Source organism: Macaca thibetana, chromosome 7, assembly GCF_024542745.1.
Source record: "Macaca thibetana thibetana isolate TM-01 chromosome 7, ASM2454274v1, whole genome shotgun sequence".
Classification (NCBI taxonomy): Eukaryota; Metazoa; Chordata; class Mammalia; order Primates; family Cercopithecidae; genus Macaca; species Macaca thibetana.
In genome coordinates this window covers 127,691,192-127,741,969 of record NC_065584.1, presented here as the reverse complement: position 1 = coordinate 127,741,969, position 50,778 = coordinate 127,691,192, and the positions used below count along the sequence as shown (strand labels likewise).

Here is a 50,778-nt window from a genome sequence, read left to right as displayed (position 1 = left end):
GGTCAGGAAGGGTAGGAGCCTGCACGTCCTCACTCCGCCCCGTGTGTCAGCTGCACCCGTCCCCGTGAGGAGCCGTTGGGCATTTCCGTGGTGCCCTGTCACTGCCCTGTCACTGCCCTGTCACTGCCCTGTCATGCTGTGTTCCAGGTGGCTCCCTGCCATCAGGAGAGGGCCACCTGAGTTGCCCTTGCAGGAATGTGAAACCTCGCTTGTCTGCCAAGCACTGGGTCCTCATGTTTAGTCATGGCCGTCCTTCCCTGTCCCTGGCTGTGTCACTGGAGAAGAACAGCAAGCAGGCTTCCTACTGGCCTGGGAAAGGCCTCCCAGGGGGATGTGGATGTTGGTCATTTCTGTCTTTCCAGCCTACCTTTCAAATTATTTTTCCTGTCCCCAACTAAAAATTGGCTTTAAAAATTATTATACTCTGGGCCAAGCGTGGTGGCTCACGCCTGTTATCCCAGAACATTGGGAGGCTGAGGCAGGCTGATCACCTGAGGTCAGGAGTTTGAGACCAGCCCAGCCAACATGGCGAAGCCCCATCTCTACTAAAAATACAAAAATTAGCTGGGCGTGCTTGTGGCACCTGTAATCCCAGCTACTCGGGAGGCTGAGGCAGGAGAATCACTTGAACCCAGGAGGCAGAGTTTGCAGTGAGCTGAGATCCCACCATTGCACTCCAGCCTGGGGAACAAAAGTGAAACTCCATCTCAAAAAGAAAAAAAAAATTATACTCTGTATCTTCCCCCCACCCCTTCCCCTCCTCCTCCTCCTCCTCCTCCTCCTCCTCCTCCTCCTCCTCCTCCTTCTTCTTCTTTGTTTCACTTATGTAAGCCTGTCTGGCTTTCTTTTTCCACCTCAGTTGAATAAACTAGATCATCTCAAAGCTCCTGTCCAACTGGACATCCCCCAGGCCCTGGGACACTGGAATTCCTTCATGCCTGCTGCTATAGTGCCCCCTGAGACCAGCTTCTAAGCAAGCCTCCCCTGACCTCACAACACAGTGAGGCTGGCCACCCAGGCCAGGCAGTAGCTCCTATAGACAAACTGTGACTAAAGAAATGTTCCACTGTGGAGCAAGGAAGCAGCACCAGCCAGGCAGCACCCTTGGCTCCTGACTCCTGGTCTTCCCGTCCCCTCAAAGTGTGCACAGAATCTGTCATCTTCAGGTCCTTGTGGCTGATGGTTTTGGGGTTCACGCCACCCAGTGTAATTGTGTGATACAAAGCAAAGAGCCGTGGACTCCCTCATGGTGTGACCCTGGTTCCCCCAGGGGTAAAATGATAACATAACAATAAGAGTGTCAGCCCGACCTTCCCTCATAGGGTTGCTGTGAAGATCAAATGAGGAAATGTATTCTAAACTGCTTTGTGACTGGGCATGGTGGCTCACTCCTGTAATCCTAGCACTTTGGGAGGCCAAGGTGGGGGGGATCACCTGAGGTCAGGAGTTAGAGACCAGCCTGGCCAACATGGTGAAACCCCATCTTTGAAATACAAAAACTTAGCCAAAAAATTATACACAAAAAAATTATATACAAAAAATTGTATATAAATTGTATTATATTACAAAATATATAAATTAAATATTTATATATTTATTTATAAATAAATATAAAGTATTTGTATATATAAAGTATACATAAATAAGTATGTATATTTGTTTTACATAAAAATAAATATAAAGTATTTGTAAGCTGGAGTCATCACATTATTTAACTTCAAACTATACTACAGGGCAACAATAACCAAAACAGCATGGTACTGGTACAAAAACAGGCCTATAGACCAATGGAACAGAATAGAGAGCCCAGAAATAAGGCCCCACACCTACAACCATCTGATTTTCAACAACACTGACAAAAACAACCAATGGGGAAAGGACTCCCTATTCAGTATATGGTGCTGGGATAACTGGCTAACCATATCCAGAAGATTGATACTGGACCCCTTCTTTACACTGAATACAGAAATCAACTTGAGATGGATTAAAGACTTAGATGTAAAACGCAAAACTATAAAAACCCTGGAAGACAATCTAGGCAATACCATCCTAGACATAGTATTGGGCAAAGATTTCATGATGAAGATGCTGAAAGCAATCACAACAAAAGCAAAAATTGACAAATGGGATCTAATTAAACTTAAATGCTTCTGTACAGCAAAAGAAACTATCAACAGAGTAATCAGACAACCTACAGAATGGGAGGAAATATTTGCAAACTATGCATCTGACAAAGATCTAATATCCAGTCTCTATAAGGAACTTAAACAAATTTATAAGAGAAAAACAACCTCATTAAAAAGTGGGCAAAAGACATGAACAGACACTTTTCAAAAGAAGACATACATGTGGCCAACAAGCATGTGAATGAAAGTTCAATATCACTGATCATTAGAAAAATGTAAATCAAAACCACAATGAGATACCATCTTATACTAGTTAGAATGGCTATTATTAAAAAGTAAAAAAACAACAGATGCTGGCGAGGCTGTGGAGAAAAGGGAACACATATACACTGTTAGTGGGAGTGTAAATTAGTTCAACCATTGTGGAAAGCAGTATGGTGATTCCTCAAAGAGCTCAAAACAGAACTACCATTTGACCCAGCAATCCTATTACTGGGTATATACCCAGATGAATATAAATCATTCTATCATAAAGACAAATGCATGCAAATATTCATTGCAGCACTATTCACAATAGCGAAGACATGGAATCAACTAAATGCCCATCAATGACACATTGGATAAAGAAAATGTGGTACATATATACCATGGAATACTATGCAGCCATAAAAAAGAATGAGATCGTGTCTTTTGCAGGAATATGGATGGAGCTGGAGCCCATTATCTTTAACAAACTAACACAGGAACAGAAAACCAAATATCTCATGTTCTCACTTAGAAGTTGGAACTAAATGGTGAGAACTTAAGAACACAAAGAAGGAAACAACAGACACTGGGGTCTACTTGAGGGTGGAGAGGGTGGGAGGAGGGAGAGGAGCAGAAAAAAGAACTATTGGGTACTAGGCTTAGTATTCAGTGGTGAAATAATCAATACTACAAATCCCCTTGACACGAGTTTACTTATGTGACAAATCTGCACATGTACCTCCGAACCTGAAATAAAAGTTAAAAAAATTTTTTTTAAAATTGAAGTGCTTTGTAAATTGTGAAGCACACTCACAGAGGCCCTCTACCAGTTTAACCTCTTCTCCAGGGTGACTATCTCTGTTTCTAGGGGTGGAAAAGGAAGGGGAGAGAGGAATCCACTGGCATCTGCCAGCTGCGGCTTCCCTGTGCAGTCATCTGTGGGGCACCTCCTCACCCTCCCTCAGACCCGGGCACCCAGCCCGTCATGGGCTCTGATTCTACAGGCAAAGAAACTGTCACCTGCTCAGGGGCACAATGGAAATTCATGGCAGGGCCAGAATCAGCACCCAAGGCTCTCTGGCTCTTAGAAAGGTCTGACCGCATCTGTAAAATTAGAGAATAAAAGGAGGTTCTGGAGGTTCTCCACCCCCACCCAGTGAGTACTGGCCTGCCCCATGCAGATGGCAGGTGTGTCCTCACTTCTCTGTTCAGGTGTCCCTCCCCTGTGGGCACAGCCCTGCTTCCTTCCAGACAGGAAGGTGCTCATCCACTCTGCTCAGCCTCCCAGTCTCTCCCTGTCCCCTCCCCTGGGCTGAGGAACAAGCTGCCGCATCGGAGCTGCCTCCCTCTCCCCAGCACCCTCGCCCACTTGCCGTCTGACTAATGGATCACAGGAATCGAATGAGGGGCTGAACCTACACATAGCTCCCTAGGCCCAGAGCCCAGGTCGCATTCAGCCCCAGGGTCCAGGCAGAGGAGCTGGCTGGGGTATTCCTGGCCCCGTGCATGGGCTTCGTGCTCCTAGGGTGCCTCTGCCTCCTCTCTCCCGTCCAGTGGCTACCTTAAACAAGCCTGCTCTAAGTGCGCCTGACCATGCGAGGTCCTCTGGGGGAGGCCCAGGCCCTCCAAGATGGGTGTGAGTTCCCTACCCTCTCCTCAAGTTTGGGGCATGGGCAGAGCTGCCAAGAATTCCAGCCACTCAGGCTGGCACAACTCAAGGGACTTTACTCAGAGTAACTGCCTTATTGATCCCAAATTCTCTCAACTGTTCCCAGCTGCTTTGGACTGGCCTCAGGGCACCACAAAACAGGCTGATGTCCAGCTGGTCATTGGGCACTTTCTCCTTTGGCCACCACAGTTGCCCCAGCTGCACTTACCTTCCTGTTCCCCTCACACTTACACTCTCCTGCCTATGCCTCTTCCTCCTTCCCAGCTAACCCATCTCAGCATGTGGGTTCAGGCATTCATCCATTTGTCTATGTAGGGATCATTTTTTAATTCATTCACTCTATCAGGCAATAAATAGGAACTGGAAAACCAACTATGTTCCAGATATTGCAGCAGGCAAGCACTTATGAAGCACCCAGGCTCTGGAGTCTGACAGTTGCATTCAAAATCTGGCTCTACCAGTTCTTTGTGAATGATTTATTTAATGTCTTTAAGCCTCAATTTCCTCATCTGTAATGTAGGAACAATAACAGTAACTAACTATAGGGATGTTGTAAGACCAAGTGGGGTCATGCATATAAATACCTCAAAATAGTATCCGGTATTAAAAGCTACTGCTGGTTGTATTAGTCGTTCTGCTACTATTAGCCACTGTCATTATTAAGCTCTGGGAACGCTGTTTTTTTTTTTTTTTTTTTTTTTTTTGAGATGGAGTCCCACTCTGTTATCGCCCAGGCTGGAGTGCAGTGGCTGGATCTCAGCTCACTGCAAGCTCCGCCTCCAGGGTTCACGCCATTCTCCTGCCTCAGCCTCCCGAGTAGCTGGGACTACAGGTACTCGCCACCTCACCCGGCTAGTTTTTTGTATGTTTTAGTAGAGACGGGGTTTCACCGTGTTAGCCAGGATGGTCTTGATCTCCTGACCTCGTGATCTGTCCGTCTCGGCCTCCCAGAGTGCTGGGATTACAGGCTTGAGCCACCGCGCCCGGCCTGGGAACGCTGTTAATAACACACAGTCCATGCCCTCCAGGATGACTGGGGGAAAGACAGATAAGTATTTATAATGTTGAGGCATGAGTTGGCTAATAGGAAATGCAGGTGCAGCAGAGGAAGGGTGTCAGGAAGACTTCCTGAAGGGGGGATGCTTGAGCCTGGGTACTGGAGAAAATAGACAAGTGAGAGGAGGACATTTGAGAAAGAGAGAAGCTGATACATGCAAGAGAGAGGGAGGTGCAGGAGAGAGGGGGCCAGCCTGCTTGGCCTCCAGGTGGGCAGGAGAAGACCCTCCAGGCCTTGAGGGTGGTGCTGAGAAGTCTGGACTCTACCCACTGTGGGATCTTAAGCAGGGGAGCAACCTGATGGAATTGGCACTTCAGAAAAATCACTGGTGACTCATTTGGAGAAAGGGTGAATGGGAAACTGGTTAGGAGTTGTCCAGGTAAGCAGGGGCTTCCATGAAGGCAGAGCAAGGGGCACAGTTTCAGGACAGCATCAGGAATTGGGCTGGACTGATGGGCTAAAGGGAGGTCAGGAAGCAGGGAAGTAAAAGGTGGCATGCAGGTGTCCCCTGGAGTGATGGATGGACAGTGTCCTCACTCACCAAGACTAGACTTGTAAGAGGAAGGGCAGGTATTTTGAGAGGAAGGAGCAAGAGGAGGAGTTCCATTTGGGCTCCTAGCCTGTGAAGTGTCCAAGGTTCCCCCAGCAGAGCTGTCCAGCAGAAGGTCCTCTGCAGTACACAGTTCTGGGGGTCCCCAGTGTCACGCGGGAGCCAGTAGAGTGAGAAGAGAGGAGATGGGGACAGATCCCTGGGAGGCACCAGTTCGAGGAGGGAAAGCTGTGACGGGGACTGAGAAGAAGAGGACAGTGTGGATGGGGAGACAGGCAGACGACCAAGAGAGAGAAGTCTCCTCAGCCCAGGAGGAGTGGTCAGTACCGGCAGGGCTGCAGGAGGCCTTGCAATGTAAGAGCAGGAAAGGCGCCCAGTGCCCAGCCTTCAGAGCGGGGAGATGAGCGTGGTGTCGAGGCAGCCGTGAGACAGAAGGCAGCCCGCAGCGGGTGAGGGGTGGTGGGAGGCAAAGCAGTGGGCAAGGAGCTTGGCCAAGAAGTGGAGTTGAGAGAAAGGGCAGGGGCTGCCGGGGAACTGGGGATGAGAGTTGAAGGTGGATGTGCTGTGTTAAAATAGTGAACTGCATTTGTGCACATATACCCTATAAGCTGTAAGAGGTGAGTGGAGTGTGGACCATGGGCTGCCAGGGTCGGTGAAGGATACCAGGATGGCTGGGTGAAAACTTGCTCTAAAAACCATTGACTGGGTAGCTTTTGCAGAGACGATAGCCCGAAACCAAAAGGCCACTGCAAATTCCCTGAAATCCTGGAATGAGACCTTTACCTCCAGGCTGGCTACTTTACCTGAGAATCCACCAGCTATTGACTGGGCTTACTATAAGGCCAATGTGGCCAAAGCAGGCTTGGTGGATGACTTTGAGAAGAAGTTTAATGCCCTGAAGTTTCCTGTACCAGAGGATAAATATACTGCCCAGGTGGATGCTGAAGAAAAAGAAGATGGGAAAACTTGTGCTGAGTGGGTGTCTCTCTCAAAGGCAGGGTTGGAGAGTATGAGAAACAGCTGGAGAAGATGAGGAACTTAATTCCATTTGATCAGTCCACTAAGGACTTGAATGAAGCTTTCCCAGACACCAAATTAGACAAGAAAAAGTATCCCTATTGGTCTCACCAACCAATCAAGAATTTATAAAATTAAGTCCAGGAAGAAGCTCTGGCCCTTATATTACACATTCTGGACATTAAAAATAAAAATAATTATATAATTTTTTATAAAAAGCTGAGTGGAGACAGAGAGAATTGAAAATACAGAAGGGAGGACAATGCTGGTGAATGAGGTTCCCAAGAGAGAAGGACCCACAAAGCAGGGGATGTGGGGAGAAGTGCCCAGGGCACAGAAAGACAGGGTGGGCACGGGGGTCCCACCCACTCCACAGGCAGAGCCCTTCCCTCTCCTGTCCTCTCTCTCCTTCCACCTGTGCTTTTCTCCCTACGAAAGGGCTTGTGCCTTTCTTCCTAGGATCAAGGCCCTTGCTCACCTGCATTCCCGCCCTCTCACCTATTTCCAAACCTCCTCCACAAATTTTCCCAATTTTTCTTCCTCTATTTTATTTGTGATTATTTGCTTTTGTTTGTGATTTGTCCTGGACCTGCCAGGTCTCACGCAAGACAATGCCACTGCCGAAGCTAAGTACAGTGAAATCATATTAAAGGAGATCCAGACGGAGTGGTTCTGTTTGCATTTAAAGTTCAGGAAGTGACTTTTCAGGATAAGAGAAAGGCCTTGGTTACCTAGCAGGGTTCTCAGCTCAGTGAGGTGCTTTACGGTGTGAGCAGAGTCTTGGGACCCTGATGCTACTTCCAGCAGCCCCCTGCATCCCTCTGGCAGGCCCATCAGCTCGCTTCTCCCTCCTGACTTCTCCACCACAGCACAGCACCTGCCTGGGAATGCCCTATTGCTCAAGAGCTATCAAAGGCCTACATGGCACAAGGCTGTGACAGTTCACCAGCTTCCACACCTCCTCTCAATCCAGCAACACCGCCAAGAAAAACGCGAGGGCAAGTGAGCAAACCAGTTGTGATCTGCTTGGTAATCAGGTGGCAGTGCAGCAGTCCAGCCCCGCCTTCGGTTCTCCTGGAGTCTTCCAATGGAAGGGGAAGCAGACACTCTGGCACCAGTTTGCTGAAGCTCCAGACCGCCCAGCTGTTCTGTGGGGAGCATCCCAGGAACCGGAGGCAGCCACCATGGCCCAAGGTAGGGAAAGCCCCTGTGGCCACTGGAGTTCAGGGATAAAGAGGACAGAGAGAGACTGTAGGAAGTCAAGGGGTGGAGGGTGTATTCAGAGAAATAAAGAAGTAAATACAGAACTGAGTCAGAAAAAGCAAGAACCCCAGAAACCTCAGTATTCATCGGTGGCTTGAGAACCACCAGCGTAGAGGTTGACAGGTAAACACAGCCACACAGCTGCATGCTAACATGCCTGCCTCCATAGTCAGGTGGGACAGGGCAGGACCAGGGATGAGGGGGTCAGGGTTTCTGTCCTTCTCAGCTACTAGCTGACCCTTTGACATCGGATGGTCACTTTGCCTCTAGTTTCCAACCCCCTTGCCTGAAAAAGGAGAGATTGGATCAGACAATCTTGAAATTGTCTTCCAGCTCTTAAGTTCTCTGAATCTTCATATCTTCTCTTTCTCCTCCATTTCCGAGGGTCTATTTCTTATCTTAGCTAATCTTCCCATCGCCAGCCTTCTCGCTATATCATCCCCTTCTCTCTGGAAAGAGCTGCTATGAAGATTAAATCGTCAGTTGAAATCATTCAGAGGAATAAGCTTTCAACTTCCTCTACAACTGTAACAGCCTTACCTTTATTTATTACTTTTTTTTTTTTTTTTTTTTTTTTTTTGAGACGGAGTCTCACTCTGTCGTCCAGGCTGGAGTGCAGTAGCGTGATCTCAGCTCACTGCAACCTCCGCCTCCCAGGTTCAAGCGATTCTCCTGCCTCAGCCTCCTGAGTAGCTGGGATTACAGGCGCGCGTCACCCCGCCCAGCTAATTTTTGCATTTTTAGTAGAGACGGGGTTTCATCATGTTTGTCAGGCTGGTCTCAAACTCCTGACCTTGTGATCCTCCTGCCTCGGCCTCCCAAAGTGCTGGGATTACAGGCGTGAGCCACTGCACCTGGCCCCATATTTATTACTTCTTGTGTTTAAATTTTTGTTTTAAAATTTTCATAACTTTTAATTGCACAATAAAGATGGGAATACATAGTTGGAGTAAAATAAATCAATAATTATAGATATAGTCTATCTATAGACTATAGACTATAGTCCTCTGCCTGCCATCCCCAATGGCAACCTCATCTCCAGAGTGAACACTGTTACCTGTCTTTTGTCTGCACATTTACATTCAGACATATATTTACTCAATGTAATACATAGGATTAGCATGTGTGGTCTTTTTTGGTATATCCATGGTATCATCATGTTGTATGTATATTTCTGCAACTTGATTTATTTCACTACACAGTATGTCTGGGAGCTCTGTCCATACCAGTCAGTACCTATAGATCTACCTCAACTTTTCCCATAGTATCAGTGCAAGTAATTTCTAATCCAGTCCCCTATTGATGGGCATTTAGGTTGCTTTCAATTTTCCAGTTACACGAGCAATATTGCAAGGAACATCCTTATCCATGCCTCTGTGTGCTCATGTGGGAGTGTCTTTCTAGGATAACTACGAAGATCACTTACTTTAAAAAGTTTTTCTACAATCTCTGTTTATTTCCTGATCATTTCACCCAATTCTCTTCTCACCTCAAGGAAAACAAATATGCCCAGTAGCCAATGAACCTCCTATTTGAATAGAAGGCACCTGGGCTGAAGAGTCATCCCTGTCTTAGGCAGGGATTAACATGGCCCAGGATGTCTCTAGAGGATGGAATTCTGCCCCAGCACTTGCTGCCAGGCAGATGCTGCCATGCCTGCTGAGTAGCCTGAGTCATGTGCCCAACCTGAACTGCAGCCAGTTAGTGCTGTCTAATCAATTGGTCTCCAAAAGGGGTGAGCTTCTTTTTCCACTATTAGGTAAAAGCCAAGTGCTTTCTTAGCTGGCAGTGGGTGTGGACATTTTTTTGATCATGAGTGAAAGTCAACAGTGGGCAACAGCTGTTGGGTGATGGGAAGAGCACTGGACTGGGCTCAGGAATCTGGTTTAACCGTAGGCAAGATATTTAACCCACCTGAACCTTAGTTTTCTCATCTCCAAGTGTGGATGACATGACATTTTGTCCCTCCAAGGATGCGATGAAGATTAAATGAGATAACTGTCCTAGCATACCTGGCACAGTGCCTGGCACATAGTAGATAGGTCCTCAATAAGATGTTGATTAAATCTGAAATCTGAAATAAGTACAGGGTGATTTTGCAAAAGATAGAGAATTCTATTCAACCTAGCAAATCTGAGTACCTACAATATGCTGATCATTATGCTTAATTTCTTTATAATGAAAAACTAGTTTATGAAAAAGATGTGTGTTGAAGTAATCAAAAGCACTCAAAGAGATTTAAGACAAAGTTTAATACTTATTAGGGTATTTTGGTACAATTTGGTTCATATTTGTTTATAACAACTTTATTGAGATATAATTCATATACCATCAAGTTCACCTTTATAAAGTCCACAATTCAGTGGTTTTTCATATACTCACAAAGTTTTGCAAGCATCGCCACTATCTAGTTCCAGAACATTCCGTTACCTCAAAAAGAAATCCCATACACATTGGCAGTCACATCCCATTCCACCTTTCTTTAGCCCCTAGCAAACCCTAATCTACTTTCTGTCCCTATGAATTTGCCTATTCTGGACATTTCATATAAATATAATCATATAATATGTGTCTTTTTATGTCTGACTGACTTCTTTCACTTAGCACAGTATTTTCAAGGTTCATCCATATTTGGTATGTTAAGCATTCTTTTTTTACAGCCAGATGACATTCCTTTGTATGACATATCATTTTGTTTATCTGTTCTTCAGTTGATGGACAATTGAGTTGTTTCTACTTTTTGGCTATTATGAATAATACTGCTATCATTATTCAGATATTATGTGAATGTGTTTTCATTTGTCTTGGGTATATACCTGGGGATGGAATTGTTAGGTCATATGGTAACTCTTTGTTGAATGTCTTGAGGAATTTCCAGACTGTTTTCCAAAGTGCTGCACCATTTTACAACCCCATCAGCAATGTATGAGGATTCCACTTTCTCTGCATCTCCACTAACACTTGTTATTATAGTCATCCTAGTGGAGGCAAGATGGTATCTCATTTGTATTTCCCTAGGTCTAATGATGTTGAGCCTCTTTTCATGTACTTATTAGCCTTTTGCGTATCTCCTTTGGAGAAATGTGTGTTTAGGTCCGTTGCCCATTTTAAATTTGAGTTGTCTTTTTTATTGTAGAGTTATATGAATTTTTTAAAAGTATTCTGGATATAAGTCCCTTACCAGATATATGATTTACAAATATTTCCTAACATTCTGTGGGTGTTCTTTTCACTTTCTTGACAATGTTCTCGAAGACAAACAATTATTATTTTGATGAGGTCCACTTCATTTGGTTTTCCTCTCACTGCTTGTACTTCTGCTGTCATATCTGAGAAACTGTTGCCTAGTCTAAGATCACGAAGACTTACATCTATGTTTTCTTCTAGGAGTTTCATAGCTTTAGCTTTTATGTTTAGGTCTTTGATCCATTGTGAGTTAATTTTTAATAAATGGTGTGAGTTATGCATCCAACTTCATTCTTTTGCATGTGGATATCCACTTGTCCCAGCACCACTTTTTGAAAAGAGCATTCTTTCCCCCATTGAATTGTCTTGGCACCCTTGTCAAAGATCAATTGCCTGTAAATGTGAGTTTCTTGCTAGACTCTCAGTTCTATTCCACTGATCTATATGTCTATCCTTATGCCACTACCACATTGCCTTGATCAAGAAGTGCCACTCCTCTAATTTTGTTTTCACTTTTCAGCATTGTCTGGATAGTATGGATCCCTTGTATTTCCATATGAATTTTAGGATCCACTTGTCAATTTCTACAAAATGGCTGTTGGGATTTTGTTAGGGGTTGTGTTGAATCTGTAGAAAAACTTGTTATTTTAATGATATTGCCTTCCAATCCATGAAGATGGAATGTCTTTTTATTTATTTAGGTCTTCTTTAATTTCTTTCGATGATGTTTTGTGGTATAGGTTTTGCCCTTCTTTTGTTAAATTTACTAAGTCATTCTTTTTGATGCTGTTATAAATGGAATTGTTTTCTTAATTTTACTTTCAGGTTACTCTTTGCAAATGTATAAAAATACAATCGGTTTTTGTATATTGATATTGTGTCCTACAACCTTGCTGAATTCATTTATTAATTCTATTTTTTTGGCGGGTTCCTTAGGATTTTCTATATACAAGATTATGTCACATGTAAATAGAAACAATTTTACTTCTTTCCAATCTGTTTGTCTTTGATTTCTTTTCCTTTTCTTTCTTTCTTTCTTTTTTTTTTTTTCCTTTTTGCCTAATAGCCCTAGCTAGAACCTCTAGTAGAATGTTAAATAGATGTGACAACAGCAGGCATTCTTGTCTTGTTCCTTATCTTAGCAAGGAAGCATCCAGTCTTTTACTATTAAGTATGGTATTGGCTGTGGGCTTTGGAGTGCAGTGGTGCGATCTTGGCTCACTGTAACCTCCACCTCCCGGGTTCAAGCAATTCTCTGCTTCAGCCTCCCGAGTAGCTGGGATTACAGGGACCCACCACCACTCCCAGCTAATTGTTGTATTTTTAGTAGAGATGGGGTTTCACCATCTTAGCCAGGCTGGTCTTGAACTCCTGACTTTGTGATCCACCCGCCTCGGCCTCCCAAAGTGCTGGAATTACAGGCGTGAGCCACCGCGCCTAGCTGGAAGTCTCCTTCTATTCTTAGTTTGTTGAGTATTTTTATCATGAAAGAAGGTTGGATTCCGTTGAATGCATTGGTTCACTTTTAAAAAGTCTAAATACAACCAAGACAAAGCAGCTAAGTCTCTGTACTTATTGGCTTATATCTAGAGGCAAAAGACAGACACATAAAAAAGTAGCTAAGAAAAACATCTGGGGCCAGGTGCGGTGGCTCACGCCTATAATCCCAGCACTTTGGGAGGGCGAGGCAGGCAGATCACAAGGTCAGGGGATCGAGACCATCCTGGCTAACACGGTGAAACCCTGTCTCTACTAAAAAATACAAAAAATTAGCCAGGTGTGGTGGTGGGCGCCTGTAGTCCCAGCTACTCGGGAGGCTGAGGCAGGAGAATGGCGTGAACCTGGGAGGCGGAGCTTGCAGTCAGCCGACATCATGCCACAGCACTCCAGCTTGGGTGGCAGAGCGAGACTCCATCTCAAAAAAAAAAAAAAAAAAGAAAAGAAAAACATCTGAACACCTCATCCTAACCCTTACATGTTTATATAAATGAACACATGAGCCTGGCATGTAAATTAACTTGTCTATTAAGCAAATGAGCGATTCAGTTAAGTGTATAGCTCAGTAGGTGATGGAAAGAAGGGTTGGCCAATTGAGGCAGGCTTCATAGAGCAGGTGGGTATTGGAGGAGAGTTGGAATTTGGTTAGAGTGAGGGGCCATTCTGAGTTGGGGCTATAACAGCAAATACAAAGACAGGGATTTGCTTGGGGATAGATTGGCTAGAGGAGACGGCCAATGCTGGGAATGATGAGAAGTGAGAATGCAAGAATAAGCTAAGGCCAAGTATGAAAAGTCGTGTCAAGTTAAGGAATGAGCCTTTTATATGATAGACTGTAGGAGATCTCAGAACTTGTAAAGCAAAAGAATGGCATGATTAAATTGTCTTGAGGAAAGGTAATCTGATACTGCATTAAGAGATGGGAGATGGGGAGAGAGACAGGAGGCAGGAGACCTCATGGAGGCTATTACGGTCACTAGGTATGAGAAGACATTGGAATTATGTGAATGTGGAAAGGGATGGATAGACACCAGAGATATTTTAATGGCAGGCATGAAGAGAGTTAGTGACATGTGAATGGGCATAGGCTGAGAAGGAGATGGGTGAGCCAATGGTGATTTAAAGGCTGTGAGCCCACCAGGTGACTGGGACCATGGCAGAACCATGGTCAAACATGGAAAAATCAAACACAGACCCTTCTGGCAGAGACTAGTGAGGTCAGTCTGTGTTTTAGCAGAGTCTCCAGAAGGTGGGGAATGGAACTTTCTTTGACTGTCATCAGCATCCAAGCTCCCAGGGCACTGGGCACTGAGCACACGGCCTGTGGTGGTCAGAGAGCCAGCAGATGGCCAGTGGCTCCAGCCTGTAATCCCAGCACTTTGGGAGGCCGAGATGGGCAGATCACGAGGTCAGAAAATCGAGACCATCCTGGCTAACACGGTGAAACCCCGTCTCTACTAAAAAAATACAAAAAAACTAGCCGGGTGAGGTGGCGGGCGCCTGTAGTCCCAGCTACTCGGGAGGCTGAGGCAGGAGAATGGCGTGAACCCGGGAGGCAGAGCTTGCAGTGAGCTGAGATCCGGCCACTGCACTCCAGCCTGGGCAACAGAGTGAGACTCCGTCTCAAAAAAAAAAAAAAGAGAGCCAGCAGATGGCTAAAAGAAGAGCAGCTAGCGGCCAGGCACGGTAGCTCACGCCTGCAATCCCAGCACTTTTGGAGGCCAAGGCAGGCGGATCACGAGGTCAGGAGATCGAGACCATCCTGGCTAACATGGTGAAACCCCGTCTGTACTAAAAATACAAAAATTTTAGCCGGGTGTGGTGGCGGGTGCCTGTAGTCCCAGCTACTCAGGAGGCTAAGGCAGGAGGAGAATGGCGTGAACCCGGGAGGCGGAGCTTGCAGTGAGCTGAGATCACACCACTGCACTCCAGCCTGGGCGACAGTGTGAGACTCCGTCTCAAAAAAGAAAAAAAAAAGAAAAGAAGAGCAGCTAGTCCAAGGAAAGTTAACCCCAGGGCAGCTAAACCAAGGAGTAGCTCCCCAGACCTGGAGGCTAGTACAGGGGCAAGTGAGACTGTTAATTTGAGTCCAAGAAAGTGGATGCTGGGGTGAATCTGAAGCCATGTGAGGCTGAAGGGAGCAATCAGACTTGGCCAGGTCTACAGAAGGACTTGGACAGAGGCAGAAAACCATGCCCCTCCGGAGTGTGTAAGGGAGAAGAAGATAGAGGGTCAGAGAGAGAGGAGAGGAAGGAAGAAAGAAACGTGTGTGCCTGGAACCTCATTAAATCCTCATCCTCACCCTGGCAGGCTGATCTTACGGACTCTATTTTACTGATGTGGAAACTGAGACTCAGGCTAAGTTACTTTCTCAAGTTTGCGGAACTAGTAAGTGGTAGGTAGGATTGGCTCCACAACCCCACTCTTTTGTCTAACCCTGGCTGCCCCATTGCAGGGCTAGAAGTGGCCCTCACAGACCTCCAGAGCTCCAGAAATAATGTGCGGCACCACACGGAAGAGATCACTGTTGACCACCTCCTTGTTCGCCGGGGCCAGGCCTTCAACCTCACCCTGTACTTCAGGAACCGGGGCTTCCAGCCAGGCCTGGACAACATCATCTTCGTGGTTGAGACTGGTAAGAACCCCAGCTGGCTCGCAGGGGCTGTGTGTGTGTGTCTGGGAGGGGATTTTCGGGGGTTTGGAGGTCGCCATAGAAGGCCTCAGCTCTACTTCCCTCCTAGGACCACTGCCAGACCTGGCCTTGGGGACTCGGGCTGTGTTCAGCCTGGCACGCCATCACAGCCCCAGTCCCTGGATCGCCTGGCTGGAGACCAATGGGGCCACCTCCACAGAAGTGAGCTTGTGCGCTCCTCCCACGGCGGCCGTGGGTCGGTACCTCTTGAAAATCCACATCGACTCCTTCCAGGGGTCTGTGACGGCCTACCAGCTCGGGGAGTTCATCCTGCTCTTCAATCCCTGGTGCCCGGGTAAGGCAGGGTGCCCATGCGGGGCCCTCCTTTCTCTTCTGTCAGTGCTGCCAGAGAGACAGGCTCAAGGATTTCTAGACCCGGCTCCCGGGCCACCCAGAGCCTCCCAAATTCCCTGCACTCAGCATCCGTCCCAACCACCACCAATTAGGGCGGAACCTTGCTATTCATTTACTTATTTAGAATTTTCAAGTTATAAACCAAATCATTTTTGCTTAAACAGAAAAACTGTTACAATTAAGTTTGATCATGAATAACATCTACCTTCATCATACATTTTTAAGTTAACTAGAGTTTTTTTCGTTATAAAAGTAATGAATGCACTGCATTAAGTATTTATGGAATGAAGGAAAGGGTTTAAAGAAAAGAAAGAAAAGTATAAAGTAAAAAGTGAAGCCTCCCAGTCTCTACGTTCCATTCAACAGCAGTTCTATTCGTCCAGATTCCATTCACCTTTAACATTCTCTTTTGTAGTTTTACCAAAGTGTTCTATGCTTAATCGAATACGTACGCCTCTGTGTGTGTGTGATTCTACAACACACAGGGTAAGTGAGATTATGTAATACATACCATTCTCCAGCTTCTTTTTTTTTTTAATTTAACAATTCAACTTTGGGCACATTTTCCTATCGGAGCATTCTTCTTAACAGCTACAATTATTCCACTGTTTGGATGCACTAGATATTTTTAACTAGTCCTCTATGGGCATTTTGGCTGTTTCCAGTTTTTGTTTTTTTCTTCTTCTTCTTCTATAAACAAAGTCACAGTGAATCTCTCAAACTACCTGTCTCTCAAGCCCTGACCTCTAAATCTAGTTGGGGACAGGGCTAGATACATAGGCAGACACAAGGACACGATGTGGGCAGAAGGGATCGGGGTAGAGAATGGATCTGCTGTGCCTTTGAGCAGAGGCCAGACTCGCAAGTCTGGCTTCTGACTTAGGGGATGATCCCCTTCCCATCTTCCCTCTCTTTCTACCTTTTCCCCCAGCCTTATCCCAAGGAGGCCTCCTGGGTCACATCAGGACCCAGAGCCCTGGCTGGGTTCTAACACCTCTAACCACTTCCCACTTCCCTGTCCCTGAATGGCTCAGAATGCTCACCCATCAGCCAGGTGGAGAGACCCTGCCATGGGATCCAGGAGGGCCAGTCGACTGTTTTCCCTGTCTCTGTCTCTCTCTCTCTCTCTCTCTCTCTCTCTCTGTCTGTCTCTCTCTTTCTCTCTGAGGGCCTTCTGAGCAGTGGGGAGAAAAGCGTTAATGGTGGGGCCTTCTCTCTTGAGCTTGTGCCACACCCAGGCCCTGGGGAGACCCAACACTGGGCCTAGGGTTGGCGGGGGCTGAAGTGCCCTCTGGTGCTGCAGGACGGGAGGGTATAGTCTAGGAAGCCTCACCCTGTAGCTCAAGCCACTGCTGGCCCTGGCTGAGAGGAGGGGGCTGTGTGGTCTCAACCATAAACCTGCAGCTTCTTGCCACACTGGCCCAAACCCTCAATAAAATACATCTCAGCAACGAGGCCTCCTGCACCAGCCTCCTATCAGGCTGTGTCTGAGGCTGCCTCTGAGGAGGGCACCTTTCCCTCAGGGTCAGGCAGAACTTCCACACAGTTCCAGAACCCTGTGAGGAGGACGTCTGCGCCCATGGCCTTTTGTTTGTTCTTAACTTTAAAAAGATAATTTTAAACTTTTATTTTAGGTTCAGGGGTACATGTACAGGTTTGTTATGTAGGTAAACTGCACATCACAGAGGTTTGGTTTGATGTACGCATTATTTTGTTACCCAGGTAATCAGCATATTACCTAACAGGTAGTTTTTCAATCCTTACCTTCCTCCCACCCTCCACCCTCAGATAGGCCCCATTACTTTCAATGGCAAAAATCGCAATTACTTTTGCACCAACCTAATATTAAGATAGTTTTGAATCGGCTTCAAAACCCTTTGTTCATATGGGCAGCATGTGTATGTATGTGTATATATATATACATTCGTGCTGTAAACATGGTTCATAGTCTGTAGAGACTTCATGTATCACATACAGATTTCCACGTCCATGTACACGATTTTGCTGCCTTACGTCTCTACGGTATGGAATTCCGCGGTGGAGCTGTACCGAAGCTAACTAACTACTCCCCAAGAATAGGGCGTGGGTGGTTTCCAGCTTCGCAGTATCACAAACGGCACTCAGACAAACAGCTTAGTGTCTAAATCTTTGTGCACATATGAAATGCTTTGCCTAGATTAAATACCTACAAAAAGAATAATGAGGTCAAGGCCAACCCTTAAGGTCTGGTTTGCTCTCTTCCAACCAAGATTAGTGTAGCAGAAAGAGCACAGAATATGGAACCAGCGGGCTGTGTTCAATTTCCAGCTCTGTACTGATGTGTGATTTGGGCAATTTACTTAATCACTCTGAGCCTGTTTCCTCAACCTTAAAATGGGGATAGGATGTAAATGTGCTTTGTAAACCAAGAAATTCCAGCAAAGGTGAATTTTTATTATTCCACCTCGTGTTCATATTGAACCTGTTGGTGGTGTTGGGAGCGTGGACTCCCTAAGACCCACTGCCTCGTGCCCCTCTTGGTGTCGCCAGGGGCGCTTGCTCCAGAGCTGTTTCCTCTGGGACTATGGGGATGAGAATGGGGCAGGAAGGGAAAGGTGACTTTTCTGCTTCGTGCCCTCCCACTCTGGTTCCTAGAGGATGCTGTCTACTTGGACAGTGAGCCCCAGAGGCAGGAGTATGTCATGAATGATTATGGCTTCATCTACCAAGGCAGCAAGAACTGGATCCGCCCGTGTCCCTGGAACTACGGACAGGTGAGTCTCAGCCCTGCTTATGGCCCATCCCGGCCCTGAGCTTGTGGGGAGAGGGAGCAAGGCGCACGTGAGGTTCACCTAGAACTGCTGACCAACGCTCACTAAATGGCACGAGGAAGATGTGTGTTGTGAGCCCAGGTTGCCCAAGGAGCAGCCACAGGGAGTGGGAGGGTCTGTCCCTTGCTGATCATGTCTGATTTGGACAACAGGAGCTAAGGGAAAGGGCAGTTAAAGGCCCCTTACCCAGGAATTCTACTGAGCATGAGAGTGAGGACGGAGGGCATGATAAGCACCACGTCAGTGATGATGGCATTTGGGTTCATTAAACTGTTTTTCCTTTCGGGTCCCATTTTCCACTCTCTCACTTCATCCTCACAACCCCTGGTGACTGACCCTAGCATCAATTCTGTCACACCAAGGACAACTTGCCCTTGAATGTTTCAGCCAGAAGCATCTTTCAGCCAGATGAGCAGCAATGCGTCTCCCTCCCCGTGGCTATTGTCTCTCTATTTATGTGTCTTTTTGATGAGATATCTTTTTAATTATGAAAGTTAATACATGATTGTTTAAAAAGCTTTGCAAAGAGACATTACAAAAATGGATACATGAAGGTCATCCCAAGCACCGTCACCAGCTTGGTGTATGTTCCTCTACATTTTGTTTTCTACACACATTCTAAAATGCTACTTTATATGTAAAAATAACATCATATTAATTGCAATGCTCTGCACCTCCTGCCTTTCTAAAAGCCTGCCTCTCTTTTCAAATTCAACCTGCAGCAGGGGCTTCAGGAAGTCCAGCAACAGGCAAGGAAGAGGGCTCTCGAGGCTGAGCCCCACGCCAAGAGCACTGTGGGAGGGAGGGATCAGCTCTCGGCCACTCGGAAGGCTGTCAGCTGGGAAACCCTGGGGATCCTCGTGGAGCCTTGTCTCAGCTTGATATGAATTTCTCCCCTGGACCTGCCCAAATAGAACTCCAACACATGTGTCCTTCCAGCCCCAGCCTGGGCCCAGAGTTGGCTATAGCCAAGACGAGAGATAGTGGTCCCAACTGGCCCCAACTCACACCCCCGGTCCTCACTCAACATGGGCAGATTGGGCATCATGGAGAGACCTGGACAGGAGTTGGCTGCCCTCTGTGAGAAACAGAGGTGAGGGGTTGCTGCTCTCTCAGCCCTGGGTCCCTCTGTTTCTGTCTTTCTTTTTTTGTTGTTGTCTTGTTTTTGTTTTTGAGACATCATCTTGCTCTGTCACCCAGGCTGGAGGTCCAGTGGCGACATCATAGGTCGTTGCAGCCTTGACCTCCTGGACTCAAGTGATTCTCCTACCTCAGCCTCCTGAGTAGCTGGGACTAAAGGCATGCCCCACTACGCCTGACTAATATTTTTAGTTTTTGCAGAGACGAGGTCTCACTATATTGCCCAGGCTGGTCTCAAACTCCTGGGCTCAAGTGATCCTCCCGTCTCGGCCTCCCAAAGTGTTGGGATTACAGGTGTGTGCCATGGCACCCGGCCTATTTCTGTCTTTCTTCTTCATTAAGTGTATATTGGTTGCCTGCTCAGTGTCAGGCAGGGTGCTAAGTGCTAGATATATGAAAATGAATACAACATTGTCCCTGATCTTACAGTGTAACGGGGACTCAGACACAGAAACAGGTCGCTTGTCACACAGTGGAATATATAAAGACTGAGAGAGAGGGGCACAGTGTTCTGAGAGCCAAGGGAAGAGCTCTTGGCTGGGCGTGGGAGTATCATGGACTCTTCCTCGGAGAGGAGATGTTTGAACTGAGTTAGCCAAGTGAAGGATGGTGGGAAAAACATCCCAGACAGAGGGAAGGCATGAGCAAAGACATGAGGGTGGGAAACGGTTCGGCCCAGTGCAGGAATTTGGTGTTGCTGAAGAAATAATGGTGGGGATGGAGGGGGTGGGGACGGCGATTATTGAGACCTGAGGCTGGAGAGATAGGTTGGGGTCAGATCTGGGAGGAACTTATGTGCCTACTGAAGGAGGTCAGAGCTTTGATTCTCTAAGCTGTAGGGGGCCTTTGAAAATTGTAAAACAGAAAAGTGAGCTGATCAGACTATCCTCTGGGGAAGATTGATCAGAGAAGCCTCCTAATTCTGCGTGTTGCCCAGCGTTGCACAGGAGTGAATGCATTCTTTTACATGCGTTCTACAAGGAGGTACAGAGTTTCTGTAATGTGCTGCGCACTGTGCCAGGCCTAAGGTCCAGAGTTGTGAAGGGAACTGGACTGGAGCAGTGCCGAGACTCAGGCAGGAAAAGACAGACTTGACTATATCACATAGCGGAGTCTTATGAGGAGAGGGGACATACCCAGGGCTGTGGAGCTAAAGCAGGCTCAGGCTCAGGGAAGGCCTCAAACAGAGTGGTATTCACACCAAGTCTGAAGGACCAGGAGGAGCCAGCCTACCTTGAGTGGGAAATTCCCTAACTCACATGTAATTAGTCAGCCTAGAGCCCCAGTGAATCACGGGTGCCATGGCAGGTTGGCACCCTCACTTCAGCAGCAGCTGCCAATGCTAAGCTGGGTCAGCAGGTGAGTGTGGAAGCAGGGGGATTTGGTTTTGGTAAGAACGCCCCCTGGGGCTCTAGGAGTGTGGGGATTGAGAGGAGTGGAGGAGCCTTTTCAATCGGTCAGACTTACTGGGGAAAACCCCAGAACAACCCAGGAGTAGCAACAGTCATCTGGAGTGAAGGGGAGGGATTTGGTGTGCAGGGCATACACGCCAGCTGAATTGTGACCCTAGAGCTTTGAAACCCCACACCTGAATGGGAGGAGATTCATGGCTGTTCTGTTTGACACAGTTACCTTCCAAGTGAGTTTATATTCCACTGGGGTTGAGGGGGCAAGTCACTACTTTTTACATATTCCCACGTGACAAGCATGGGTGCCTTCCCTCTCGGCCTCTCCCCCTGAAGTTTGAAGAGAAAATCATAGACATCTGCCTGAAGCTGCTGGACAAGAGCCTGCACTTCCAGACTGACCCAGCCACAGACTGTGCCCTGCGGGGAAGCCCCGTCTACGTCAGCAGAGTGGTGTGTGCCATGGTGAGGTCCCTGGCGTGCCCGGGGAGGGGGGACGCTGTGCAGCAGGAGCCCTGCCCACTCACAGTTGTCCCCTGCAGTGGGTGAAATAGGGACCCTCTGGCAAAGCCATCTTGGATGAGACTGACGCCAGAATGTGGGTGACAACTTTTCTCAACCGAGCTCTGAAATAGCTGGGTGTAGGTCCTCACCTCTATGAATTCCAAATTACCTGTTTTGAGAAAGGGTGAGTGTAGCTCCGGTTTGCGAAACGGTCTTGTTGTTTCTAAATTTCCTCTTTTCTGAAGTGTTTTTTAAAGGTCTCACAGGTAGGCTCCAGCTTTGCAGGGGATGGGAGGACACGGGTAAGGGGTGGATAGGAACATAATAATAAACTAATTCACAGTGGAGCAAAAGTCAGAAGAGTCAACACCCATCCTCAGTCCTCCCCAGCAAGTCTGGAAGTCTGCAGTAAAATGCTGTTAAAGTCTCTCCTCTGTTTCTCAGGCCCATGGCTGTTCCAAGGCAGTCTACACATGACGTGTTGAGGAAATGGATGCTTCTAACACTTCTCTATATGGCTTCTCTTCAGATCAACAGCAATGATGACAATGGGGTGCTCAATGGAAACTGGAGTGAGAATTACACAGATGGCGCCAACCCTGCAGAGTGGACGGGCAGCGTGGCCATCCTGAAGCAGTGGTATGCCACAGGCTGCCAGCCTGTGCGCTATGGGCAGTGCTGGGTCTTTGCTGCCGTCATGTGCACAGGTAGGAGGTAGAAAGGACCCCATGAAAAGGTCAGAGGTATAGCAGCTCATGTATGAGCCTTCTGAACCATTCCCATCCCAGTCCCACACAGTTCACACCAAGGGACATTTTCCCCTCTGAAATGTGTCGGCCAGGCATGGTGGCTCACACCTGTAATCCCAGCACTTTGGGAGCCTGAGGCAGGTGGATCCCAAGGTCAGGATTTCAAGACCAGCCTGGCCAAGATAGTGAAACCCCATCTCTACTAAAAATACAAAAATTAGCAGGGCATGGTGGCAGTCACCTGTAATCCCAGCTACTCGGGAGGCTGAGGCAGGAGAATCGCTTGAACCCAGGGGGTGGAGGTTGCAATGAGCTAAGATCATGCCACTGCACTCCAGCCTGGGTGACAACAGTGAAACTCCCTCTCAAAAAATAAATAAACAAAATAAAAAATAAAATGTCTCATCACGGACCTCAGACTGCACATGTCTGGGCTTATGTCAGACCATGGTTCTGAAGTGACAGTCACACGTCCCAGGATGCCTGACACCCTTGCTTCTTCTGAGCTTAGGCAACCTACCAGCATATTCCTAAGAGCCTGGCTGGGAACGGTCTAGGTTCAAGACAGAAATGAGATGAGAGGCTAAGTAATTAGGAAACTACAAACTGATTAGTGTCCTTTCTGAGCACAGAGAATGGGCTCAATGAAGATGTGTACATGGAAGGGAAATGTGAGTCAGGGCTGTGGTGTGGGCCATGGGGCCAGAGCAAGATGGCAGCCCAAGCAATGACCTTGAATTTGGAGTTGTTGAGGGCCTGATAGCCCTACTCCGGCCAGAGGGTTAGGGGAAGGGACGTCAGCGTTTCAGATAAGGAATGGATACTACATTAGCAGAGGAAAAACTGAAAAATACATACGGGGAAAAGACGGCAAATGGAAGTTGGTTTGTGGGTGACAAGAGGAGGAGGTAAGGAGGAAATCATGAGGGGGGTGATATTGGAAATGAGTCACACACTGGAGGTGAAAGGAGGAGGCCTTCTGCCTCACCCAGGGCCAAGTGCTTGCTCCGGGTCCTCACCCTTGCCCTGCCCCACACCCAGGCCAGCTCTGGGCCTCTTGGCTTGCGCATCCTGATTAGGGTGGCAATCAGAAGGTTATTTGTTGTGTTAAGCTGGGGCGAGAGGCCAAGCAAGGTTTTCGCTCACAGGACTCTTTAGGGGAATCCAGGAGTGCCAGATCTGCCCATAACTTGGTGTTTATTGGGGGCTCAGGCCTTCCGGGTGGAATTTCGTGTGTGACAAGGTTTAGTGCATTTCGTGTGCTTGTATGTACTGGGCTCATCTCTGGGCTGTTGGAAGAATGCAACTTCCCTGAAGGAAGCTCAGAGAGCCCCAGGCATCTGTCCAAGGGCACGAGGAGGCGTTGCCACTGAGAGAGAGTGACTTTGCACAGTTGATGAGAATGATCAGTAAGTCCCAAGCTTACTCCTCTGCAGCTGCAGAGCCAGCTCTTGAGTTGATTGAGTTGAGTTGGATGAGTAGAGTGCCCAGGTGTAAGAAACAAGGAATTCCACAGCTTTGAAACTGCAAGTCATGAAGATTTTGGTGAAGTGAGAGGTCTGAGTCCTTCAGGAAGCAGGCACAAGACTGACAGGTAGAGACTAGATCTTGTATAAGATAGAGAGGGAACCTTCCAGTGTGTGGAAAGGCCTAGCATCTAATGGGCCAGGTATGTGTGTGTAGAAGGAGTGAGCCAGGTTTGGTCGGGTGTGGTTGTCTGGAACTGCTTGATGAGAGAAGTGGAGCCAGTGAATGGAGATTATGCAATGACAGTAGACCAATTAACATGTTTGTGAGAATCATGGCCCTTTAGTGGCCTGGAAAACAAAGGGTTGGTCAAAGTAGGTCAAACATGGCCCGGTCCCCTGTAGCTCAATCAGCACCAACCTTCCCCAAAAGGGTTACCATGTTATATATGAATAAATACAGCAGTTTGAAAAACTCATTCCTTCATCCAGCAATACTTATTGAGTCCTTATTCTACACCAGGGACTCACTGTGTTCCAAGAGCTCTTGGATACAAGATGGGTAAGACCCAGCTTCTGTCTTCAACTAAAGTTAAAATTAAAGATTTAGTCAAACTCCTTAACCTCAAACAGTTCCCAAAGCATGTTTTTTGAAAATATATATGTTATTATTTCATAGCCACAGTAACCAATGTTTACTGGGGACTTCCTTTGTGTCAGCAGACACTGTGCTAAAACTCTGATGTCCTAGGGTAGCGGAGAAGCATGTGGACTCTGGAGGCAAGATGCGTGAGGTTGCATACCAGCACTACCATTGATCGGCTGAGTAACCTTGGTCAAGTCATTTAACTTGTGCCTCGGTTTCCTCAGATGTACGGTGGGGAAAGTAATGGTACCTACCTCATAGGATTATTGAAGGGATTGAGTGACTTCATACTGGAGAGTGCTTAGAATAGTGCCTGGCTATAGTGAGTGCTCAGGAAGCATCAGTTAGGGTCATCTTGTCTGATCACCTAAATGACCTTATGAGATGGGACCTACCATCTCCATTTTTCAGAAGAGGAGATTGAGTGGCGGAGTCAGTCTCATACCCGAGTCTGGCTGGCTCTTCAAGCCATGTGCTAACCATCAGGCCTTACCACCTCATGAGCATTGCTAGCAGCTGCCATTAATCCAGCACTAAGTCCCGCAGGAACACACTGGGCACTTTCACTTTTACTAATCCTGACCACCACCTGCAGTGGATATCATTATAGCTGTTTCACAGATGAGGAAGCAGGCTTAAAGTGACCTGGGGACTCTGGTCTGACTCAGATGTGCTTCTCCCCTCTACGGCCCTGCCTTCCCAGGTGGCCTTTCTACGTGTTGACACATTGACTTCAACTTCCCATAGAAAAACCACAAAAGGAGGCTTTGTATGCATCAAAGATGAGGTTATAATTTTTGGGGATGTGCTGTGTCCTTGGAATCCATTTAGTTGCCTGTTACTTGAGAATTTTAGAGAACTCCCTGGCCTACCCTTCCTGTGCCCAGGGCCAGGCACCCTAGAGCTCTAGGCTCTCAGGCTCTTCCTGTTCTGGCCGTTCACTCTCTGACAAGGTTGGAACCCTCAGCCCTTGGCTGAGGTCTAGGAAGTAGCCTGGATGCCTTGCACGATAGCAAGAGAACAGAGGGAACAGTGATGTTTTGTTACCTGAAAACTCCCCAAAAACCAGGTGTGAAAAAGCCACCTAGTGTATAATTTCATACGTATGAAATGTCCAGAGCAGGCAAATTCATAGAGATAGAAAGTAGAGTGTGGTTGCTTAGGGCTGGGAGGAGGGGATAGTTGGGAGTGACTGCTACTGTAATGAGGTTTCCTTCTGAGGTGAAAATGTTTTGGAGTTAGACAGTAGAGATTGTTGCACAACCTATGACTATATTACAAACCACTGAACTGTACACTTTACAAGGGTGAATTTTACGGCATGCGAATTATATCTCAAGAAAGTTGTTTGAGAAGAAGCCAGGCATCCTGGGAATATGCCTGGTCTATTCTCGCCCATAACTGCGTGGGGTTGGAAGTGGGGTAGGGGAGAGAAATGACTTGGGCTGAGGGTTGGGAGGTACTAATGTGTGACTGTAAGCAGATGTACAGCACCATCCCTCTTCTGTAAAATAGGGTCCAAGGTCCCAGGGGCTGTAAGGGGAAGGGGAGGTGGGAAAGGGTGTGGGAGATGGGAGGCTGCCTGGTTGGGACTGAGACTGGGCCCTCCTCTTAAACTAAAGCAACCCAACTTGCATGTCTTTGATACATCAAATCCTCACTTATGATGGGCTTGCATATAAGGCCCTCTGCTTAATGCTTTTTTGAAAACCCCTGAGCTAGATATTATCTAAGATTTTTCTAACTCAATTATGTAGGGGCCTTTATAAAGTATCTCATCTTCATTTCGACACAGTAACTCTTGTTCTTATTGTTTTTACCCTTACATCTTAAAGAAGGAACCGCAGCCAAGGCCCTGGTGCATTATTTTACCGCAACCTTTTCTTAGATCCCAGTTCAAACTCTTTTGTGCAATGCCTGGACTAAACACAAACCTGCCTTATTTTCCGTTGATTTCCATTGACATAAGATAGCATGGAATGTTCCCTCGTAAGGTTGTTGACTAATACATGGAGACTAGATAGAAAGATGTCTGGCACATAGTTTTATCTAAATGTTAGCTATTATAATTAGTCTGGTACTGTTTTAATCTCTGCCTCTTGGGCTCCAGGGGTTCGGCTGGGTCTTATTCAAAAGGTGTTTCGGCCTGGTGCGGTGGCTGACGCCTGTAATCCCAGCCTTTTGGGAGGCCGAGGCGGGCGGATTACGAGGTCAGGAGATCGAGACCATCCTGGCTAACGTGGTGAAACCCTGTCTCTACTAAAAATACAAAAATTAGCCAGGCGTGGTGGCAGGCACCTGTAGTCCCAGCTACTCGGGAGGCTGAGGGAGAGAATTGCTTGAACCTAGGAGGCAGAGATTGCAGTGAGCCGAGATCGCACCACTGCACTCTAGCCTGGGCGACAGAGCCACACTCTGTCTCAAAAATAAAAATAAAAATAAAAATAAATAAATAAGTTGTTTCTAGCTATCCCTGAAACTTCAGTTCCCCTCTCTCCCACTTTTTTCCCCTTTTATTTCCTTTCTTCCTTGGAATGTTTAGAGTTAAGTCAACTATATTCATTTCATGGCATTTACCATAATTGGTCTGCTCAGGCCCCTCTTTTGTAAAAGGCCCTTCTTATTAAAATCAATTAATTAATTTCCCCCTTTTATCTCATAGCTCACTTCTATTCGCCTCTCTGCATGATAGGGAAACATTTTAATGTGTTTAATGTGTAGCACTGTAGTTGGATGTGTTTTCACAAAAAAACATTATCATCTTTGTGCAGTGTTTTATTCAGTATGGTGTTGGTTTCATGTATTGTATTTGTCTTTTATATACATATGTATATAGTTTTATTTTTATTTATTTTTTAAGGCCAGTGTGTATTTTTTATCCTTAGAAGTTCTACTGAGTCTTTTTTTTACCTCCCGTTTCTCTTCTCGTTATGTTCTTGTTTTTCTATAACTCCTCTCGAGCACTTTGAGCATATTTATAATATATAAAATAGCTCTTTGAGGTCCTTGTCTCCTTTTTTTTGAGATCAACTTTTTAAAAAATAATTTCAACTTTTATTTTAGATTCAGGGGGTACCTGTGCAGGTTTGTTATGTGGGTATATTACATGATGCTGAGGTTTGGAGTATGGATGATTTGTCACTTTGTGCTAATTTCATGATCTCTGGCATTTCTGAATCTGGTTCTATTGATTAATTTTTTTTACAGGCTATGGGTCATATTTTCCTGTTTCTTTGCATGCTTACCCATTTTTTATTGTGTTATGCTGTTAAGAACTCAATTTTGTTTTATTCCTTTAAAGGACTTTGTGTGGTACAGCAATAATAAATTCCTTGCAGATTAATTTGAGCCTTTGAAGGTTTTTTTGGTTTTTGGTTTTTGTTTTGTTTTTGAGACAGAGTCTCTCTGTTGTCGCCCAGGCTGGAGTGTAGTGGCGAAATCTCGGCTCACTGCAAACTCCAACTCCCGGGTTCAAGCTATTCTCCTGCCTCAGCCTCCTGAGTAGCTGGGACTACAGATGCCCATCACCATGCCTAGCTAATTTTTGTACTTTTAGTTGAGGCAGGGTTTTGCCATGTTGACCAGGCTGGTCTCGAACTCCTTGAGGTTTGCTTTTAAGCTTTATCTTGATGGCTCCAGAGCGGTCTTTACCCTAGGCTTAATTTAGCCCCACTACTAAGTCATGCCTCTTCTGAAGACTCTTATCAAATGCCCAATGTATTACGAGGCCTCTCCACTCTGTTGCTTTATCTGGCCTCCTGGAATTTCATCCCCATGCTTGCACAGATCACCACTCAGCCAAAGACGTGAAAGACCCCTCTGCAGATCTCTGGAATACTTTCTCTGTTCAGCTCTCTCCCCTGCATACACTCCACCCTGCAAATTTCAGCCCTCTAGGCTTCCCTCAATTGTGATCTCATCTCGTTAACTCGATAAGACTGCTGAGTTCTTTTTGGGCTTCCCATGCCTGTGTGGTGGCCTGGACGCTGCTCTGGGAAGTCCCTCAATTGTGATTTGTCTATTATTGTTCTCATGATCATACTAGAAGTATATATTTTGGGAAGGAAGACAACAAAAGTAGTGCTTCCTGTTCACATAATATCAGGGGTACCTGCCGTCGATACAACTTATCACGGTTGACATTGACCTTGATGCCTGGCTGAGATGGTTCAGTCTTTGCCAGCATGAAGTGGTGGGGGCAAGGCTACAGTTTGTGTCTGTACAGTCAGTTTGTCCAAACCAGGATCGAATGAGGAACCAAACATCGCACCTGGTTGCAATGTCCTCTGTGTCTCCTTTAATATCAAAGAGATCCTTTAATTCAATATGTGACTTGGTTGAAGACACTGAGGCAGTTGTCCTGCACAACTCTACCTTTCAGACTTACCTGAGGGCTTCACTGTGTTGTTGGTCTTCTTATGCCTCTGTTCTTTGTATTTTGCAACTGGAAGTTAGATACAAAATATTCATATTAAACATTTGGACTAGAGGCCTTTTAAAGCAGTCTTCTGATTGTCCATCCCCGCATAAGCAGCTGACATTTTTGTCTTTTCTCTACTGGTCCAGGAGACTGACTTGTGTGAGGATGGAGGGAGTGATTGTACTGCTCACTGTGAAGGGGACTTTTTTGCCATTTAAGACCCTCCCCCCGCCACACACACCCAGATAACCCTTACAAATGTGCCACAGAGCCACAGAGCAGGTCTCCCAGCTCCATGGTAACTGCCCACTGCCACTTTCTGCGCTGCCATTTTCAGCTAATACATGACCCAGGTCCTACATGCTGCGCTTTGCTCCTTCAAGGTTGATATCCTTGTTTCCATGTCCTATTTCTCTGTAAACAGTGCTCATTTGTACTTCTTGAGTAACAGGTTATTGCACTTTGATGACTAGGGTTCAGTTCCTACTTGCCCCCACCCCCTTATCAAAAAATAATTTTGGTAGGGCCTTGTCTTAGTGCAGGCTAGAAGACCGGAGATTATCGTGGAAAACAGATGGTACACCTTTGCATACTTAAGGTACTGTTAAGGAAACAAATAAGATTTCATTTCCTTCCCATTACAGTGAGAGAGAGAACAGTTCAAATATGATCTAGTGATGGCAAATCTGAAAGACCAAAGCAATATGATCATCTTGGTTATAAGGGACGATTAAAGGCATGGGATAAAGAGCAGAAAGTGATATATTTATCATTTGGAAGCTTAATGCATTCAGGGAGAAACTAAAAGGTGATAAAAGTCATCACATTTACACTCAATTACTTGGACTCTATGAGCTGAAGTTTTGGCTACATTTCTCAATAAAAGCCATGGAATTGTGGCAGTAAAGCTAACTGAATGCATTTCAATAAACTGAACTCTAACTTTCCACTGAATTTTTCTTGTAAAATTAGGGCCACATTTCCACATGGGGGCAAAAAGAACTTTACAGCCAGTCCTGAAACATACTAGATATTTTATTTTATTTTAGACAGGATCTCACTCTGTCACCCGGGCTGGAGCACCCAGGCTGCAGTGCAGTGGTGCCATTATGGCTCACTGCAGCCTCAACTTCCTGAGCTCAAGCAATCCTCCTGCCTCAGCCTCCTGAGTAGCTGGGACCACAGCGCCATCATACCCAGCTATTTTTTTTATTTTTATAGAGGTGAGGTCTCACTACGTTGCCCAGGCTGGTCTCGAACTCCTGGGCTCAAGCGATCCTCCCTCTTTGGCCTCTCCAAGTGCTGGGATTACCAGCCTAAGCCACTGTGCCTGGCCCCATCCTCATCATTTTAATACACCATTAGGACATGGTCCACTACCTGTCAAGTGGAGTTGTCTTCCCTGAAGGCAGGAATGTCTTTCATTTTTGTATCCTCTTCATCTAATTGACTACCTGGTCTCATCACTTATCACTGAATGACTACTAAATGGCTGAATGAAGAAATGTAATTGCTGATGCTGAGAATGCAGAGTGATATACCTTGATAACTCTGTGGCCCCTTCCCAACTCTGAGATCTCATTCACCTTTGCCCACTTGTCACTGCATCAGTGCATGTGCATGTAGTGTATGCATGTCCATAAGCACAGATTCCCCACGTGGGTTTCTCTTTTACGAGGGACTCAGGGACTCAGAGCCCTCAAAATCATCAGTGACAGGTCACCTAAATCTCACGTCAAGCTGTGAGTCATCAGGACTGAGAGTCCGCAGGAACAGGTTAAAGGTGCCTTACTTTAACAGGAATATAATGAGCACCTACCCTGTGCCCAGCCTTGTACTAGGAATGTAGAAATGCAAGAAAAGTCTTATATGAGCTCAACTCTAGGGGGATGTGTAATTTGGCAGACAAGATAAGACAGACACATTAAATTACAGACAGCCAAATCCAGTGCTGAAATGTGTGACACAGGTGATCAGGGTTATGTGAGGGCACGAGAAGGGATGAGTGTGGTGTGGAGTCATTGGTGAAAACTTCGCAGAGGAAGGTGCACTGAGACTGAGGTGTGGCTGGGATGTCCAGTGGAGTTGCGTGTTGTGGCCTGCAGTTAAAAGCATGAGAGGCTTTGAGATCAGAGAAACGTGGGTTTATGTCCTGCCCTGGCTTTTCTCTTTCTGCCATGTGACCTTACCTCTCTAAGCTCCAGGTGTCTCATCTTTAAAGTTGGGATAATCATATGGGCATGAAGACAACTAAGGGAGATAATCCCCGCGCCGTGCTTGGCACCACGTCTGGTACCTATGATGATGATGTCCTTGACTAGAAAGGCTGGAAGACAGTAAGTTCAGTGAGGGATGTGTTCAGTGACAGCAAGGTCTCCAGACAGGCTCAAGATTCAAATTCAAGAGTCCTGGGCACAGAAGTGGGAGAGAAAGCCATAGTTGGGATGAGCTCTTTGTGGGAGGACAGAACCAGAAGGACAGAGGGAGCAAGGCCCCTGGAAACATGCGTGTGCACGGCTTCTGCTGCACAGATCTGAGTGCCTTGAAGCTGATGCCTTCGCTTCACCCGCTATGTAAGAAACCATTCTTGCCCCTCTGTAACTTCATTCTGTTCTACTGTGACAATCTGCTCCCCATCCAAGTCCTCTCACAAGCCATGATGAGCAAAGGGTGAGACTGGATCAGTGCAAATCCATCACCACTCAAAACTTATGCTCTACGGACAGTTGAGCTTGGTACCCAAAGCATCACACGGCCATTAGGATAGTGGTGTGTTGAACTCAGAAATCACCAGAACAGACAAAAGATTCACAAGACACCATTCATCCATCCATCCATCCATCCATCCAGCAAAGATGCAGCAAGATGCAAAATGGGCCTTGCCCTGTATTATTAATAGCTGAGTAATGAGAAAGATGAATAACACACAATCCCTGCCCTTAGGAAGACAGACTTGTAAACAGTTCATCACAAGCCTCGTACTCTGGTCTCATAGAGAACTTCAAAGTGCTTCAGGATCAGTTACTTGTGTTAGGGTGGGACAGTGCTCATCAAGTCATGTTTAGCAGAAGTTGACACCACTACTGACCCTTCAGGTGGCCACTCATGAACTCGTCCATCCGGGTGAAGGGCAGGGGGAGGCTTGCTCCCTGCTCTGCCTCCCTGCCCTCCTCCTTGGCACATTTTCTTGTTACTGTGAGCGTCATCCACCCTCCTGACTGTACTTTTAGCATAAATGTGCCTCTGCAATGCTGCTCTCTTGTCTCACTGCTGTCTCAGGGTCCTTCAGTGACAGCTTTTCAACCTTCAGCCTCACCTCTGCAGCCGTCCTGTGTCACCTCCACCTACAACCCACTTAGTCAGCTCTACCCACTGCCTGCCCTAGTTCTTCAGCCCTGTTCAGACCTGCCACGCGAGCTCAAGGCTCCCTTTGGGCTTCTCCCCTCCCTTTTCTGGTCCCATCCAGAGGCCTGTCGCCACCCTGGCCTGGAGAGGCTCTGTGTCAAAGTGCAGAATAAGAAGAGGGTGAGCTAAAATCTGTATGCAATTAAATGTTTAAACTAAAAATTATAGGTTTTTATGAAATGACAGTAGTGTGTGTGAAGAACCCTTAGAAATAACCATATTTTTGACTCGGTCATTTTACCCCTTAGAATATGTCCCAGAGGAAGGGAGATATTGATCTACAAAGGTATTTATCACAGTATTTACAACAGGGGGAAAACTGAAAACCAACTAAATGTTTCAAAATAATCACCACTAAAATCTTGCTTTGGGCAAATATTTGATAATATAGGAAAATGCTTGGGATATAAAATTAGGTGGAAACACTAAGATGCTGAACTGTATGCATACTACTGAGAGCTGGACTCGGTATTGACTGCAAGCTTAGCAGTAAAACCAGGATATGAGTGGTAGCTCTGCCTCTGCTTAGCTGTGTGACCTTGGTCAAGGTAGCAAGCTTTCTTAGCCTCTGATTCTCTGTTTTCAAAATGGAGATAATAATAGTAGCGGTCATATAGCGTTGTCTTGAGGATAATGTGTGCGAAGCATTTAGCACTATGCCCAGCTGGTAGATACTATTATTGTCATTATTAAATTGAGTGGGCTGTCATTGCTGGACATGAAGGGACAGGGATCCCCACAGCATTTCATGGTGGGATTTTCCTGTACTTAAAAGAGCACAGAGGCCAGACGCAATGGCTCACGCCTGTAATCCCAGCACTTTGGGAGGCCGAGGCAGGCAGATAACTTGAGGTCAGGAGTTCGAGACCAGCCTGGCCAACATGGTGAAACCCCATCTCTACTAAAAATCAAAAAAAAAAAAAAAAATTAGCCGGGCATGGTGGTGTGTGCCTGTAATCCCAGCTACTCAGGGAGCCGAGGCAGGAGAATCACTTGAACCCAGGAGGCGGAGGTTGCAGTGAGCCGAGATTCCCTGGGGAACTAGGGCTGGAGTGTGATTTTTTTACTTCAAAAAAAAAAAAAAAAAAAAAAAAAGCACAGAATGGAAATACGGCAGAGGATAAAGAAAGGGAGTTGGCTGGCAAACAGAATGCATGGCCCCCAGGAATAAAGACAGCACTCTGCCTTCTTTCAATAACGTCTCTACGAGGTGGAAACTCTCACTTTTCTAAGCTCTTGTTACATGGTTTTCTTTCCTTGTTGGCTTGATCTGTGATGCTTTCCTAGAGAGGCTTCCAAGATCATACACCCAGGAAAAATCATACAGAATGTTTTGCTTGAGAATCTGATGGTCTCGAGCAATCATCCTAATCACAGAAAGGAATAGAATTCCAGCTGTAGCTTGAAGATGGAGATTCAGGGCCAGAAGAGAAGTGCAGTTGAGTCGGGCCTCTGAGTTTTGCCAAAGGAAAGGCATGCCTGTCGCACTCTTGTGGCGTAAGCAGAGCTCACAGCTTGCTAGACTTCATTGGCTCAGGCAGTGCCTGTCTGAGCAGTCAGCATCCCGACCTTTGCATAGAATCTCTCCCATGAGCTCCAGAAGTGGGGAGGGAAGTTGGAAATATCACTATTCCAGTGTTCCAAACAGCTCCAGCACGGTCCTACAGATGACGGACGGAAGATATCTCCAGGTCCAGGCCCCAAAGTCCGGGAATACACAGGTCCGGAATCTACAGCTCACAGGTGACTTTTTTCTGCCCTTTTGCAGTGATGAGGTGCCTGGGGATCCCCACCCGTGTGATCACCAACTTCGACTCTGGCCACGACACAGATGGAAACCTGATCATAGACGAGTATTATGACAACACGGGCCGGATTTTGGGGAATAAGAAGAAGGATACTATCTGGTGAGAAACAACCTCTCAACCTATTTCTAGGGCCACACATCAGAGCCAAGCCCCATGGCAGGAGGAAGGGCAGGACGATGTCCGTGAGTCTGCTCCCTCCCCTTCACCTCCTCCACCCCGCCCCCGCAACGCCAAGGCTGCCCCCACACCTCTTGCCAATCTTCAGCTGGGAGACAGCTGAACAAAGCCCATTTGGGGTTTAGAAGTCTCACAATCATAAGAACGTTCTGCCCCGGGTTGAGATTTTCATCTTTGTCACCTCCTTCGCAGAACCTCCTGGTTCTGTGGGGCCTGGAGAAAATTTCCCCACTGCCCTCTGAAGGTTTGTTAAAAAAAAAAAAAAATCAACTCACAAAATCAGATCAATAAGAGAAAAGGCATACGCATTTATTAACGTATACACAGGAGCCTTCGGAATGAAGACCCAAAGATACAGGGGAAATTGTCCATCTTTATGCTTAATCTAACAGAGTATGGACAGCCACGTAGAAATATGCTTGGACAAATGGTATGACCTAACACTAATAGACTGAGTGGGGAAACCCAGCCCCGTCTGTCTACATTCTGCTTGGCCTCTCTGAGCATGAGTTCCTTCCTTCCCAACATGGGGCAGAACCCTCTCTAGAATGAGGGTCTTTTGACCTACAGTCAAACAAGGTAGGTCAGATAAAATTTTTATGGCCAATTTTCATACACAAAGGCAGAGGGAAAGCCAGGGCAATATTTTTAGGTTTTAAGACTGCCTTTGGGGAAAAGGGGTTCTGGTTTCCATGACCTTCCCACCTTGGGGAAGAGAGATTTTCATTTCTATGGTTAGCCATGGGGGTAAATGAGACTGAGAGACAGGAAGACAGGAAGACAGGAAAAGGTCCAAAAAAACACTTCTGCTTCTGAGACCTTCATTTTGGAATATTGTTTCCTGAGTGCCAACAGTTCTGACCACAGGACGGCCTTACCTCCGAACACAAAGACGGCGACTGCCTCTGTGAGTCAGCAACACACACAAAGGGGCCACGAAGACTGTTTGATGAGACAGTGAAGGATTTTTAACTTCAGTGGACTCTGGAAGCCTTCACTTTCTGTTCACAAGCTGAGTCCGCAGAGGGAAACTCTTTTCTGGGAGGCAAACAGAGGTCCACGAGAGGAAGACCTGTCACTAATTAATCATTTTTTTGAGCCAGGGTCTGGCTTTGCTGCCCAGGCTGGAGCGCAGTGGTCTGATCGAGGTCAATGTGGCCTTGATCTCCCAGGCTCCACTGATCCTCCACCTCAGCCTCCCAAGTAGCTGGGACTATAGGCACACGCCATGATGCCTAGTTAATTTTTTTTTTTTTTTTATGAGACAAGGTCTTCCTTTATTGCCCAGGTTAATCTTGAACTCCTGAGCTCAAGCAATCCTGTCACTTCAGACTCCCAAACTACTAAGATTACCGGCATGAGCCATCGTGCCTGGCTATCCACAGAGGTTTCAAGCCCTGTGCGTGTGCTAAGTCTCTCTTTCTATCCAACAGTTCATTTGCTCGTCCATCCCTTGCCTTGTTCTAGAAAGACCAAGCAGTACAACGTCTCCCTTGGCTCTGTTTGACACAGGAACTTCCATGTCTGGAATGAGTGCTGGATGGCCCGGAAAGATCTGCCCCCTGGATATGGAGGCTGGCAGGTGCTGGACGCCACACCTCAGGAGATGAGCAACGGTGAGGCTCTCCAGAAGAAAGGCAGGACCCGCTCCCATGGGAAGTGCCCCACCCCTGCCCAGCCCTGCAACAAACGGCCCACCGAGGCTCCCCTGTTCTCCTTCAGGCGTCTACTGCTGCGGCCCTGCCTCTGTCAGAGCCATCAAAGAAGGAGAAGTGGACCTGAACTACGACACGCCCTTTGTGTTTTCGATGGTGAATGCTGACTGCATGTCCTGGCTCGTCCAGGGAGGGAAGGAGCAGAAACTTCACCAGGACACGAGTTCTGTTGGCAATTTTATCAGCACAAAGAGCATCCAGAGTGATGAGCGGGATGACATCACAGAGAACTACAAGTACGAAGAAGGTAAGTAAGTAAGCCAGCCCTACTCACAGCCCCAGTCCTGCAGGAACCTTCCCCCACCCCGGGGAGCCAGAGAGCATCTGAGAGGCAGGACCCAGCCCCACGGTCGCCTCAGCCGTTCAGTTTTGAGGCCCTAGTTGGGGTGGCCCCACGGCCTCACTTGTTCGTCACACCCCACATCCTGCAGGCCAGCGAGCTCCCGCCACAAGGCGCTCACAGGGACTATGGAGCCCAAACAGAATATGAATCCTTCACCCCTGCTTCCCGCCCCAAAATCAGCCTCCCACTGAAGACGGCAGGGAATTTAGTAAACACTATGCCATTCATTTATTTTATTTAGGGTATTGTTTAATTCATTGTGTTTCACTGAGTCTTTGGAGGACAGGCTGAGGCGAGCCCAGATGTTCACTCCCACCCTCCTCCCTGCGGGGCTGGCAGGACCAGAGGCTGACTCTGAGGTGACAGCCCTGGCAGCAGGGCCACAGGGAGGCTGTGTTAATCCGGTATGGATGAATGCCTGGAAACTGAGAAACGCCAGCCACTGGGTTCAACTACCAGGGAACCAGGCAAAAATATCCAGTCCATGGGGGCCAGAGGCAGGGTGAGGGCCAGAGGCAGGGTGAGGGCCAGAGCCAGGATCTGGCTGGGGAGGATCTGAGCAGGCACAAGGCAGGGTGGGTAGAGGGCGGCAGGGAGGGCTGAGCAGTTCCTGGGAGTGCTGGTGAGTGGGTGTCTGTGGTTCGTCTACATGGGCCTTGGGGACAGACATGGGGAGGCTCCAGAATTCCCCACCTGGAAAGGGGATTTGCAGTAGGGGGCGAGTGTTGAACGCAGCCCAGCAGTGCCATCACCACCCTCTCCCTGTGGCCTCTGGCCTCATCTTGGCTGGGTTGCCCCAGAAATGGATCCTGAGGCAAGCATTCAAATACAAGTGGTTTATTTTTGAGGCTATCCTGGAAATGCTGGTAGCAGAGTGAGGAAGGGAGACAGGGAAGGGGAGGAAGTGGATGTAAGGGTACATTTTCAAGCCTGTTAGCACAGTGACAGCTGGCTGGGAGCTCTGGGCGTGGGGTTGCCAGGAAAAATACAGGACAAATAATGCTTTAGTGTAAATACGTCCCAGGCCAGGAGCTGTAGCTCACACCTGCAATTCCAACACTTTGGGAGGCTGAGATGGGAGGATCGCTTTAGCCTTGGAATTTGAGGCTGCAGTGAGCTATGATGGCAACACTGCACTCCAGTCTAGGCAATAGAGTGAGACTCCATTTCTTAAAAAAAAAAAAAAGAAAAAGAAAAAGAAAAAAAAAAGATGTCCCAAATTTTTTATTGTTTGTTTCAAATTAAATTGCCTTGTATTTTTGTTTGCTAAATCTGGCAACCCTGTCACTGATTCGGTGTGAAGTGCTGAACAACACTGCAGATTTATCGCACCAGACAGGCACAGGGTCTAGGGTGTTTATCCATCAATTCCTGTCGGTCATGAGTTGAGGGCTGTTCCTAGGGGATGTAAATTCTCTCGCACTTCTGGCCCGCCCCATGCATGAGCTGAGTCTGCTCTGGTAGCAGAGAAAGACTCAGCCAGAGTTGCAGGGGCTGTAATTTGAGAAGCAGGGTCTGTGGGCACTGAAATGGCAAGTGCCAAGGGGATATGGGCGGGGCTGTGACCGCATTTGCTACAGAGGCCCACAGGGTCCCCTGTGGACTCAGGGGGATTGGAGCCATACCCCGGTGGGCCTGGGTGTCCTGCTCAGGTGCTCCTTGGGCCAGCAGTATTCAGTCTCCTCCCACCCAGCCTGGCAGGGTCTGGGGTCGCACAGACCGCAGATGCGCTAAATCGGATTCCCATCTATCAGGGCCCACACTTTTAAAATTTAATTTAATTTTATTTTATTTTTGAGACAGAGTCTTGCTTTGTCGCCCAGACTGGAAGGGCAATGGCGCGATCTTGGCTCACTGCAACCTCCGCTTCCCGGGTTCAAGCAATTCTCCTGTCTCAGCCTCCCGAGTAGCTGGGATTATAGGTGTCTGCCACCACGCCTGGGTAATTTTTTTTTTTTTTATTTTTAGTAGAAACAGGGTTTCACCATGTTGGTCAGGCTGGTCTCAAACTCCGGACCTCAAGTGGTCAACCCTCCTTGGCCTCCCAAAGTGGTGGGATTACAGGTGTGAGCCACTGCACTCAGCCTTTGGGCCCATTCTTACTGAAGCAAATGTCTTCAGGTTCTCTTTTGTCTGGAACTGGGCTTAGAACGACCCGCAGAGCAAAGGTATAAAAGTGGCCTCTGCTTCAGGATGTTGTGGCAAATGCATTGAAGGGGTAGAACTGGTCCCTGGGGAGAGTAAGTACTCAACAAAGGCAGCTTCTGAAATTATAAGGGAGGCGTGGGCAAGTATTCCTGCACGTGCAGCCCACAGGGACCCCCGGGATAGAGCGGGGAAGCTGAGGCCACTCTGGGAACTCCGCACACCTAGACCTCCTTTCATACGTATTTACTTATTTACTGTGCTGCTCCTTTCTCTCAGTTTCCAGGAATTAGTCTATCCCTGAACAATAATCTGGCTCTGGAGCAGGAAATCACACCATGCCCTGCTGTCTTTAAGAGGTTTATTTCTCTGCGTTTGTGGGCCTTTGTCTTTCCCTTGAGGACATCAGGATAGAGTTGAGCGGTCACAAGCACAGGTTTTAGAGTTGGGCAGGTTTGGCTCCCGCCTGGGCTCTGCTCCTTACTAGTTGTGTGACTCGGGCAGGTGACATGACTTCTGTTAGCCTCCTTTTCTTTATCTGTGTATGGAAGAATAATAAGAAGAAAAATGGTAATGGTAATACACCTTGCTTGTGGTTGATACGGGAGGATGGGTGTGAAGTGGCCAGCAGAACCTGCCTGGGAAAGCACATGAGGAGTGGAGGGACTGCTTGCTACTGGGAGTGAAGGCCTGAAGTCGTTGGTGGAGCTACTGGGTGGGGGATGGTGCTCAGCCTCAGTGTACCCTGGTCAGCCTGGCTCACAGCTGGTGCTGCGCTCTCCCCACCTTCAGGTTCCCTCCAGGAGAGGCAGGTGTTTCTGAAGGCTCTGCAGAAGCTGAAGGCTGGAAGTTTCCATAGCTCCCAAAGAGGAGCAGAGTTGCAACCTTCCAGGCCCACCCCACTGAGCCGGGACAGCCCTCGGAGCCTGCATACACCTTCCCTTCGACCCAGTGATGTGGTCCAAGTCTCCCTGAAATTCAAGCTGCTCGACCCGCCCAACATGGGCCAAGATATATGCTTTGTCCTGCTGGCCCTCAACGTGTCCTCCCAGTTCAAGGACCTCAAAGTGAACCTGAGTGCCCAGTCTCTGCTGCACGATGGCAGCCCCCTGTCCCCATTCTGGCAGGACACAGCGTTCATCACACTCTCTCCTAAAGAAGGTACGCGTGTGCACAGTTTGTGTCCGCAGAGTCGGTTTTGGCAACGTCGGTGCGGTCAAGCCAGCCAACAGGGTTCTGGGGACAGACCCCTGAGACACTGTGATTCCTACTGTCCCCTCTGGCACGATCCCCCTCCTTCTCTCTTCTCCTTCCTCCTCCCTCCCTTCCTTCCTTCCTTCCTTCCTTCCTTCCTTCCTTCCTTCCTTCCTTCCTTCCTTCCTTCCTTCCTAGTATCTCCTCTCTGCCTCCTTTCTCTTCCTCCTCCTTTCCCACCCCAACAAAAGTAGCCGGTTTTGCAGGAAAAACCTGAGATTTTGAGTCTCTGAGACCTTGGTTGGAGCCTTAGCTCTCCCATTTCCTAGCAGAATGGCCTTGGGCAGCCATTTTGGCTCTTTCCAGCGCATTTCCTCATCTGAAAAGCTGCCACCTGCTTCCCCAGGACTTGGTACTTGTTGGCTCTCTCTTCTCTGTGGAAGAGAGACCCCAGGTCCAACCCAGGTCTGGCTGATTTTCTCAGCTTCTCTCACCCCATCCTTGTGTTCTTTCTCTAGCAAAGACCTACCCCTGCAAAATCTCCTATTCCCAGTACAGCCAGTACCTGTCAACAGACAAGCTGATCCGCATCAGTGCCTTGGGTGAAGAGAAAAGCAGTCCCGAGAAAATCCTGGTGAACAAGATCATCACCTTATCTTATCCGAGCATCACGATTAATGTAGGCAGGAGTCCTGCAAATGGCTTGTGGGGCCCCTTGGATCTGGTGGGGAGGGGGTGAAGCCCTGTGAGAGGGCAGCCTGGGCCTGCTTAGGAGAGCATCCTCTCCCTCCTTTGCCTCTTCTGGTGCCCCAGGAGGGAAATGTTTGTCTGAGAGACCTTCATCCTCTTGTACCACCCACTAGAGGCCCTATGGATGGGTCCTTGAACAGGTGCCATGGACAATAGAAGAGATCCCTCTTGTGCCACTCCTGCTGTTGGCCTTCCCCATGGTTCAACATAAGGAAAATGAGCACAGATGGGAGGGTCTCTGGTCGGGGGAGAGCCCTGTCTGAAAGTCAGTTCAGATTTGCCATTTTTTGGCTGTGCATCCTCAGACAAGGCCTTGGGCCTCTGCTTCTTGAACTGTCAGAGAGGGGATTAGAGTAGGTGGCCTCTGAGGACCCGTCCTGCTCTGACATTCTGTGATCTTCCAAGTGGGAAGATTTCAAGGGCTCCCTTCCTTCCCGTGCTGTCTCCCCAAGGCCAGCCAGCCTCCTAGACCCTGTTAAGTAAGCCCATGGAGCCCCCTCCGGTGGGGAAACATGAAGGTTTGGCTAGAACTTGGGCTTTTATGGCATCTTAGCAAAGAAGCAATATGTTTTCAGAGAAGTGACAAGAGAAAGGGAAAGGACCTTGAGTCTCAAGGGGTGGCAAATTTGGGGAAAGCAAATACATGGGAAACTCATGGTAGATAAAACTTAGAAAGTCTGTTGTGTAGATTCCTCTGGTGCCCTCTCTAGGCTCATAAAGGTCTGAAGTCATCTCTGGTGATCAGCCTTTGTCCTTCTTGGTAGAGGGGGAGGGGGGACACCTTTGTAAATTTATGTCCTGCTTTTAGGCAAATAAGGGGCAACCAGAGAGCTTTTCTTATATCTGCTTCTTCTCAATTGTCTTCGGCTTAAAGTAATTCTTATGCCAAAGTGGCATATTTGGGGATGGCGTATCCTGCCACCTTACAGAACAGTGCCCTTCGTAAATGTCTGGTGAGTTGAGGAATGAGAACTAATTCTGCTTCCCCTCCTGGTCTGTTTAGGTTCTAGGAGCAGCCGTTGTGAACCAGCCACTCTCCATACAGGTGATATTTTCAAACCCCCTCTCGGAGCAGGTTGAGGACTGTGTGCTGACCGTGGAAGGAAGTGGCCTCTTCAAGAAACAGCAGAAAGTCCTGTAAGTGCTGCAAGTGCTCAGCCTTCTCTTCTGTTTTCCCCTCCGTGAGATTAGCACTATCCTTCTCCCTGGACATGGGCTCCTGGGCCGACTCACGACACTGGGGAAGGGAAAGCGGAAGCACTCCCTCGCACTCAGGAAGCTGGGTGGAAAAGGGCTCTGGGGTCATCATCATGCCTGTGGTTTTCTGGCATGCCGCATTCTCTGTTGCAGCCTTGGAGTCCTCAAACCCCAACATCGAGCGAGCATCATTCTGGAGACCGTCCCCTTCAAGAGTGGCCAAAGGCAGATCCAAGCTAATATGAGAAGCAACAAGTTTAAGGACATCAAGGGTTACAGGAATGTTTATGTAGACTTTGCATTATAAATTCTGGAGCAACGTGCCGGACGTGTGCCTTTCAAGCTTCAGGAAAAGGAGCAAGTTCAAATGCGAGCTGCGCCATTCCCCACCACGACAGAGGCTTCACAGGGCTCCAGCGAGAGCAGCAGAGGGGATGACGTGTTCATTGTCCGTCTCCCCTGTCTCCACTAGAAATGTAAGCTCCATGAGGGCAGCGACTTTGCTTTATTTACCTTGTGCCCCTACACTCAGAACCATTTCTGGCTATGCTAGGCACTCAATAAATATTTTTTGAATGAATGAATAGGGTACTCCAGCATCCAGAGAACAGGTAGGAAATGTCTATGGATGGATATTTCCCTGGACCATTTGCACAGCTCCCCTGGACTCTTTTTAGGGCCCAGGGATTCCACTGTGTCCCGTCCAGAGATTCCAGGGATTCCACAGTCTCCTATCCAGAAGTGTGATTTGGCACAGAGGTCAGAGGATACTGGTAGGACTTGGCCATGACTTACTGCCCCCTGCCCCAGATATCCAGGAAAGAAAAAGACAGGCTGAACAGCTCACTGTCGTTGTGTTGTTGCAATAACTAACTCCCTAGTATGAATAAACTTCAGACCTTGCTCTCCTTTGCCCCATGTAATCATCACTTTCCTATCTGTTCCCTGGATGCTGGAGTCTCCTATTCATTCATTCAAAAAAGTATTTATCAAGTACCTAGCATATGCCAGAAATGGTTCTGAGTGTAGGGGTACAAAGTAAACAAAGCAAAGTCCCTGCCCTCATGGAGCTTACATTTCTAGTGGAGGCAGCAGAGATAAACAACGAACACGTCAACAAATAAGTGAGATACCCACAGGTGGTGTATCAGCCACAATCCAGCTAGAAAAAACAAAAACTCACAGGTGTTTCTACATACTACCTACCATCTTGGTGTCTTGGGGAAAAAAAAAGCCTGGGACACCTTTCACCCTTGGCCTTCCTTTGAATCCTTTCCCATATCACATCCAAGAGGTCCCTCGGTCCTAACAGTACCAGCCTATTTGCTCAAAACTCAGCGATGCACTGGATGGCCTTGCGTTGGCTGGGGACATAAAACCAGCTGAATAACACAATGAGGTAGACTTTGAGTGGGGAATGGAATACTCTCAAAGTTTTCTATTAGTTGCAGCCTGTGTTTGTGGTCACGCAAACTCCACCCTTTCTGGGTCCTACTGAACACAAAACAATTCTGAGCATTATCTCCTCTTGTGGCACTGCACCAAGTTCTACACAAAGAAAGACATGATGCACTTGCTCTCTCAGTACTGGCTACATGACTGAGACAGCTTCCCATTAAATACACTCACAGTAAATAAAGAAGATAAAGACTTCCAGTATGTATAAACCAAAGGGTATGTGTAGTTAATCAGAGGGATAGAAGGGCATGTGGTAAGAATTAGGGAAAGTGGGGAAACAGTCCTGTGAGAGAGTGGGCTGAGAACCAGGAGCTACTGGCAGGGAACTGGAAGTAACTTAAAATTATTTCATCTTATAATTATTACCTGACAATCATGAGAAATAGTTTAAGGAAAACACCAGAAAGAGCAACATCTTACAGACACAATGACCTCTGAAGCACATGGAAGGTTTCAGGAACTGCACCCTAGGACTCTTTAATGAGTCCTGGTTTTAACACCACATTCATGAATTCTTTCATTCAACAAAGATTTACTGAGTTTCTACTAGGGGCCAGTCCTCTGTATGCTGAGCGCCGGTCCCCTGGGCCCACTTTTCTTTCTCTATACTTTGTCTCTGTGTCTCTTTCTTTTCTCAGTCTCTCGTTTCCCACCTGATGAGAAACGCCCACAGGTGTGGAGGGCTGGCCCCCTTCAGCAAAGGTTGTCTTTCGTTCATTCGTTTAACATTTTTTGAGTTCCTAATGTGCTGAATGTTCTAGGTGTAGGGAATAGACCAATAAACAGGGCAAATAAGGTTCTCCTCAACCCATTCCCAATGGACAACCTCACAACCCCTCATCCCCCACCCCTAGTGGAACTGTTTCTTTCTTCCTTCCTTTCTTTCTTTCTTTTTCTTTCTTTCTTTCTTTCTTTCTTTCTTTCTTTCTTTCTTTCTTTCTTTCTTTCTTTCTTTCTTTCTTTCTTTCTTTCTTTCTTTTTTCTTTCTTTCTTTCTTTCTTTCTTTCTTTCTTTCTTTCTTTCTTTCTTCCTTCCTTCCTTCCTTCCTTCCTTCCTTCCTTCCTTCCTTCCTTCCTTCCTTCCTTCCTTCCTTCCTTCCTTCCTTCCTTCCTTCCTTCCTTCCTTCCTTCCTTCCTTCCTTCCTTCTTTCCTTCCTTCTTTCTTTCTTTCTTTTTTTTTGAGATAGAATCTCACTCTGTCGCCCAGGCTGGAGTGCAGTCGCCCCATCTAGGCTCACTGCAAGCTCCACCTTCCGGGTTCTCACCATTCTCGTGCCTCAGCCTCCCGATTAGCTGGGACTACAGGCGCCTGCCACCAAGCCTGGCTAATTTTTTGTATTTTTAGTAGAGATGGGGTTTCACCATGTTAGCCAGGATGGTCTTGATCTCCTGACCTCGTGATCCGCCCGCCTCGGCCTCCCAAAGTGCTGGGATTACAGGCGTGAGCCGCTGTGTCCGGCCCTCAGTATAATTTTCTTCTGACAACATTCAGCTCAGCTCCAGGCAAAAAGAGTTTTTGAAGGAATTTCTTTTTCCTTATTGTGTGTATCCGTGGTGGTTCTGCCAGTGAAGAAACCCTGCCCACCCATGGCCAAGAGGTGGGCATGCGACTTATGCTGGAACAATCAGACACTTCTCCCAGGACTTCGACTGCAGAGTGAAGTGGGTTAGAGAAAGGAGAAACCTGGAGTCCATCCGTCTCGGCAGCAAAGACCCAGAAACAGACCAGCTTCTGTTCCTGCTGCCTAGTCCCTCCAGCTGCCCTGGAGTCCATCCTTCTCCTAGTCCGGAGTCTGGTTCTCCTTTTCCCCATCAATCTAGGAGCTCCTTCATACTCTTGTTTTTTTAAGTTGACCAAAACTAGTTTTGGCTTTGCTTGCATTCAAATGACAATCATGAGATAAAAGGACTTTATCTAGTTCAGAGAAATTGGGTAATTAGTTTAAGACCACACAGCAAAGTCTTTCTGATTCCAAATTCCCACCATGTCACACTGCCCAGTTCTCTCATAGGCCTGCACTTGGGTCCTACAGGTGTCTTTGTTAGTGTCATACGTTAGCCTGAAGTTCAAGGAAGTGTCAGAAGCTCTCATTCACCCCAACCTGGTGAATAACTGGAGAGGTGGGAGGTGGCTGTGTGGAAAGGGCAGGCAGCAGCAAGAGCCACACTTTGTTTCCCAGAGCCCGCTCCTCCTTTAGTCCCTGGCCCTCCGAGCCCCACGGTTCAGTTTTTCTTCCTCACATCTGCCCGCTGACCAGCAGCCAACCAACTAATGCGCAGCTGGTACCACCTCTCTACCTGTCCCTGAGACCCGATTTTCTAGTATCCAGGAACCACTTGGTGCCAGCTTTGGGGCTGCTGCCTTTTCAGGAGTACAGACAAAAAGAATTTGATTGCAGAGCGCTGATCTCAGACATATTCAGCTTTCCTCCAACCCCAGAGGATAGGCTGGGCTTCAGACTCCATGAGAGCCTGGAGCTTCCTGAGGGGCGGCAGGTCACGTGCCTGGCATAGCACGTTAGCAGAAGGTCTGAGCTGGGATGCTGAATGCATCTGTGGGAATGTGAGAAGGAACTCTGTGATCACAGATAATGTCAGGCTCTGGATAATGCTAATATCCTCCAGAGAATTTTCTTTCTGGTAGGAAGTTACGATAGTGGGAGAGTGCCATAATGGCATAACGGAGATTTATTTAAAACCAGGCTTCAGCCTTTTTTTTTTTTTTTTTGAGGCTGAGTTACTCTCTTATTGCCCAGGCTGGAGTGCCATGGCACGATCTCTGGCTCACCACAACCTCTGCCTCCTGGGTTCAAGCAATTCTCCTGCCTCAGCCTCCCAAGTAGCTGGGATTACAGGCATGGGCCACCACACCTGGCTAATTTTTTTTTTTTTTTTTTTTTTTTTTTTTTTAGTAGAGACAGGGTTTCTCCATGTTGGTCAGGGTGGTCTCAAACACCCAACCTCAGGTGATCCGCCTGCCTCAGCCTCCCAAAGTACCGGGATTACAGGTGTGAGCCACCGCACCCAGCCGACTTCGGCCTTTTATAAGGATTAGTCTATTTCCTACTTACCTCAACTCCTGGGGCATAGCCCTTCTGAGGTCCCAACAGAAAGCCTGGGGTGTTTATTGGGGCCCCTCATCCTTGATGACCCTCAAACTCAAAGCCTGCTAGCCTGCCAGATTCTCAGGCTCTTATCTGCCGATTACGAATGGGCAAATGCCCCAGATGGAAGAGTGGCAGCCAGTGTCAAGTTCACTCTCTGCTCTTCTTCTCCCCAAGATCTTGATCCCTCAAGTCCTCACTGCCTTGATGCCTTCAAAGATATATTTTAAACATTTAATTCAACTTTTCTAATTGTTCCCAATAGGGAGGATGGTAACAAGCTAGTCTGCTGTATTTAGATACAGAAATTCTTGAGAGATTTTAAAAGAAGGCTGAATAGAGAGACCTTCTCAGCGGTGGCTTGGATCAAGGCTAATGTGAAATCAAATGTGTGGGGTATGAGTTGGAAGACCTCAGTTGGAGTCTAGGCTTTACGATAAGCTGTGAGATGTTGGGAAACCCTCCCTTCTGGAGCTTAGAGGTAAGTTTCTTGTGTGTGGAACACAAAGGTAGGCTATAGTGTGCACTTTTAGCCTCGTCCTTGGCTCTGTTTGAGCACCTTCTTTGTTCTTTCATCATTTGCATCATTTTAATGTGCTCTTCTGCAATACCATATTTCATTGTTAGTCTTAAATTCTTTCTGGAATGAGGCAGTATATTAGTTGATCTTATATTCCCTAAAATAAATGTTAACTCTCTGAACCTATTTTCTAATCAGTAAAATTGGAATAATGATCCCTTAATGTAGTTTACAAGATTGAGGTTCAGATCATACAAGATAATGTATGCAAAAGTGCTTTGTAAAGCAATATGCCAGCATAATTAACTTATTTGCACCTGGGAGTCATGTTGAATATCTTTTCTTCTCTGCCCTCCACCTGATATTCTGTCCATTAGCACGTCATAGCCATTTAACCTACATCTCCGTCAAATCTGTCCATGTCTATCTTCTTTTTTTTTTGTATTGAGATGGAGTCTCACTCTGTGGCCCAGGCTGGAGTGCAGTGGCGTGATCTTGGCTCACTGCAACCTCCACCTTCTAGGTTCAAGCAATTCTCCTGCCTCAGCTTCCTGAGTAGCTGGGATTACAGGCACGGGCCACCACACCCAGCTAATTTTTGTATTTTTAGTAGAGATGGGGTTTCGCTGTGTTGGCCAGGCTGGTCTCGAACTCCTGACCTCAGGTGATCTGCCTGTCTTGGCCTCCCAAAGTGCTGGGATTACAGGTGTGAGCCACCATGACCAGCCTATGTCTATCTTTACTAACACCCCCCGGAGTAGACCACCATCATCTTTCACCTGAGCCATTACTCTAGTCTCTTATTTGTCATCTCTCTTCCCTTTTTGCCCCCTCTAAATCATTTCCCCCATATTAGCCAGTATTTAAAAAAATGCAAATCTGATTGTGTTACTCCCTTGCTTCAAATATCATTCAATGGCTTCTCACTGCTCTGAGGATAAAATCCAAAATTCTCAGCTCAACTCTGCAAGATTTAGCCCTTGCCTTACCTCTCCCCATCTCTCTCTGTGATGCAGGCCCACTGACCTGCTTTCAGTTGCTTCCTGCCTTAGAGCCTGTGCACGTGCTGTTTTCTCTCCTCTGGCGCCAACCCTTGTCCTATTTCCTACCTAACTCTTGTTTATCCTCCCAGTTTCTCAGCTTAAATATCACCTTCTAAGAGAAGCCTACCCTGACCTTCCACACCTAGGTCCGAGAGCACTCAAACTTCTCTTTTACAGCATTTAGCACACTACAGAGAAATAGCTAATGACGTATGCGCTTAGTATTGTTTGTCTCCCCCTGCTGGAATAGAAGCTGCTCGGTGGCAGGGACGCGTCTATCTAATTTACTGCTGTACCTAACCCGGTTCCTAACAGTTCCCGACAGCACCTGCCGGGACGTAACACAGTTCCCGACCGCACCTGTCGGCACATAACGCGGTTCCCGACGGCACCTGCCCGCACCTAACGCGGTTCCCGACGGCACCTGCCGGCACCTAACGCGGTTCCCGACGGCACCTGCCGGCACCTAGCGCGGTTCCCGACGGCACCTGTCGGCACTTAACGCGGTTCCCGGCGGCACCTGCCGGTACCTAACACAGTTCCTGGTGCATGGCAGTGCTCTATAAGTATTTGTTTCACAAATAAATAAACAGATCCTTCTTGAGTCCACACCAGCGAAGGGGTTGTTTTTCTGCCAGAGGCTGGAGAGTAGAAAGGTGTGGGTGCCGTGGGACAGACCTTTCTGGTCACCCCCTCCCTCCATCCTCTTTACATCTCCCACTCGCTTTTCCCCAGCCCAACCCAAATGCAACAGCATCTGTCTCATCATGGGCTCCTCACAAAGTGCCCCGACTGAAATACTGCCAGAGACTGGATCTCTGTGGAGCTCTCACGGGAACTGTGCCAGGAAAGAGAGATTCTGTTTGCTAGTACCAGAAGGAGAACACATTCCCCAAAGGGAGACCAGCCCACAACTCCCTCATTGCCCTCCCAGGTGAAGGGTTCTCTGTGGTGAAAACAGTTCTTTCAGCCAGACTTTTCTTTCCCCTGACAGTTTTTGTTACTTTAAAAATATTAACATATGTTCAGGGCACAAAGATACAAAGGGTATATAGAAAAAAGCCTTGTCCCTAGGCACTGAGTTTCTCTATCTAGAAGCGATAATTTTCTAGAAATAGTCTATATAAACAAAAGCAAATTCATACATATTCTCCCCCCACACACATACCTTTTACACAAAGATAGCATACTATTCACACTGTTCGTTCTCTACCTCACTTATTCCACTTAACAATACAGCCTGGGCTGGGCACGGTGGCTCATGCCTGTAATCCCAACACTTTGGGAGGCCAAGGCTGGGGGATCACTTGAGCCCCAGAGTTCAGGACCAGCCTGGGAAACATAGTGGGATCCCGTCTCTACAAAAAATAAAAAATTAGCCAGACATAGGTGGCACATGCCTATAGTCCCAGCTACTCTGGAGGCTGAAGTGGGAGGATCACTTGAGCCCAGGAGGTTGAGGCTGCAGTGAGCCATGATTGCACCACTGCACTCCAGCCTGGGTGACAGAGCAAGACTCTGTCTCAAAACAAATGAACAAACAAACAAATCAAGCTTGGAGATTGTTCCACATCCTTTTATAGAGTTACTTCATTCTTTTTCACCTTTATGTATTTTATTGAATGCATGTCCCATAATTTATCTACCCAATACCTTATACATGGATGTTTAGGTAGTTTCTAGTCTTCAGCTATTATAAATATCAATGCCTTGAATATACTTGTATAAATCTTATTTTACACCTGTTTGATCATTTGTATGATAAATACCTAGAAGTAGAATGGATGAAGCAAAAGTACAGACTTTTTTTTTAAGTGAGAGCAAGTTTATTAAGAAAGTAAAGGAATAAAGAATGGATAATCCATAGGCAGAGCAGCAAAAAGTATAGACATTTAAAGTTTTGGTACAAACTACTTAATTTCCCTCTGTTCTGGACTGAATTGTGTCCTCCCCAAAAATTCATATGTTGAAGCACTAGCCCCCAGTGTGACAGTATTTGGAGATGGGACCTACAGGAAGGTAATAAAGGTGAAGTGGGGTCATAAGAATGGGCTTCAGTCCAATAAGAATGATGTCCTTATAAGAAGAGGAAAAGGAAAAGACACCAGAGATCTTTCTCTTTCTGCGTGGACACAGAGAAGAGGGTGTGTGAGGAAGACAGCCTTCACCAGACACCAAGCATAAAGGCCCTGATCTTGAACTTCCATCCTACAGAAGGGTGAGAACATAAATATCTGTTGTTTAAGCCACCCAGTCTGACTAACACTGTCCGTAGAGGCTGCACCAATTTGGAGAGGCTGCAGCAATTTATTATTTATTAATTTCTATTTTTTTGAGACAAAGTCTTGCTCTGTTGTCAAGGCTGGAATGCAGTGGCATGATCTTGGTTAACTGCAACCTCCACCCACCAGGTTCAAGCGATTCTCATGTCTCAGTCTTCCGAGTAACTGAGATTACAGGTGCACACCACCATGTCTGGCTAATTATTATATTTTTAGTAGAGACTGGGTTTCACCATGTTGGCCTGGCTGGTTTCGAACTCCTGACCTCAAGTGATTCACCCACATCCCAAAGTGCTGGGATTACAGGCATGAGCCACTGCGCCCAGCCAAGGCTGCACCAATTTAAATTTGCACTCCCACTAGTATTAGAAGAGAGTAACTATTTTCCTAAATCGTCGCCAACTCAAAATGTTGTCAGGCCTTTCTACCCCACTGCCCAGATCCCCTCCCCACAGGCAACCAATATTTTTTGCCGTGTGTTTTATATCATTCTATAGACATCTCAGGTATATGCAGCAAGTACAGCTGCCCTGAGAGTGCTTCTGGTAACACAGTTTTACAAGCCCAGGTAAGGCCAAATATGAGATCCTTGTCTTGTCTCTTCAGGAACTAAAGAAGGAAAAATTGAAAAGACATAGGGCCTGAGTTCCAAGATAGTTCCCAATCTTCTCTGGTAGAGGGTCCCAGACCAGGTAGGCTTGGAAGAGTTGGGGCCCCAGCTTCTACTTTTAAGACATTTATTTTTCACCAACAAATTCTACTTCCTTATCTCTTTCACACAGATAAATTCCAGACACACGTGTTCTCTCTATTATCAAAACAGCCCATGAACATCTCGCA

At 47.1% G+C, this 50,778-nt stretch overlaps 1 protein-coding gene and 1 pseudogene across 2 annotated transcripts; both read left to right on the top strand.

Annotated features, from left to right (window-relative positions):
* The first annotated feature begins 6,315 nt into the window (after nucleotides 1–6,315).
* On the top strand, nucleotides 6,316–6,797 carry LOC126959879 (ATP synthase subunit d, mitochondrial-like; annotated as a pseudogene).
* Nucleotides 6,798–7,770: 973 nt separating this feature from the next.
* Nucleotides 7,771–42,440, top strand: TGM5 (transglutaminase 5). Of its 2 annotated transcripts, XM_050799450.1 has the most exons (13): nucleotides 7,771–7,859; nucleotides 15,067–15,246; nucleotides 15,353–15,598; nucleotides 18,292–18,410; nucleotides 21,350–21,478; nucleotides 22,047–22,224; nucleotides 33,972–34,110; nucleotides 35,701–35,804; nucleotides 35,911–36,150; nucleotides 39,184–39,552; nucleotides 40,104–40,264; nucleotides 41,339–41,472; nucleotides 41,686–42,440. In XM_050799450.1, the coding sequence occupies exons 1-13, from the start codon at nucleotides 7,850–7,852 to the stop codon at nucleotides 41,837–41,839; spliced, it is 2,163 nt and encodes a 720-aa protein (XP_050655407.1). In that variant the 5' UTR covers nucleotides 7,771–7,849; the 3' UTR covers nucleotides 41,840–42,440. The 2 variants fall into 2 exon arrangements, with proteins under 2 accessions (XP_050655407.1, XP_050655408.1); XM_050799451.1 differs by lacking the exon at nucleotides 15,353–15,598.
* The last annotated feature ends 8,338 nt before the right edge of the window (nucleotides 42,441–50,778 follow it).

Coding starts and splice junctions, on each gene's coding strand:
- TGM5 (XM_050799450.1), top strand. Junction 22,225..33,971: donor TGCTGCCGTCATGTGCACAG/GTAGGAGGTAGA, acceptor GCCCTTTTGCAG/TGATGAGGTGCCTGGGGATC. Junction 39,553..40,103: donor CACACTCTCTCCTAAAGAAG/GTACGCGTGTGC, acceptor TTCTTTCTCTAG/CAAAGACCTACCCCTGCAAA.